Consider the following 72,089-nt stretch of genomic DNA (forward strand, 5'->3'; position numbering starts at 1 on the left):
ATTGGCCAGCAACGTGTGGGGGGAATATTGACCAATCAGAGCGCTAGAACTAGTTTGGATGTCTTCATCTGTTATGCTGCGCTCCTCCCGAGTCGAGGCATCAGCTGCCGCTAGAAAGTTTGCTTCGAAATCTAATCACACAAGCAGAGAGACTGGTTAATGTACTCCTATAATCTCTGAAACAAGTGTCCTCCTCCTGTCGTCATGTATTATCCATCTTGGTACTGTCGCTGTAGTTTTACAAGTGAGCACCGTCAAAATCACCGTTTCAAAGGTAAATGGACTTTGAGAAAGGTAGCCTGTATGGGAATAGTGAATTGCGTCCAGTTGCTAAATCCCTAAACTTATGAAAATAAATAAAGGCCGAGGTCTGTCGTAATGATTCACCCAATGTTTCGCCGTATTTGACGGCAATATGTTGTTGCTTGTTTTGATATTGGACCGACACGAGATTACTTCCGAATGAGAAAATGTGTCGATGACCGCGCTATAAATTAGCAGATTAGCAGCAAACTAAATTCGGTTTCCCTTTGCGCCGGATCATTTTAACTCGGGAAAATAAAGCGATAGTTCTAACGGTTGTGCTCGGAGTAGGTCTACATCCATAACCTACCATGACACCGTATAGGGATACTGTTCCCCCCTGAGTCATGGCCCATTCTGTGAACAGGTGTAGCCTAACAGGTCGTGCGTCATACCAAATATGCACCACTCCACGACTACTATCCGTAATCACGTATGGCAATCTATTAATAAAATCAATTCTCCTAACATCATATATGTGCCGAACAGTGAACAATAGCCAACTCATGACGGCAGATGAGGGTAGATAGGCCTACTATTATGCAGAGAAGTGAAAAAAAGAAGCGATGCCCCTCAAAAGTTACCGTGGAAGTTCCAAAAGCATTGGCCATTAGCCCCCGTCCCTCAGTAGAGCCACTACATGACGCATTTTGTACTGAATGAATGCTGAAAGTGTGATTTTGATGTTAGCCCCCAACGTAATAATAATAACCTGATATTATCCTAGCTTAGATAACACTTGTCTTTATCTTTTTTCTCTACTGCTGATGCTTCTTCACAGTAGGTGACATCACCATTTATTAATATTGGGGGAGATGATGTAAGAATCATTACAATTCAACTTTTTGTTCATAAAAATCACTGAAATGCCTCGGTATTTTATAATCAAATTATACATTTTCCTACATGTACCTTCTACAGCCAAAAAAATAATCAGCAAATGCTTCAATTTCATACTCAATTCCAGCTCCAACACCCCCCAAGTGACCAAATGCTCTGTTTGGCTGGCACATAGGATAACTTAATAGCCACTTAGGCCTACTAGCCAGACTGGTGGTATGTTTGACTAGTAAGATTAACAGCCATATTGGCTGATGATCAGTAAAGTTAATTTAGAGGCCTCCAGCACACTATATCATAGCATTTTATTGGTGTTATGGTGTGAAACAAACAAAACAAAAATCTTTCATGAAAGTTTAATAAATTATGGTAGTTCAAAGTACTGTGAAGAGCAAGATAAACTATTTGCCAGATACACGGGATGTTAGGCTAAAATGCATTAAAATGCAGGAAATTGCATCTAAGAAAAGCTTTTTTTTCTGGGGGAGGACCCCCCTGCCTGAATGAAGTGTCTCATATCTTCCCTGTTGACATTTGGCAACCCTAGGTGTAGGGCAGACTATGCAAAACAAAGTAGCCTCTCAGATGGGCCCGCCGGCGACCCCGTTGCCTTTGCCATGCCAAGTTGTTGCGCCGTGAATTGCCGCGCCGCGATAAGTTGCTACTCAAATTTTTTTTAAAAGGTTGGCAGGTATGGAAAAATAACAGACGTGCGAACGTTGGGGAGCCCCATTGAAATGAATGGATCATTCGACCGATGACGTCACACCATATAATAACATTAAATAAAGAAATGTCCCCGCCATGTGTGAATCATTTAAGTATATCCATATAATAAGCGGGTTAACGTTCGGCGAGTCGGTCGCTTTGTGGAGTAGCTCCGCTCCGCGTCGGGGTCTAAAGATTCTCTCTGTCGTGCTGCTATTCCATGGTAGCGACCTTCTCGCCGAACGTTAAAGGGGTATGCCACTATTTTGGGGCTTAATACAGTTAAAATCGTTGGCTGGGGTTTATAAAGGTGGTTAAGTGTCTTATTTTTCATGTTAAGCGTTGTCTTGCTGTAAGACAAGTTAAAAGAGGGAATATGTCGCTAAGCTAGTGAAAGTCAATGTATCCGTGTAGCATTGTAGCATGCTACACGGATCCATTGACTTTCACTAGCTTAGCGACATACTCCCTCTTTTAACTTGTCTTAAAGCAAGACAACGGCTTACATGAAAAATAAGACACTTAACCTCCTTTATTAACCCTGGCCAACGATTTTAACTGTATTAAGCCCCAAAATAGTGGCATACCCCTTTAACTCTTACCTATCTCTGCCATTCCCCTAGTTCAATTGTGCTGTTGCACTTTATCACCAGTAGATGGAAGTCGGAGACCAGATGTTAATCTGTGTAGCCGATTGACCTCCGTGTCAGGGGTCATGTGACAAAATCGAAACTTAACAGAGATGCACTGAGGGAATGTAGGCTACATGTCTTCGTGAGATGTAGGGACCTAGCCTACGGTTCTGAGAAAATGGAATAAACAACAACAATCAGCAGACTCGTGAGGACATGTCTCATTAAGAGTGGTCTTCAGGGTAGAACGATTCAACAGTAGTCTCTAGAATTGGCTCGTCAGCGTTGGCGACAGAAACATCATCAACATCCTCATCGTCGTCACCAACAACATCAACCTCTGTATCAATTTATAAGCATACATTTGTCTTGAGATTTTATATCTCAACATTCATCATCGAACGTGGACATAGCATTGTTAGAAATCAAATACGACTTCAGTATCAGTTTATAATGTTGACTTAGCCCACCTGGATTTGAGTCTTCTGTTGTTGTTGGGAAGCCGAGGTCAACGCCACTTTCTTTGGCGGTGGAAAGCGGTTGCTAACCGAGCATGTCATCTAAAAACCTATAAAACTTGCAGGTGCTCGCACCGGCCCCACTTCCGCCATTTGGTTTTTTGACATTGTAGTACTTTTTTTTCCCAGAGTTTTCCATCACTTGTTCCTCTGTCCTCCGTTAATAAGTCTCTGCCAGTTTGTCGGCCACCGTCTTAAATAGCTCCACATTACGATGTTTACATCCATCCAAACACCTTACAATATTTAATTCAGCCATAGTGTAAAGCAAGCATTCTGTCTAGCTGTCGGACCAGAAATAAGACGTTGCCATTTTCTAGTAGCCCAGTGCCTAACTGTAACCGCGTAATTCTGTCGCTAAATGTATTTTTTTATTATTATTAAATCCCCAGCAGTCACTCGCGCACGAAAATAGAACCTTCACATGATTATTCGGGATAACGGTTGGGACACATACACGCGAATTTGAGAACTTTCCCATTCATTCCTATGAGAGAGGCGAAGGCAAGCGATGGCAAGCGAACAGTGGCGAAGCGAAGCGAAATGATTAAAGAAAGCTTAATGTTATGCATATAAGGAGCGAATTCGCCTGCCGCGGCCCAATCAAATCAACAACATAACTGTTCCATTCCATTTGATTCGCCGCGACGACCTGATGATGGTTGAATTTCGCCTCTTCGCTTCGCCTCCTATGTGTCCCTACCGTAAGGTGTTTACATGCGTCAGTATCCCGGCTTCTGTTGGAACACTCCACCTACCATATACCGATTTCTCAGTATCCCGAATCAGGGCTTATATCCAGGTGAGGATCACGATCACAGACAAATCCATCCCACAATCAGTATCTCGGTTGAAAGACTCCATTAAGTCCTGTCACAGCAGTGTTGCCAATTTAGCGACTTTTGGCCACAACAAAAAATCATCTAGCGACTTTTCAGGCTCAATCTGACCGAACCTAGCGACTATTTTGCTTGTCTTGTGAGAGGCAAATCAGTCTCCCTCCCCACGACACCACACAATGCATTTTCAGTGGCGGGTAGAGACAGACGTGAGACATGATGCACTACGGTGTGGCAGCTTTTGTGGTACGCACTGGAATTGTCATGTGCATCTCCTTGTATGAGGCTACGGCAAGCGATATGGGACAAAGCAAGGTGTGACAGGAACCAAATGTCAACATAAACCGAGATTGCACAATCTTCGATATGGTCATCAAATGTTTTGGGACTGTCATTTATGTTATGTCTACACTTTGGAATTAGATCAGTCTTGTTGTTAAACAGGTATATTTGATTTACCTCAACTTTACTGCGCATCACAAAAGCTACCACAACGGCTCCTTGGGATATGCATACCGGTATGACAAATTTAAATGAGGACTAGCAGGCTGGCCGCATCGACCGCAGTGAATCCCGGGCACAAAAAACTCATATGGCACCTTTAGCGACTTTTTGGTGCATCTGGCGACTTTTTAAAACGTGCATTTTCGGGGACAAATTCATCGTTTTCCCACATAATTCTGACTCTGCGCCGCCGTCAGCAGAAGCGTTTCCCACGGTTAACTAGGGCTGCAGATTAGCTCTGATCTCCAAAAAGTAGCAAGCACCGCCCATTTGTACTGTGGACGAAGGCATGCGGGCACGGTTTCTGTAGATCAGCGCGCCGCGCGTGACATTGTGACGTCATACGTAAAGTCATGACGTCATCTAGTGACTTTTCAGCAAGCCCGTAGCGACTTTGGCTGATTTTCTTTTGGCAACACTGAGCTCACATGCTAAACTCTTCATACAACCTAAATGCATACCTGCAAGACTGCAGGCGATTTAAAGGTCGGCACATTCCAGGAAATTCACGATGAATATGACATCACTGACAAAACTTCGAATATGAAAAAGGTCTTTCTGGTGAAGATGCCAGATAACAGTGAAGACGGCAGCTCAGACGATGAGGAGGACATGGCTGCACAGGTGGATACAGGTGGTCTGTTTGGTTCCCGTCAACGGCTCTCATGCTTTGCACTCAGCCTACAGCTGGTCGTTAGAGACGGAATGAAGGAGCTGAAAACAATGTCACGGGCGATCTCAAAAATATGCAAACTTGCAGAGTATTTAAGGAGAAGTTTGAGTCTGTGTTTGGAAGTGGCAAGAGTATCCCTGTCACAACCGTCACCAGGTGGAGCCAGTTACTCAGCTGGATCATGCTGCGCTCTCTGAAATGTGTGCAATCGACTTTGAGAATGTGGACTTCAGCCAGTGTGAGTGGGGAAAATGCCTAGCCTAGAAATCTAGATGCTTCTAGAGGCCGCAAATTGTATTTGCTCCTGGGGGCAGTCTAGCGGACCTGAATCTATAACCGATCCAAGTAGGACCGGGGTTTGCTGCCAATCAAATTGTGAGGGGTGGGATCGGGGGCCAGGCTGCCTAGTGACGACAACTGGGCTTTCAGAACATACATGCCCCCTGGGTGTAAACCGCTAGCATTGCACCAGGCTAGGAGGTAATGCGTCTGACCACTGGACAAACGAGTTGCCGAAATAAATTGTGTTTTCACTTATGCCGTGTCCAGACCAAGAACGAACTATGCTGCCTGGTAGCGTGGGTAGCAGAAGAAGTTTCGCCTTGAATTCGCTGTATTCGCTCGAGACGCAGCATTGACATGTTTGATTCAGCTAATCACATAACGGCTCTGACTTGACAGCCTGGGACATTCGGAGATATGAACGTTCCGATTGGTTGTCGCCGAACAGCGTCAGAGCGAATTCGCCTGCGATTAGATTTAGTATAATCATCAAAAAGCTTCGCTCCTGGCGAATTCGCTTTGGTAGCGCAGGTCGCGTGCCCTCCATAGAGAAATAATGGATGATATAATAATAATAATAATAATAATAATAATAATAATAATAATCGATGATGGAAAGCTGAAATGAGCATGAATGTGTTAGAAAGACAGGTGCCAACATATTAATAGAATAAAATAATAGTGAGTTAGGCCTTAATCTTGTTCTAGTCACGTTGTAGGCTACTTAGCAATAGAGCTAATTTAACATGTTCTTCCATGTCAACCCAAGGGGAATATTCATTCCGTCAGTGGGTAATTTTGAACCCTATTTTTGTTTTGAATCATTTAACCCTATCCAGACTGGGGGGGGGGCTAAAAATGCCCGCACCAACTTTGATGTGGTATAATTCCTTATTATTATAATTCCTAAGCTATGACTATGAAACTTTGTGACTTTTCCTATCATTTAGTTGGCTACAGTTAAGCGCCGAAAGATTAGGTCTATCATTTTTGCCGTTGCCATGGCAACGGTTTTCTGACAGGTATATCTGACCAAAAATCACTTTACCATATCTACAAGCGGATTCCAAAAAAGTTGGGACACTTGGTATTTTGTGAATAAAATCAAAATGCTGGCATTTTCAAAACATTCAATCCATGCATAAGATGCACAATGGCACAGGGTCAACATAGGAACAGTTAAAATGAGGCAAAAGCATTGTTTTGAGGGAAATATGTGGTCATTTAAAATTCGACCCATGCAACAAATCCCAAAAAAGTTGGGACAGGGCCAATTTTTTTTTAAATAGTTGGATAATTCTAAAAGTAACACAGGAGGAATATTTTGAAAGGAGCTATTTTGACTGCCAACATGAATGCACAAATAAAATACCATCACAGAGAGGCTGTGGCACTCAGTAGCGAAGATTTTGAGGGACTAATTACTGATCTATTACACAGAAAGATTGAATTATCAAAATCGCAGGCATATAAGGCTTATTTCTGTAATGTAGAGTTCTGTAAAATCATTGCACGAGTTATGAGATCATGACATACCCATCGTCAATAAGCAAACTATGACACTCCAACAATGACAGCTGTTGAAAAAATGACTATAAACACAACACTTGATTAAGGCACATGATGCAGACATTAAACAGTGTTGCAAGTGGCAAAGCTCGTTCTACATGGACCTAGGAGACATGTGAAACTGTCCTCTGATTACAGAATGGAAAATATTTCATTCTTTTTTAAAATCATGGAGTCATGCACCCTCCAGGTTATGAAGAAAATGAATACTTCAGCTTGATTTAGTGGTCAGTCTGAAAGACAGCATATATGATGGTAAAGGGGTGCAGAGATGCCTTGGTTATGGTCTTCTTACTCATGTAGAGCATTAAAATGAGGGCTGAATGATATATTCAGACTTTAAACAGCATACATAGCTACCAAGGCATTATATTTTGGAGCACAGCCTTTAGATATTGCCCCATAATGATGGCAAATTTCAATCTCTACTATGTTCCAACAGTGTGGTTCCATCATAAGAGTAAACTGGTGACAAAATTGTTTTCTTGCAGTCAGGATGTGCCACATATTGAGCATAACAAGAAGGTAAACAAGTCGAAGAACACACCTATCAGTTGAGCTGCTGAAATCATGTCTCGCATATCAAAATATCTATTTTTTTAAATAAACGCATGCCATCAGTCAAAGTAAAATGTTAAGTCTCCTCCCTTGTGTTGTGTTTAGTCTTATCCAACATAAAAAGCATTTTATTGACCCTGTCCCAACTTTTTTGAAATTTGTTGCAGGGGTGACATTTTAAATGATCACATAATTACCCCCAAAACAATCATTGTGCTTGGCTTTAACAACTGATATGTTGTCTACACACAATGCTCTACCTTATTAACATATTGAATGTTTTGAAAATGCCAGCATTTTTATTTTATTCACAAAATACCAAGTGTCCCAACTTTTTTGGAATCCGCTTTGTATGACGCCATATATTTTCATATTTTTTTGTTATTTCCATTAGCATCAGACAACTTTGTGAGCATTTCAGTTGTTTGAAGCATAAAATCGTTAAAATTTAAGTGCATTACCTAAATTTGTTCGAAAATCCATTATGGCGAGATTTTGGGCATAATAAGATAATGATGTCATAATGACATCATACTTCCAGATAGTTACTCAAAAATTATGTCATTCATAGATGTCCATATGTAGATCATCTCCAAGTTTCGTAATCATACTGTATTCGCATGAGTTATGAGGGGGGGGTCAAAAGAGCCCCCCCCCCAAGCCCAGGAATGCCAAAAAAGCCCAGTCTGGATAGGGTTAAAAGGGGAGGGGAACGTTTAGGCCTCCTTTTAAAATGAATGTAGAGGCTGGATGCTTTTTGTTCATTAAAGGAGAAGTCCACTTTTTTGAATATTAAGGCCATTTTCTGAGTGGTCTGCAATGTTTTAGAGTCCCCCTCGCCGTTTATTTCATGTTTGCTGCAGTCTCTGTTATTTGGCTGATTTGGATTTGATCTCAACCAGCTTTAGAATGGCCGTCTATGGGCACCTGCAACTCTGTTCTTAAAATCACCTTTAACATTTGTTTTCAAGAATATGCAACTCACCAAGTATTCACTGGTGTTCCTTAACAATTTTCGTAGCGGAATATGGCATCTGTGATGTTTTTTGTGTGTTTTATGTAGCAATTTGTAAATTAAGTTTCACTTTCACTTTCTTTCACAAAATGGCAAATAAAAAATGAAAGAAACAATATTTCGCCTTGAAACTTGTTAGAGACTGCTAGTGAACACCCCTAACCACTTTGTGAGCCGTAAACTTTCGAAAACAAATGTTTGAGGTGATTTTAAGAACAGAGTTGCAGGTGCTCATAGACGACCATTCTAAAGCTGGTTGAGATAAAATCCAAATCAGCCAAATAACAGAGACTGCAACTAACATGAAATAAACTGTGAGGGGGACTCTAAAACATTGCAGACCACTCAGAAAATGTCCTCAATGTAAAAAAAACTGGACTTCTCCTTTAAAGGAACAATCCACCTTTTTTTATTTTTTGATATTTGCAGTATTTCCAAGTATAAAACATGAATGTGCATATTTTAGTCCAACCGTATCTCACTCATTTCGTGAAGTATTCACGAAAAAAATAGAGTAATTTTCGTGGTGCATTCACGTTATTGCCCGCCTTTCGTAAAGTCTTCACGAAAATAATAGATTAATTTTCACGCTGCCTATTCACTTGAATTGCCCCCTAGCGACCCACTAGTTTGATGCCCTTTCGGTAGCCTACCGTCACATGGTAATCAAACATTTCAAACAAGCAGTTTAGGGTTAAGGTTAGGGTTAGGGTTAGGTGTAGGGTTAAAGGTGGGATAGGTGATGTTTTTCTGGAACATTTTTTATCATATCATCTGAAAAACTCCTCATGACGCCATAGCACCCATTAAAATAGAGTGTTTGGAAAAAAAACGAAATCTTTTGGTCCAGTGTAGAGGGCGTAGTCAGAAGAAAACGGCAACCAATAGAAGTAATACTCATCATCACTTCTATTGGTTTCTGACACGTCCATCAACCGCCAGCACTCACCCCTCCTCCCTGCGCGTTCACCGACTCGTGAACTTGACCGACCCCGCCCCCACCATCATTTATGCACACGCGACGAGGCTCATCATCACTCGGCTAGCAAGGTAAAGAGAGTTAGCAGCAGGCTGAGCTACTTGGAAACGTTGGTGGCTTTTGCAGAGCTACAGGAAGAACTTTGGCTTTTGGTACACTGGACTAACCATGTCAGGATATACTCCCTTGGATTATAGTCATCGGCAGGGGTGGAAAGTAACTAATTACTTTTACTCAAGTATTGTACTTGAGTAGCTTTTATGAATACTTTGTACTTTTTAAGTAATTTTTTAAATTAATACTTTTACTTGTACTTGAGTACATTTTGACCCAAGTACTTTACTCAATTACACTGGAACCTGGCCTGAGTACTGAGTAAAAAAAATGACTGAGAGACTAAATGCCATGCACAATAATACCACAATCCGCCGAAAATGAAAGATTGTGCAGGATGGCACACAGCATTTCCACTAGTTTACTATCTTGTATCAATGTGTTGGATGATGGCTGGTGCCAAGCAAGAGATAGAGGTTATGGAGGACGATATTCAAGAAAAATAAATGACATTAGAGAGGAAAGCTAATTAAAAGTAACTAAGTACTTTTACTCAAATAACATTTTAAATGAAGTACTTTTTACTTTCACTTGAGTAGATTTTTAGATAGGTACTTTTACTTGTACTTGAGTAGAATGTAGGCAAAGTGATACTTTTACTTGAGTACACAGTTTCTGTACTCTTTCCACCTCTGGTCATCGGACTCGCAAGACCAGACTCCAACACGGGCTGAAAATTGGAAATCGGACCTGACACTCTTGGACACAGATGTCGGCTACGGCAGCGGCTTCAAACGTACGCTTTGGTGACCATATTTCTAATCGAGAGGTGAGGTAATATATTTGTCTGTATAATATTTTGTGAATTGGTTTAGGACACAGTGGTGTCTTTTTTAAGCAAGTATCCATTGAGAGGGGTCAGAGGATTAGCTCAAGCTCCAACATATCTAGCTGCTACCTTGCTTAACATAGCTGCTACCTTAATCGCGTTATTTTTGGTGTTTTTTCCCCTGTGGCATTTATTCTGTGCACATAAACACGTTTTCAGAATTGCTCTGTGTAACTCAGACGGTTACTCTTGTGTGTTTTGCTACTAGTTGTGCGAACGAGCCAGACAAACCAGCTGGGAGGACGGAAGCACCTGTTTTCAATTCCCCTTCTCCACCCGCGTTCAGTAACTAAATACGGATTCACCCCGTAATAAGTAAGTAACCTACCATGTTTACGCACACATTACTTTGACCAGCAAAGCCCATGTCTTTCTAGTGGTTTACAAAAATATATCGTTTGCATGTTTTGCTTTGGGTGCGTAAGTCTCTGTTGTATGACCATGGTAATACTGTAGCAAGCACAAGCACAACCTGTTCGCCGCTCCAGCATTGCAAAATAGATTCCTTTTGGGTTTTCAAATGTTTACATGATTGTGGGTGTAATGTTGTTAACTCGCTGATGTCGTTTTTGAGAAGACAGTAGTTTTGCATTTGATAAATACCACATAATGACCATGACGGCTACACAGCAGATCTTTATTGTGATGGCTACACTGAATGATCACAAGGAGATGTTGGTAAATTAGTTTTTACCCTGGTTATATAGAAAATGTTATGCTTTGTCCATTCCAAGGTTGTGGTGTTTTCCATAGCTGTTCCTTGCTCCTGTATCACAACATATCAAGGCTGCCAAGTAAATGAAGGATGAATCACCGCACACTGGTAGTTTATTTGCTGAACAACGCGTTTCGCTATTGCTTCATCAGGTTCACTCTCATATCAAGGCTGCCTTTGAGTTGTTAAAATGTTTTTCATGTTTGTGGGTGTAATTTCGTCCAGTTGCAGATACTACTATCCTTTTTGGAATGATCCAATATGGTCCAGCTGCGTCTTGTCCAGCTAATACCGCTACGCCCATTCCTCCTTACTAGACCGCCCTCACAGTAACGCCCCTTTGGCTGTTCAATGACAACACAAGCGCCGCGCGGGACTTATTAAAACGACTGGATGGATTTCGCTGCAGCGATCACTCAAATGTCGGTAAGATTTCGAATAAAATGCATGAATATACATAACGGTTACTTTACGAGTTGACTTTCAGTCGGAGGGCGAACATTTACCTCGGCCCACCAACTAGCGGTTTTGGCTAATGATTTTTAGCTTCAAGGCAAGATAACAGGCTGCCCTTCGTAAGTTTGTTTCAGATGTTGTGTGTGTATTTGTCATAATGTACAGTAATAAGTTATGGGCAGACAAAGCGTAGGTAAGACGTTAACGTGACAAGGGTGAGATGAAGGATACTATGGGCTAGCCAGACTAGAATAAAAGTTAACTAGGCCTACTACGAAAAGTTCATTCATAAACGTTTTGACGCTCTTTCGAATGATTATCGGATTGTGTGCTTGCTTGCAAAATATCATACAGTTTGCCACAAAGTGATCACGAAATGATCTCCGTATTAATAACAGTTTCGTGGTTTGTTACTCGTTTGAATAAACGTATAGTTTTGACATCCCCACACGCGGATGTTTTGAAAGTTTGTTGTACCACGAGCCATCACGAAATTATGCTGTATTTACCCTTAAACAAATTAAGCACTGGGCCAAAAGGTGTTTAGGCCTATACAGTAGTTTCTTCCTGCGTTGTGCACGTCTGTTTCATCATCTGAGCTATCAGTTGTGTTTCTTTGAAGCAAAGATGTATAGAATAGCACTGAAAGTCGGAGGTGTCATATTTGTTCAACCTGGTGTTAAACGTAATTTCAATTCTTGACCAGTGCATGTAAAGAAATTGTAAATAAAACCGACTTGATGTAGTAGTGCTAAAAATAAACCTTTATATTTTCTCTTAGTGAACTTCTCAAAATATATGGGCTATAATGTAGATACTACTTGGGATGGGTTTATCGTTACCTATTGTTTCTGATGGGGCGTTAATTGGTGTGGCACCCCGGAACTCTTCCTCACTTCGGGAAGATTGGCAAGGGGTAAGCTGTGTTTTTTTCCTCCGTGTCACAAACTATTTAATGATGTTTCTGTACTTTAATTTCTCTGTTATTTTATTGATCTTTGATGGGAAGATATTCTGTTACGTTTGTGTTGATATTTTCGTTGTAATTTTCGCTCAAAGTATGTACATTAGCGCCATTAATGTCCGCGATCGTTATGAAGTTAACAGGTGCTAACGAGCCTATTGTGTCGCAGGAATGCCGTTCGCTTCGACCCCTTGCAGTGTGCCTCATTGTGTCCGCCCTGTCTGTTGTTTCAGGTATGTGTTAATGTATGAAAGAGATCCCTGTGGTATTTTCGGTGATAAACATTGTGTTTTCTTTTGGTTTTAACTTTGTAAACTATACGATCTAAGTGCCTTGGTTTCTCTATTACACTGTAAACAGTAGCTTGTCTAGCTGCTGTAGTGTTCTCTCACTTCTGGAAGATTTAGTGGGGTCGTAATAGGCTCAGTCATTTCAAATTGGTGTTAAAGTTTGGTTTTCACTTCCAAGTTGAAGTTTTGGGTTTATAGAACAATTTGAGTTCGAGTGTCAAACACACAGATAACAAAATGGCCTGCGGGGGGCGCTCTAAAATATATAAACTGCTATAACTTTTGATTAGTTAAACCAAATTTAACATATGAGCTATGTATGGATTCAGCATGAAGAGGAGAAACCGGAGAGCTAAGTATTTGGTTACCACACTATGTAAAAAACACACTTTTAGCCAATGGACAGCTAAATCCGGGCTTTTTTAAGATAAAGGGTGGAAATGCCCTCAAAGTTGCAATGAAACATAATTTATTGTTACAAGTTATTGTAAACAAAGCCTGGGTTATCACTTATATTGATTTGTTCAGAATATCCCTGAAGCACACAGATACTAATAGGATACCTATACACAAATATGGCTGCATATAGCCTAAGTTATGTGATATTTAGCACCCAACTTGCAACTTTGAGTGTATGAATTTAGGAACATGAGTACCAGCTTTTTGTTCCAATCAAGCCATAATTTTATTCACAACTTAAAAACTTTATATCTGGAAGAAAGTAAATCAATAATAATAATAATAATAATAAATACTATGGGGAGCATCATTTTTTCCTGCATTCAAAAAGCAAACAGAAGACCATAGGGCTAACATTTATTCCAATACTCCACTCTACAATAACTATGACAGAGAACAGATGCAAAAACAGTCAGTGGTCAGTCTTAGAAATTGCATGTGCACTTGCACAGACATGTGCACTTTAACTCTGCCTTTATGCACTTGCACCGAGATCTGGCAGGTCTATTTGTACAAGTACTAGTACAGCTGCACTTCACCTCTAGTTGGAATACATCTTTGGCAACTGCATCTTTGGTAGTGTAGTCCAAATCTGGGACCTGTTCATTTGTTAACAGATTGGCAGGCATTTCTGGCAAATGCATATGATAAGAACGGTTTTCATTCCTGTCAGCTGGTAACAAATGGACAGTTCCCAGATGACAGAGATGTCCTCATAACAGCAGATGATTGTGTCTACCATGTATGAAATAGTCCTATAGTATTATTTAGTATGCTTGCCAAAGGCCTCTGCTTGCCACCAGCAAGCATAATAATTGTTCTCCAACAGTTTATTTAGTATGCTTGCGGGAAAGCATACCAATTGTTCATCAACAGTTTATTATTATTCTACATTTTTCCATTCACCTCGGCCTATGGGAATCGCCATTCATTGAATCGTTGCAGCGTTCGAGATAGAGACACGGTTCGAGTCCCAAATTGAACGGCTCGAAAAGGGCTCAGGGTGGTGTATTTTTTGCTGGCCTACCCCCTTTCATTCGTTCACCAGACTTGTTTTTCCTCAGTTTTCTCTCTGTTTTCCCCCTCAATGAAATTGAAAAAAGCTGATACTCGTGATACTAAATTCATAAACTCAAAGTTGCAAGTTGCAGCCCTATTTGTGTATAGGTATCCAAGGTGTCTTTGTGCTTCAGGGATATTATGAAAAAATCAAGTTGAATGATATCCCAGGCTTTATTTTCAATAACTTGTAACAATAAATTATGTTTCATTGCAACTTGGAGGGCATTTCCATCCTTTATCTTAAAAAAACCCTGAATCTTGCTGTCCATGGGCTAAAAGTGTGTTTATGACATATGATGTCTTTAATCCGGTAACCAAATACCTAGCTCACCAGCTCCTCCTCTTAATGCTGAATCCATGCATACCTCATATGTTACATTTGGTTAAACTAATAAAAAGTTATAGCAGTTTATATATTTTAGAGCGCCCCCGCAGGCCATTTTGTTATCTGTGTGTTTGACACTCGAACCCAAATTGTTCTATAGACTCTAAACTTCAACTTGGAAGTGAAAACCAAACTTTAACACCAATTTGAAATGACTGAGAAAAATTGCACATGCCTACGACCCCACTAATTGGCAAGGGGAAAGCCGTTTGCTTCGACCCCAAAGAATCTGCTTGCAGTGTGCCTCATTGTGTCCGCCCTGTCTGTTGTTTCAGATTGGGAAGTAAATAAATGCTACTGGATCGAGGCCCCTCATCTCTCCTGCCTCTTCAATCATCCAAAGACTGTTTAGTCTGTTATTTTAATGTAATGGTCGGTTCATGTCCGTTGCATTGACTTGACTTGTCATTGGGTCTGATTTTAAATGTGCCATATAGTTCAATGTGGGAGCAGGTTCACACACCAAATAAGACACTAAGGTCAAGCACAAGCAGATTTTTTGTTTTATTTTTCTCAGAGCAGAGTAGAGCAGATGTTTCAGGTTGCTGCCATCAGAGAGCAGTGACTTGACCTCAGTGTCTTATTTAGTGTACTCCCACATTGAACTCTACTTTTTGGGTCCACGCACCTACTTATTTCTAAACATCTAGAGTGCAACAATACCCCTGCCTCCTAATGTGCCATATAACCTGTATCTCGCCTATTGTGTGTGTGTGTGTGTGTGTTTGTGAATGTGTTCACGCAGATATAAGAAGTTGGGGTTGGGGTTGATGATCCACATGATGGTGATGGACCAGGACAGCTCTGGACCTCCTGACTGGCAGCTCCATCCTCAACCTCCCTTCCTGTCCTTCACACATGTGCAGGTAAGGCCAATTTTTAAAAACTCACTGCATTGTCTGAGGCAAAAGTAGGAGAAAAGGAGTGAGTGAGAACCCGGCCATTACATGTGATGTGACCCTTAAAGGGCGTGTGTGTGTCCTAGAACCAAGACAGTGGCAGTGTGTGTCTGTCTGTCTTTGGTTAAGGATATCTTTAAGATACTACCTTGTTGTATTAACATTATTTTGCTATTTCTGACAGGCAGAGAGGCAGTTTTCTGAAGGATGGTTAATGTCAGTACCAACATGTTGTGATGGAGGCTTCCACCTGAGCTGAACACAGAAACTTGCACACAGTGGTGAGTAAAACACTGAATCTGTTTTGTTCTGCACTAGACCAATAAGTATTTCATACAGTAATTCCTTTCTGTGCTGTGTTTATTTATTGCAAAAAATGTGGATAGAGGATAATACAAAACACTGGCACTGTAGTGATCCCTGCACAGGCCAGAAGCTGTGTATCTCTTCAGCCTGGTGTTCTGCATTAAAATGATGGGTGTGATTTTTATGTAGTGTATTCTATGTATCCCTCTCGTGTGTGTGTGTGTGTGTGTGTTTGTGTGCATGCGTGCAGATGGAAGCAGTCGTTCCTGTTCAGCATTGATATGCCGGTAATGGGTTTGATGAGCCACAGCATAGTGATGGGCAATCAGCATCAGGACCAGGGCCGCTCACAAGGAGAACCTCCTGCCCTGCCTCTTCATCCTCAACCTCCAATCTTCCTGCTCTTCACACATGTGCAGGTGAGGACAACCTCTAAAATGCACACTTGACTTGAGGCAAAGGGGGGAGAATAGGCGTGCATGCATGCACGTGCACCAAACTTTAAGACAGTAGCAGTGTGTGGGGGGGCATGTGCACAAGCATATGCACGTGCTCATGTCATGTCCTTCTGTAGGTAGATAGGGGGTGGTTGTTTTTGTCTTAATTGTCATTCATAACATTAACATGCCTTTTTTTGACAGGCACAGAACCAGTTTTCAGAGGGAGGGCTGATGACACCAGCAACTTCGGATCTGAACCTGATCAACCCAGCACCAACCACTGTGCCGCTCCTCCTCTGTCAACTGCACCACATGGCTCCACCATCTCAAAAAGGCACAGACACTACTCCACTTCCTGCGAAGGATGAGAGAAGAGCCGACCTCCCCACAACGGCACTCACCACCTTCTACAGGGGTGTCATTGAGAGCATCCTGACCAGCAGCCTCTCTGTCTGGCATGGCAGCCGTCAAGCTGAAGACTAGAAGGCAGCAGAGCCATCTAATATCAGAGTTACGCCACTCCCATAGACCTCTATGGACCAATCTTTCCACAGCAATGGCGGCTCCCATGGAGCCTCACGGAGCGTTAACATGGAAATCCCCATTGACTTTAGTTCTATTAGAAGTTACTTAGTTCCATGAGGTGGCCGTAGAACACAGAAAATGTGGTAAAGGTAATGTAATTTGTTTGTACTTAATCTTTGTTTGGTATGTGATGGTTCTGTGTTAGTTTCCAACGAACAGAAGTTTACTGTTAAGAAACATTTTAATCTACGCGAATCACATCACCAACCGACTTCCTGGTCCCCGGTTTGCGCAACTCTGTTATTAGATGGCTCTGGAAGGCAATACAGAGAGTGGTGAGGACAGCAGAAAAGCTCATAAGATCACCCCTACCTGTTCTCCCTACTACCATCAGGGAAGCGCTAACCCAGCATGCGGTGCTGCAAAAAAACTGAAGAAAACCACATGAATAACCAAGGACACGGGAGAATATTCCATGAACACTTCTTTCACCATGCCACTTACACTTTACTCATTGCACCTTGTATACAGCATCTTCACATCACCTGTATGAACTCCTCCTGCCGTGTGTGTGTGTCCACTGTGTTTGTGTATTTATTAGTGGTGTGGATCGTCAATGATCTCACGATTCAATCCAATTACGATCCGGAGGGTAACGATTCGATTCGATCCGATCCGATTCAACGATGCATTGCGATGCGCAGGGACGGAGCACAAGTTTGTGACGGGGTTATGTCGAGGTCCTCTACCCATACGCTATGCTTGATGTTACAAACGTCTAGCCTAATTGTCTGTTATTGTTCACAACATTCGCACCCCACTAGGGCTGAGCTCAAGCATTAATATTATTGTAATGTGCAATTAAAGAAAAAGAAAGAGGCGACTGTGTGGGCGCAACCGCAGCCAACAGTAATTCGTTTGTCAACCACCTTATCCAAATCGACCTCAATGCCCTCCTCCCATAGATTACTAACACATTCTATACCTCCTCCATTATCCAAGACAACTGTCACGACCAAGACGCGCGGCCCCATCCTTGTCCGAAACAGATTCATTTTTAAACAGCCAGCCTTCTCGTCGATAGGCTATGGTTCCGCTTTGGCAAGGGTGAAACTTGGGGAGACATGTGGAAACGGCCGGGGATCACTGCGTGCATATTGGCTATTCAATTAATGTGATGAAGGATTGTCAAACTTTAGATGCTGCATGCCACGAAAGGGGCAATTTTTCGGGAGCAGCTAGGTAAAATGTTTAGGGGTCGGGGCGGGAGGGAGGAACTGAACAGTTGTCAAATAACTTGGGCCCTACTTGACTATGTCCTGAAATCGGCAACCTACTGTAGGCGATATAGCCTAGAACTACACACTGGCCCAGAATATGTAGCCTAGCCTATCTGCTGAATAGCCACTGCGCAGGGCTAACCACCACATACGTGCATTTCACGAGCTTGTTAGTTCAATGCGATTTGCCAAAGTTGGTTGCTGCACCAATGCGTTAAAAAGGATTCATGGGGGAACAACGCATAATACAAAAAACCTACAAAGCCTACCTTGGCGCTTAACCCATTATTGTCTTACCTGAAGTTGTGTTATTTCAACGAAGCTTGTTTGATTTAATCAACGTAGATCCATGCAAACAAATATTTGACTGCCGCATGCCTTCACGTTGCGACCAGTACCTGACCTGACTTCAGCCATTCGTTAGTCTCGCCCCCCTCCTACCAGCAAAGCTGCGCTAGAGGTTACATTTCGAGGGCTTAGAGCCAGAGGGGCGTAAGTGGCATTTTAGCTCTAGTTCTAACACGAGCGCGGGGAGCTTTAACTGAACCGTGTGATGAACAGCATCACCTGTTTTAGGCTATCATGTATTAATCCCGAGGGAAATCAAGGACAATAGGCCTATATATATTTTGTAAACGCATGGGTCTAGGCTACTTTGCGTTATCAGTGTCTCGGAGGTTGGTATCTTAATTTGCAAATATTTGGTGCCAGTTTCTCGACCTAAGATGGATGCTATAAGAAAAGTAACCAGATGGCAGTAAAACGCCTGCAAATTATTACATGTGTGATCGACTCGAAAAATGAAACCAAGCCGTGTTATCCCATTCGTTCACAACGGGGGAAATTAAACATGTCACCCATCATTGAAAAGCATGGGCACCAAGGGCGAAACTTTGATTTTGACATTGGTGGGAACACAAAAGTGCTCCAAGACAAAGATTCCAGAAGCTTTTTTGCATAATCAATCATAGGTGCATGTCATGCGATGTAGGGCACAGTCTATGAATATGGCCATTGAAAAAAAGGTTGACAGAAGCGGTTTGCCTCCCTTAAAACACAGCTGATAAACAGACTTCTGACCAACTTTGAGTAAAGTTAATCAAATTAATTGTTGGCTATTAGGCCTGCGAATGCATGACTAAAATACATTAAAAAAAATAGCCTACACAGACAACAACGGAAGGATTTGTCTATCGTAACCTGCCGTCTCTGATACAATATTAAGTTAGTGGTACTGATGACTCCTTTATCGGAGTGAGGTAATGAAATGCGAAAATCCTTCCCCCCAAAAATATTGTTTTACAAGTAAAACTGTTGTTGGCAGCTGAGTTAGTCTGAGGTAAGATGGCAGCGCTGTTCCCTGATTTCTGGCTACAGTTTAGAAAGCCAACTTCACTGTTTTCTCCACGGAGGCGGGGATTCGGCAAGTCGAAGCAATGGGTGCGCGCGAGGACGCTAGGTTAGAAAGTTAAGGGGCGGGGTTGTCCGGCCGAAGTCCGGACAGCTGGTCACCCTAGGAGAGAGAGAAAGAGAGAGAGAGAGTGGGCAGCACCAACCCTTTGGATGTAGTGATGCACGCGCAACCGAAATTGAAAGAAAAGACAGGGAGGGCGGAGAGGCAAAATGGGAGGTGCGGGTATGATTTTTAAAAATGTATTAATACACAGGATCGATCCGGCTTGTGGCCGAATCGATGCTGAATCGTCAATGCCCTGGATCGCGATCCTTTGCTGCATTGATTACTTTTGACGGCCCTAGTATTTATTGTCCATCAGTATGTTAATCTTATTATTGCACACTGTTTGGGTGTCTTTGTGAGTGTATTTATAGTATGTATCAGTCTGTATTTAATGCCAATGCCTTATTTTTAGTTATTAGTTAAATGCACATTGGAGACTGGTCAAACACAATTTCAAACTTAACAAAGATTTTTGTCAAAAAATGGAGTCTAATCTACTGTACTACACAGGCTATCAACAGACCACACAGTTGAGTGCTGTTTTATGCACTCTGAATATGAGGAGAGGGAGAGGTGACCGTTCACACTTCATAGTGTAAAAGTAAACAGAAATAAATTCACATTTCATTCCTGTCTCGTTCACTTCTTTCAGCAATGTATGTGGCCTACATGCAGGGAAGCTGACAGGGGGGACAAAGGGGTCCGTTGACCTGGGCCCAGTGAGACGAGGGGTCCAGGAATGGGTCCTCATTACATTGTATGTAGTCTATGTATTGAGTGGGGGGCCCTTTCAGATGACTTTGTCCTGGGCAAAGCCAAAGCTGTCAGCGGCCCTGATTATGTATGCACAAACACTGGTTATGATGGTAGGAAAATTTTTCTCTGTTTTCTGATGGCCTTTGAATTAAGACAGGCCAATCTGGAACCTCTCCTGGATAAAGAGGTAAGCTTCAATGGTGTGGTCACTCCTAAATCATAGACAGACATGGAGTATGGTAGGCCTATGGTAATGAAGAAATCGTTTTTCTCCAATAAAACAAACAAATAGCCTATTGCTATTTCAAATACTATTTCATATAATTTTTCATTAATATCTGCTCTTTTCAAGCTGGCCACATAACTGTGGTGAGGTGACACTCATTACTTCAAAAAGTCGGGAATGTGTTGCTGATGTACATCGTACAACTTTTCTAAGTAGCCTATATCATGTCTTACCAAGTGAACAACCTCGCCAAAAAGGGTTTTTTAATTATTATTATTTGTCCGGGTGTGTTAATATCCTGGAAAGGATGTTTAATCATATAGCCTACCCAGTGTTAACAGTGACCTCGATACACACAGCTAGGTAAGGTAATGCCAACGCATTGACAGTATATATTTAGGCAATATATACAGTATTTACTGTCAATGTGTCAACGTTGTCGTGTTGAAATCAAAGCATTTTGGCGACCTGATACGTTATGACAAATGTGTGCATAGCGACACGAGTCCTAAACAGTAGGCTACAATGTCCGAGGTACGGGAAGACGCTTGCATTAAGGGTGGAACTGTTTTACTGCAGCTGGACCCTTCTCGAATGATCTGCCTTTGAGAAACAATGGTTCTATCTGACAAAAGCATATGAACAGATCCTAGTTGTAATTGATGCACTAAATTATCATATTCCTATGTGTGTGCGCACACGCGCTATAGTTTTCAATTCAATACACTGGGACACTTTTCAGTCTTTGAGGTTGCTGGAATCAACACAGACTACCTCCATGCACCTTATCAGAACACTTTGCATGTTTTTTGTATACTTGTCCCCTTTGTGTATTGCTGCTAATCTTTCTCTTTCTAGGTTCTGTTGGTTGCATGCAGATTGTGCCAGATTTATCTGTCTATGGTCTAAGCATGGGCTCTGTGCTAATATGCAATTTGTGCTCTTTTTTCCCTCAGGTCAACCGCAGACAGGGTCCTTCCACAACCACATACTTATGCCAGTAAAAGCTACAGCTTTTCTCCTCCGATCCAAGAAGCCTGGACTGCAGTCACCATCTCAACACACCAACCAAGAGAAAGGCGGATGGCTCAATTCAGTATGTAGTTCTGCAAATGTTCTCAAAGATCTTCACAGCCCCCATGGTGCTGAATGCATTTACATTTATTTTTGTAAGGTAAAAACAATGCTGATTACAGAACATAACTTGGGCCATCAGTGAAATTTGAGGTAGCAGCCATCACCTGATGGTGAGAGGTGGTCCTAAGATCAGAGAGAAGCAGGTTGAAATCCCATCCTTACCTCTCCCTACCTACACCTCCATCCACTGCTGAAGTGCACTTGAGCAAGGCACACAACTCCACTTTGCTCCTGGGACTGTAGCCAACACCCTGTAAAACCCTGCTGTGTAATTTGATGTAATGAAGCCCTAATACAGTCTTAACACATTGCTTGTTTCAGATATGGAAAATTGCACAATAAAAGTTCCAGGACATGAAGGCTGCATACTGTGAACGTCAACCTTCAGGGCACCGTCCTGCGCAGAAGACTTTCTGCCCCAAGAGGGATGGCTGACAGCAGACACTCACAACCAGGTGAGCCCAGATAAAGGTGTTATTTTTGGTGTCCCTGCCCCAACAACCCAGGTTACTTACATTTAAAATGTCACTGGAGCTACTGTCAGATATGTGATTTCTAATTCTGTTTATCTTTTTACAGCACAGACGCCTCCAACCTCAGACTAGGCCCTTCACAGTTGCTGCACTTACCCACCTTCCCTGAGTTTTTGTGTGGTCATGACAACTGTAAATATAGTATAAAGTAATGTATCTAGTGTCATGTGTAATACATTGTTTAAATTGCCCATACATTTCAATGACGGTAAATATTGGTGGACACAATTTGACTGTGTGGATTTTTTTTATTCATTCTCTGACTGAAAATGCATGGTTACATAATTTATATATTCCACAAGACCACAATCAGAAGATTATTTGACAGGTTGCATTTATTTTCTATGTATAAAAAAAACAAAGGTAACAAGACAAACATGGTTCCAAACCAAAAAGGTGAGATGTATAAATGTACAGATTAATGCTCCTACAGATAATGAAAAATAATAAAACTCTGCACACTGCCGGTTTGTGTGTTTTATACCGTACTCTGTATAAACCTTTTATATTGCTCTAGTGGAGCAGGGTAACCCTGGCTAATCCTGGGTATTGTACTGTGTATTACAACGTCAACCCTGTTCAAGTGCCCCATACTGTCTGTAGGCTGCATGCCTGAAGAGTCCGTTTCTCTCACCTGGTCCTACATCAGCCCAAAGTCTTCCATGAAAACTAAGAACACCACAGCATTTCCTTTCAATGTTCATGGGCATCTCCTTACAGATTGCGCAGAGGCGCCAGGTTGGTTGTGCTACTAGGCTGTGGCTGAGGACCAGATGTCATGTGCCAGGTCGAACATCAAACTGGGGTCACGGGTCAGGGCACGCTGCAGTAACCGATGGGATTGCTTCAAATTCAATGATTGAATCAAGGCCTGCAAAGCAATAAATATGTTTTATGTAGTGCATTTTCTATTTGATGATGGGGACTAAATAACTCTATTGACAATAAGACCGATATGGACATAAGCAATCATTATTGTGTATATAAATAAAGATGTGCCAATTGTACGCATACAACGTTTTGCAGTCAATTTCTTACAAACTGGTGTTGTGCCAGGGGCACACAGATGTATGAAGTAGAAGGGCTTTTATGGATGTACTCCAACTACCACTGGTGTTGTGTCCCTACAACCATGTAATATCACACTAGTACTCATAGGAGTAGAAATATTGTAATGGGTGTTATCACAACAGGTGTACTCTTGTGATAACATCCATTACAATACTTACACATCTGGAGGAACACAGCAGGACATTATGTTATTGTGGGATGAATGTACATCCTTACAGTTAGCAGGGCGTCAATTCTGTTGGAGTCTTCCTAATCAATATCCCCGACCTCTGCTGCGTCTATCTTCCTCCTCCTCCATCTCTGGCCATCGGTCCTACTGAGCTGTTAGGTCGTTATGATTGTGATGGGCCAGGAAAGTCAGAGCTGGAGCTCTCGTCGTGGTCGTGGAATGTCTAAAGCATATACACACATTGAAAATATCGTCAGCCAAAACAATTTCATTAGCGTTGATCAGTTCGGTTGTTTTTCTTTACTCCCTCTGTTCCTGTGTCTGCGCGTGCGACAATCCAAGTGAAATCTCCCCGTAAGATTCGTACATAACTGACGTCCTTGCCTAAAACACTACGGATTGTGGTGTCGGGTATATATAAATACAATAGTAAAATGTATATTGCTGTACACATCTATCAAAATAAATCCATGTCAGTAGCTACTGGCTACTGTCTAGGGATGACGGTATAGCATCTGTCATCAGTGTTAGGAAGTTAGAATGAGATATCTAAGTAACATGTATCAAGTCAAGTTCAATAACTAATCTAGTATACATCTACTGTCATCAATATTTCTTGAAATGGCAACCATGACGGCCTGTGCGTTTATTGTGATGTTGAACATTCTTACCGTAGCCGGAGACAGTGCCATGGCTGGAAGTTAGCTTGGCTAATCGATTTGACGTGGCTTCTTGCCCCGCCTCGTGAGCTCTCGTGGGTTCCCGGGATAATCCGAACACTTGAGAGACTGCATGCGCGTACATGTGTTTTGAAGGCGTGGCTTTGAGGGGAGGGCTGAAGGGAGAGGCGGGCTGTGTATTTTAAAAAATATAGCTCACAGGAACCGTTTTTCAAAGATCTCCTACTCTACCTTTAAGTAGGGTTAAGGTTAGGTTTAGGTTTAGGGGACATAAGGCGTAAGTACCGAAAGGGCGTCGAATTAGTGAGTCCCGAGTGTATCAGCAGTGTTCTGTCAGCACCCCCTCCCCGCCCCTGCACACGTTTGGATAACCATAGCAGCAGTGGGGCAATTCAAGTGAATAGGCAGCGTGAAAATTAATCTATTATTTTCGTGAAGACTTTACGAAAGGCGGGCATTAACGTGAATGCACCACGAAAATTACTCTATTATTTCTGTGAAGACTTTACGAAAGGCGTGAGATCGGGCTCTTTATTCTCAGCTTTTTCAGTATTTAGATTCAGTAGTCTAAATTATTAGCATAGCTTCGTAGCCTAGCCTATAATCACGGGAAGTAAATGTTTAGCATCAAGCCACAAATGATCACTGGACAAAATTAAATTGTTGTATTGCATGTACATTTGATAATGATATTCTGTTTGGTCGTTGTTGCTTTAACAGTTTGCCTGCAGGATATCGGACGAGCGCAGCATGGGAAAATAGACTTCAGTTTGGTGTTCTTATTTCGGACTAGCACAGCAGGAGAAAATAGGCTTCAGTTTGGTGTTCTTATTTCCTCATAATATCTTAAGTGGTCGACATAGTCCATATTAAATAGGCTACATTATATAGACTACATTAATAGACAGTTGTGTGTGCTTTTGCCAATTTCAATGGCACACCGCTCACATGCCATGTGAAAACCCGCTCAAATTATATTTTAAAAATAAATTGCTGCGTGCCAGTAAGCCCTCTCCAGCGCAATCGCCTTGTTGGTGTCGAGACTCATGCATATTCCCTGCTGCAATATAAAAAATAGTCCGTGTGAATGTCATCATGAAGCAATGATGCGTGGGGATAAAAACTGTCGGAATGCGTCCAGGCAGGACATCATTTCGGCATTTTCATCCAATGCCTGTCGAGTTTAGGTGCGAGGGAAAATATGCTCCATGCAGTCCCAGAGACTTCATTACGTCTATGAGGAAATGGGGCACCTAACAGTAAGGACACATACACGCGAATTTGCGAACTTGGCCATTCATTTCTATGAGAGAGGCGAAGGCAAGCGAACAGGAGCGAAGCGAAATTATTAAAGAAAGTTTAATGGGTGAAACAATGGGTGAAAGTTTTATGGGTGAAAACAAACCGAATGTCTCATTGACTTACATGCTACATCGGCTAGCCTAAATGAACACTTTCCATGCTTCAGCCACGGCTGTTTGGCTATATTATTTGAACAGCCGGCAACACAACACGTTTTCGGCATGTTGCGCGTGAACAACGTTTGTCTGCAGGTCCTTATCTTTCGTTTATTAAACTCCAACACCACCAATTGACTTGCATTGCCTGTTTTCCCCCACAAATGGGTGTAACGCACATGGAAAACGTCACGCGGTTCATGAGTATGTGTCCCTTCCGTCAGTCACGCCCTCTACTTCCTGGTTCATGGGGTAGAGCAGTGGTCACCAATTATTTTTCTCCAAGGGCCAAAATATGTAGATCAGGTGAGGCTGCGGGCCAAACCAACGCCCCAACCCAATGACAAACACAAGTTAGATGCCTGGACAGAGAACAGATTTTTGCTTTACCACTTTTCCCTCTTGTCAATGTTTTTGTTATGAGACTGTTGGCATAAGATCTAACTCTCTGTGAATGCTTTGGAGAGATATGACCATGCGGTTTTACTGATAGAAAATCACACACATTTATGTTTTCATTTCATGGCGGGCCAAATGTTTGCCATGCACGGGTCGGATTTGGCCCACGGGCCTTAGTTTGGAGACCAAGGGGGTAGAGGGAGTCAAAAAATAATAACTGGGCTTGAAAATGAGTGGGTTTTTTTACTCCAATCCAAACCTTGGACCTCCACCTATGCACCACAAACCCAAAAATCACTTATTTTCAAGCCCAGTAATCATTTTTTGACTCCCCCTGCCCCATGAACCAGGAAGTAGAGGGCGTGACTTAGGTGCCCCATGCATTAGGCTCGTTCGTGACGAAACAGTGCTGCTTTTGTTAAGCAGCGAGCATGCACACTTTGTCAGTTTGATGCATTTTGGTTAGAAAATCCTAACCACAATGCATCAAACTGACAGTGTGCATGCTCGCTGCTTAGCAAAAGCAGCACTGCTTCGTCACAAACGAGCCTAATGCATGGGGCACCTAAGTGACGTCACCTAAGCCTATTGACCAGAAAGTGGAAGCCCACACTAATGTACGGACCAGACCTAAAGTAGGATAGCGGCTGATTATGAATGAACCTCTCGTTTTCATGTCGTTTGAACATTTACAGTTAATATTAACACGTCAGCAGCACATGTTAGGATTTTTTTTAAGGGCAGGACAAGGGACTCTCAGCGTCCCCTGAAATCTTAAGAAAATCGCCTCTGTTCGACAGTCACACAGACTGTGAGCTCACCTCACAACACAAGAACGAGGTCTGTCAGGGAAATTAAGAAACCGGACAGACTTGACCTGTGAAGGAATACTGAAAAAAAAAGGATCTGTGAAAACAATTAATATGAAAAAAGAAACACTTTACCTGTGGGGAAAAAACATACAATTAAAAAAAGAAACATCTTTGAAAAGAGAAACACCTGTGACAAATAAAGGGAAAACAAAGGACATATGAAAAACCTGAATGTTGACAAAAAAAAATGATGAATGTATTTGATGTAAAGCATACTGTCCATGTTATGTCAGTTATGTGACTGAATGTTCAATGTTTGTTGTTATGAAATGTTTGAAATGAAACTTGTGTTAATGGAAAGAAATTTCTATGCGTTTAATGAATATGTTGGTTATAATGATTTCATGTTGACAGTAAACTTAAAAGAATAATCATTTTCTCTTTAACTTACAGTAAGGGGAATGTGATGTAAACCAATGTGTTTATATGTTAGACCTGCCATGGGCAATACCGAGTTATACCACTAGGGGGAACTCTGGTCCCTAGGTATATAAAGCACTGCACCAGAGTCTATGACTGCACTGTATGTGAACGTCAGTTGTTGAAGACAGTTGGAAGCACAGTAAACTTATGCACATACTCCAGTCAGTCGTCAAGTGTTTTATTGGATCACACAATCGTCTTCTTCAGATAAGGCTACTAGGGTTTGCACGCTTGCAGGTATGGTGGTGCAAGCGATACAAAGTGGCTTTTTAAATGATTATACATGTTATTGTGTTATTAATGAATTGAGATAATACAAGTAGGCCTAGCCTATAAATTTGGTTAACTTAAATCCGCCAAGTCACCTTGTTTTGGGTAATGAACATTTTAATATTGGGTGAGAATATCACTTTGGATTTAAATGTTGTTTGCAGGCCTCATGAAATGACTCAGAGGGCTGCATATGGCCCCCTGGCCTTTGATCTAAGGGGTGTCTTTCAGAAGACAGTAACCAGTAGGCCTAATGCTGTTTCGGAGTAACTTGCCCAACACTTTTATCAACCTCTGGTACTTGATACACAGAAACTTTAAATGAACCACAATGATGCACAGACACAGCAGCTGCTATACATGAGCACCAGGCTCCTTTACTTGAAAATGAAGAAATACAGGCCGATTTGGCCTACTCATTATCGTCGTCCCCCTGTCTAGGGCAGCCCCGTGGATGCTCATCACAGATTTCGGTGTCCTGGCAGAGGTTGTGGAGCATACAAGCCGCTATAATAATCAAAACAATGTTATAAAGGCTCACGTTCTGTATCTCTCTCACTCTCCTCCAACGACATCTCATCCTGCCACGGCTTATTTGGACAATGTGAGCGATGTCGTCATCAGACTAATGCTCCATTGTCCCTTTTCGGAGTTATGATGAACAGGTAGGTGTTGCCGCAGTATGCACTGTTCCCCAGAAGTTTCTGCTCCCCCATATTCTGCTCCCACTCCTCATAGAAGGGGGATGTACGTAGCATCCGGGAGTCGTGCACCTTCCCGGGTGGCCCAACGAAAACATCAATGAATCTCCCCCTCTCATTCACAATCCCCTGCAGCAATACCGAATAAAAACCCTTCCTATTGATATAGTCTCCTCCTCTGACAAGAGGTCGCTGATTTTTTATGTGGCAGCCATCAATCGCACCGATAACAGCGTTCAGCCCAGAGACCCTGGAAAAACCGGATGCTGATATTCTTCACTCACAGTTGTTGGGCCAGGTGGTGAATAGTCCGCAGAACCAGAGCATGTGGCATTAAGTAGTTCAATTATGGCACGGTGTGCTGCAGATTGCGCCACATTGAATTTGTCCTCAATTTCCCTGAATGAATTTTGGTTGGCCATGTACCATAGGAACATAAGGACCTTCTGGGTCAGGGGGGATGTCAGGGTGGTTATGTGTGCTGCTGTTGATGCCCGCATTTATGAACTCTGTCAGCAGGACATCAAATTGAGCCCAGGTGACCCATAGGTGACGGCGAAAAGTGCCCTCATCCATTTCTAGCAGAATTTCCCAACCCGTCCCCGTCTTCAGGACACGTCAACATAATACTTAAAGTGGTACTCATTAGGCTGAGATGGCTTTTTACCTGTTCAAGCTCCTTTAGGCTACTGCAGGTACAGTATATTCATGCTGACAGTTCTACAGACATTCCATATTGCATTCTTTTCAGGCCTAGACTACAAAGTTTCTGTCTGTGGCCCTTGTGGTCGCAGAGAATGCCCTCGTTTTTGATGGAGCAGTAGCTGCTTAGGCTAAGTGCGCTGAATAGCAAAAGCAGCACTGATCCATCAAAAACGAGACCAATGTAGACTATGACGTGTTACACAATCAAAATTTAAAAATTCTACTAAGATAGCTCTTAAAATTCACAGCAACAACAAAAAAATCAACCATTTTCAACATCACATCCACTCTAGAATTTCACCTGTGGGTCCCTTCTATTAAAATGAAAATAACTAGGAAAAAACTTTTTTTATTTTAAGAACACATCAGAAACAAACATTGAAAGGGCTGGGTACAGTGCACAAATTAACCAATAGAGGGGGAGAAAATATAAACTAAATAGCCATTAAGGCAAGTCCTTTCAGATTTTCGGTTGTCCAGTCCTTCAAGGGAGTTCAAATAAAATTTCATTTCTTTTTTGAAAGTAACAAACGATGGTTTTCTCCCTCCCCATTTGCATTTGTGTATATGGTACTTTCCCATGACTACAAACAAATTCAAAATACACAGATCCTCTCTTTCAAAGAAAAGTAAAATATCTTTCATAGTTAAAGAAACATGACAAGACCATACCTCACAACACAGACATTAAAAATGAATGTCCGTTTCCTGACGTGGCCGCAGAAGTCGTAGGCTACTGGAAACACGTTTCATAATTGCCCCCAAGTCATACTGCCACACTCCGGGAGCAGTTGAAGAGGTCCAAAAACTGAACAGACGAACGGTCCGTCCACAGTCTTGCGATTGCGTGGAACAGATTGAGCAGAGGGCATGGATAAGTTACAAACACAAGCGCTTAGCGCATGCGTACACTAATATCCGCTCCGGTTTCGCCGCCATCTTATGTTGCCTTTCTATTGTTCATAATTGGAGTTAACAGAGGCGGCATAGCGTTATTGTGCGCGTTTTATGAATTTGAAGAAGAATAAGAGAAGGTTTTATGAAGACAAGAACTGGTCCATAACCAGCGACTGTCATAGAAACGGACACGTGGGATTTCACTCAGGGTTCGATCTTTCATTCGATCGGAAAATATGATGGACGACGAACAACCCAAGACTTTGTACGTATGAATGCCATTAGCCCGAATTTAACGGAGGCTAGCTGGCGAAGTTAGCCTACCGTCACTTTTAAATGAATAATACGTTTTGGCGTAAAGTTGTTGAGTGTATATTGTTTAGATGTTAAAAATATGTTGTGTCCTTTTGCTTGGGTGGCAATATCATTGCATATGTCTGCGCACGGCTGCCTTGTTAATGTGTCTACTGGTATGTATGAAGGGTGATAGCATTACAGCTCCACAGCTGGGTAGGGTTAGCATAGTGGCAGGCTAATCGAAACATAAGCAATGCTAGCAGGTAATAAAAGGCACTTAGCATTATGTCAGACGTGTCCGGTTTTCTCTTTAGAGACAAAAGCACTGGCTCTGTTTGACAATGCATTTTGTTGCCCACACATGTATGTCAAAGATGAAGCTCTTCCACCCGAACCCTAGTAGTGTACATCCATTGTCACGTCCTTGTCACTCCACGTGTTTTGCATGGATGTTTGATGATGGTTATCTAGAAGAATAAAAGCAGTGGGCTGTTGGTGGCTGATGTTGCTTTGAAAAAAGCTAATGTCTGCGGCCACAAATGGCAGACCGAGCTACTACACCATGGACCTGCACCGATATCACTAGATAGCTAACGTTAGCATTACTATTAGCTATTTGTTTGCAAGCGTTGCTAGTCGTGAGGCAATCACGTTATCAATATTTATTTTACTGTCATTCAACGTCATTTTGATGGGTATATTATATGCGTAACGCAAATGGACCATTGTACACTCTTTTCCAATAATTGTACTGTCTGCCGTGGCATTGTGTCGCATCCAGAGGTGTTTAACGTTATCATTAGCGCGCTAACATTGTATTTCTGATTGTCCTTGGACAGCGATCCCCCACCGACCCGTGAGTTGTTCTGAGAGACAGACAGGCCTGACTAAAAGGACAATGTTGGCAATAGTGTAAAACCATACGCTAGTGGTTTGCCAGACGGTGTGAAAGAAAGATAGCTAGTTAGTTATGGAGTGGATAAAGAGAGAGCGGTCTTGCTCTGTCGCCATGCATCTGCCTTCCTGTTACTGTAAAAATCAAGAGTAGTCTGGCAAAGCATTCGTCACTATTTGTTTTAAGTTGTTATCCAATGCAATGTTGAATACCGATGGTTTTGCAAAGTGCCGCTGATATTCTTTAGTCTGTGTGGCAGAGAGATGTAGATACATTATAACAGTTTCTCTGTGGCGATGGACGGCGTGACACGAGCACATTGTGGACTTGATCTTTGTCTTCTTCCGTGTACCAACAACAGTGGTTTAGATGTTCCTTCCTGATTTTAAATCTCGGCATTTTCAAACGAAATGCAACTATTTGAAGCCTCGTCGTTCATTTCGTGTTGATGTTGTAGAAAGTGGTATTATTTGCCCCATCCAGACCCATACTTGTGTGTATTTACATGCATGTATTCCTGTCATTCTGTTCTTCAGGTATGTCGGAAACCTGTCCCGCGATGTGACCGAGGCGCTAATCATGCAGCTCTTCGGTCAGATAGGACCATGCAAGAGCTGCAAAATGATTGTAGATGTGAGTAAACCAAATGAACTTCAGACTTCCCCTTACATTTCCTCCTCAACTAACCTCCTGTTACTCCTGTCTACCTATGTCTTTGTGTTGTTCACCAGCCTGACAGGTTTTGTAGTTTCAAGACCTTTACAGTTATGTAGTATTGTTTCATCACCAATCACTAACTGAAGCATCAGATGCATTGGATAAGACAAAAGTTTAAGATTCAGAGGCTATTGGTAGTACACAAATATGAAGAAGTAAACAAATGAAATGCAGTAGTCAAGTTATGAACAGCCGTTTGGTGTTGCTGTTAGTGGTGCTTTTGTTGCGCAGTCAATATCATTAATTCCTTTCCTCGTTCCCCAGACGTCAGGTAATGACCCGTACTGCTTTGTGGAATTCTACGAGCATAGGCACGCGGCCGCCTCTCTGGCCGCCATGAATGGACGTAAAATAATGGGTAAGGTAAGCTATCGTGTCTACTGGGTGAGTTGGGTTGGGGCTGGGGTGGGGTTGGATGGGCTGGGAAGGCTTGGGGATTTAACAACAGCAGTGGTGGTGGTGGTGGTAGTAGTAGTATTGTTGCACAGTCAGCATGTATCATCACATAAGCATAAACAAGCAAATTCCCTGTAAGCGATTTTTCTGTTTCCATGATGGCTACTATCTCATTGATTTTTTTTTTTCACATGATGTGATCAGTCAGTACTACAGGTAATTTTTGTACATTTGTAATGGTTGTTCCAGTTGCGTTGGAAAATACTTTTTTTTAACCCCTTGTAATATTTCAAGGAAGTGTGCAACATCATGATTGGGAAAGTTTGGATTCAGGTTCGACTGGTTTGTTGACTTTGTTTTCATCATGGGTCCTCAACTAATTATAGATGCAGATTGTAGTGGTTGAGAGCTCATTTGTGGTCTGGTGCCTTAGCGTGTTGCCCCACTGCACCCCCTTGTCAGTATTTCTGTGCTCAGTTATGAGTCAACGGTACTGAACATCAAAGGGTTAAAGGGACAGTAAACATTAAAAATAGGAATTTGACATTTGGGAGGAAATAAAGTTGTGCTACACTATTCAGTGCAGCAGGTTGAAGACTCAACTGTGACCTTATTGCATGTTAATGGCAAGACAAGCTAGTGTATGATCAGCTTAACCCTGTTTTAGCTAGACCTTTTATGGACTCTAGTATAGCCTACCCAGGGTTTTGGCTCAGGACCAAGATGACCTAGCAATACAGACTGGGCGCACTATATTTTTTTATTAGCGAAACCTTTTAATAACACGGTGGCCTATCCAAGGCTGACCTTCTATTTGCATCCATCTGGAGACAGGGTGCTTGGTGTGGATGAAGGCAGTCAGAGTTTCCAAATTATACGTATATATTCGGTTAAAATAATTTTGTCCTCAACAGGTGTTGAAGGACCATTTGAGGACTAATGCAAGTTGGTAATTTCACCTTTTTTTATTTTTTGTAGGTCCTTTGATACTTGTTTTTTCTTTTTTTCTTTTGCATTATTCAATCCCCCTCCCCGAATGAATCAGACTTTATTGGTCACAGCAAGCACATAGGCTGAAGTCTGACTAGTGTGGAGTGTAGCCATAGGGCTTTTTTTATTTGGTGTCCTTGACCCCCCTTGCATTGATCCAGGCGCTCCTTATAGATCCATGGCTAGGCCTCTAGCTAGAGGGCTCCCTTTGGGGCCCGTGTAGACAGCAGGTGCCCCTTTGAACTGGATGAAGGTTTTTCACCTCAAGGTCTCTCTCTTTCTCTCTCTCTTGCTCTCTCTTTCATTCTCTCTCTCTCTCTTTCTCGCGCTCTCTTTCATTCTCTCTCTCTCTCTCTTTTTTTTTCTTTCTTTCTTTCTTTCTTTCGTTCTCTCTCTCTCCACACACTTACAGGAGGTGAAAGTCAACTGGGCCACCACACCTAGCAGCCAGAAGAAAGACACAAGCAGTAAGTATACTCATATCTTGCTTTTTATGGAAGTCTTTGTGGAGTCTTCTCTTTTGGTCGGGGACTCAGGTTCGATTCCGGCCGGATGTCATGTCCAAGTCCTCCCCTACCTTTCTCTCCCAAGTATTTCTTCTCGGACTCTCAAATGATTCTATCTGAATGAAGGCTTTTGTTGAAAAGAAAATGGCTTGCATCGGCTTATCATTTTCCCAGTATATTGGCCCAAGTTGCCATTGCTATTTTCTGTTGCCTTTCCATAGTCAGCAGATGGTCAGATTTTTAACATTTCTCTGCTTTCTCTCTGTGTGTTGCAGACCACTTCCACGTCTTTGTGGGAGACCTCAGCCCAGAAATCACCACCGACGACATCAAAGCCGCCTTTGCACCCTTTGGGAGGATATCGTAAGTGCTCTGGGAACCGGATGATTAAAAAGAGATACAAATCTAAATCAGTGTTTGAATGGTCCCCTCTGTGCACGCACAGGAGTGGGGGAATTGTGTGTGTGTGTGTGTGTGTGTGTGTGTGTGTGTGTGTGTGTGTGTGTGTGTGTGTGTGTGTGTGTGTGTGTGTGTGTGTGTGTGTGTGTGTGTGTGTGTGTGTGTGTGTGTGTGTGGGTGTGGGTGGTTACATTTCTAACGCAGGGGGTGGCTGTGTGCATGTGGGTACACTTCTAACGCAGGGGGTGGCTGTGGCTGTGTGTGGATGTATTATGTGTGGTTACAGTTTCTGACTGCCTTTTTGTTGTGTCATCTGCTTCTGCACAGTGATGCGCGCGTGGTGAAGGACATGGCCACAGGGAAGTCCAAGGGCTACGGCTTTGTGTCCTTCTTCAACAAATGGGTAAGTAACCTGTGGTCGCGTCTGAACCGCGCCTGCGTCTGCTTTTTGCGGTCCTGCATTCACTTTTCCTGGAACATTTCTTCAGGAAAGCAATTGAGTCCACATTTATTTGTAGAGGAAAAGGAAGTGGTGTCCTAGTGTGAGATTTTCCCACAGATGTCAACGGTCACAGGGCGTAGGGAGGGCAGATGCCAGCACAGACGTGTGTGTTATATGATGACTGCATTGTTGTATGTGCGGCATGCGGTTGTGTCCTGTCAGCAATCATTACATTTCTTCTTTCTTTTTCACATTACACCCATCAGTCGCTTTTATCCGAAGTGACTCAGTTCAGCTACAGGTTTTTGGTTACAGTCCCTGCTGCAATGCACCTTGCCTTGCTCAAGAGCACTTAAGCCATACAGGATATGGGATTTGTTTTTTTTTGTTTTGTTTTTTTTTAAAGATTTCTTTTTGTCTTTTTGACTTTATTTATGATGGGATAGTGAAGGTGGTGACGGGGAGCAAGTGGGGAGAGAGAGAGAGAGACACAAGGGTGGGACGGCAATGGACACGGGTCGGGAATTAAACCCGGGTCAGCCGCATGGTAGACAGGTACCCTACCGTTTGGCCATGGCAGGGCCAGGATATGGTATTTAAACCTGGAACTTTGGCAAGACCAACTACTAGTAGTCACGGAAGCCTAATGTCAGATGTTACTTGTTTCTGTGCCGTACAGGATGCAGAGAATGCCATTCAGCAGATGGGAGGCCAGTGGCTGGGTGGACGACAGATCAGAACCAACTGGGCCACGAGAAAGCCGCCAGCACCCAAAGCCACCTACGAGAGTGAGTATCTAATGATGAACATGTTCATTTGCTAGACCCACTTTAACAAGACTACAGAGGCTCATGTAAGGCAATTTCAGACATTTTTCATGTGTTAGACTGGAGTTGTTTGCTCGTTGGAGATGGTTAATCTGCAAAATTGTGCTGACCTTTGAGAGGTATTTGTCTGCTGATGTTGGTTCTATGCGTACATTGATCAGTGTAATAGTATTTATTAAGTGCAGTGTAATGCAAACAGAAAGGCAGACCCTCACTGCACACAATAGAGAATAGTAATTTGAATAATATTGAAGTACAGAAAATGGGTACTATGATATTCAATTTGTGTTAAATAATCGTGTTTTTTGTCATCCTCAGCGAATACCAAACACTTGTCATTTGAGGAGGTGGTGAACCAGTCGAGTCCCAGTAACTGCACAGTCTACTGTGGTGGTGTTACCACTGGCCTGACAGGTGAGCACTCTTATTCTACCCCTTGTGCCTGGTTCACAAGTTGTGATTTCTGCCCAAGTTTGTCATGCTCTTCTCATCTCCCAATATTGTAACAAGCCGTGCTTGATCTTATAATGTGGTGAAAAGATATGAAGCACTCAATGTTTTCTTTTTGACGGACAAACCAAGGGAAACACAGATGGAAGGCACAAAATCGTACTCATTTTCCAGTTGCATGATCTCGTATGATGTGGTCAGTCGTAGACAACATTCACAACTGGCAACTGGAATCTGCTATGATGTTAAATGGGCAGTAGACCAGAAGGACTTTTTTGTGTTCAATACTACAGGTTACCCCTCATGCTCACTTTTTTCCCAAATGCATTTGGTCTTTCTTTTCAGAACAATTAATGAGACAGACATTCTCACCTTTTGGCCAAATAATGGAAATCCGTGTCTTTCCAGACAAAGGCTACTCTTTTGTGAGGTGAGTGTGGGGTTACATGCATGCCTTTTCAAATGACACGTTTACCCATGTTTGCCATCTTTTTTTTTTACCATCTCCCCTACTATTCCCCTAAGTTATTGTATAGTTACTGTATTGTGGTGTTGCCATACATTACATAAATAACTAATGGTATAACAATATTATGGAATTACTGCTATATGATGTATTGTGTGGGGTGTCAAAGTCTCCGCCCCTTCCAGGCAGCTCATGGGGCTTAGAATTTTTTTTTGGAATTGACTGGGCTGTAATGGACTGATCTTTTTTCCAATCCACCTCACATTCCTCGCTAGATCACACACATGCTGTACCTCGGAATTGATGATAACCAATGGTGTGATTGTCGACTTCACTTGTCAAGCGATTTGTGAGTTGTGGGTGCAAAAATGTGTAATTATTTGGACTACACAACAGAAGTCATCTGTCTGACGTGCAGTGGTAGGGTTGGCTGTGCACATTCGGCCTCGGTCAAATACGTGAGGCGCACATTGCAATCTCTGACATAGTTTTGCACAAAAACTAAAATAACCAAATCTTTAAAATTCACTACTATCATATGTAAAATCCAGAGCACATGCCAAACAGAATCCGGATTTTGCCTGTCTCGCTCCTTTCACTCCCATTCAAAATTTTGTGAGTTGAAGCCCCATGGATCAGAAGTAGAAGGGTTTGACTTAGGTGCCCCATACTCTGTTCATTTTAAGTGGTTATGGGCGTGTGTGTGTGTGTGGTTGCATATGTGTCATTTTGACAAGCCAATACTATTGGAATGGAGAGAATTCTTGTGATATGTCAGCTCAGTTCATAAGCCACCACCACCTACAGTACATCTGAAGTGTTCGCCATCTGTGCTTTGACAGGTTTAATTCACACGAGGGTGCCGCCCACGCCATCGTCTCCGTCAACGGCACCTCCATAGAGGGCCATGTAGTCAAGTGCTATTGGGGAAAAGAGACAACGGAGATGGTTAGCCCCATGCAGCCGGTACAGATTCCCCAGGTAAGTTGCATGTATTGCAGGAAAAGTATGGAGTCCTCCTAATTAGATGCGTCCTAGCATCTCTATAAGAGGGTATGTCCGTCCGTTGGTCTGTCTGTCCGTCAGAAATGCATTCTTTAAATCACGATCTTTGCCACCATTTTTCGCATTACATTGAATTGTATTCATTAATTTACATCAATAAGCAACAAGTGGATGCATCTTTGTCCGCCTGTCGGACTTGTTCTGTTCTCAATTATCTGGTGCTTCACCGGAAAGTATTGAGTTCAAAGTAACAAGGAGGGTCACCAATGTTTTGTCATTGCTCTAAATTCCTTCCTGCTAAGTTATATTATAAGTTCTGAAAATAATTCTCAACGAGCTATTACGAATGTGTAATAATCCACAGTAAATGACAACATAATCCACAATAACTAAATTGCCCTTTCTCGCTGTAATGTCAAACAAGTTCCGCTTTGAAATAGTATAGCAGGTTTATACGAATAGTAGTTTCAGACGGAAAACTGCAGCATGTATGTGTGTATACGTCAGTGCCACTGGATTCAACCGTATGTAGCCTTGCACCGTATGTAACTTACTAACCCCAACTCCTATGAAGTTGGGACGTTTGGTAAACAGTGAATAAAAACAAAATGCTATCATTTTCAAAACACTCAATCTATTCATTAGATGGAGAATAGTGAAAAGACAACATATTAAGTGTTAAAACCGAGAAAAAATATTGTTTTGGGGGACATATGTACTCATTTCTAATTTGAGAAATCCAACACGTCTCAAAACAGTTGGGACGGGGACAATAAATGGCAGCAAATGTCGAGGAAGACTAAAAACAAAACAAAAGACAACACTTAACAGTTAAATACATTAACCGATGAGATGATTTTATATAAAAAACAGTGTTAATTCCTATCTTGGACATGATTTCACCAGCTTAAATGGTGGGTGTATTCCTTGTCATGTTTTGCAATGTTTTCCTTTCTGTAGTGCTTACAGTGTGACAGGTCTTGACCAAAAACCCACCATTTTATCACATGCTGGTCCTTATGATGGAGCCAAACTGTTAAAACATAGTAGAGAATGCAATTTGACCTTACTATGTGGCAGTAATCGAAGATCTCCCTTCAAAATATAATGCATGAGTGGCTTTTCATGCTGTTTAAAACCCATTTATACCATTCAGCACTGTATTTAACTCTACAGATGAGTGAGAACATCTTAACAAATGCACTACTGCATCCCCATGCCATCATGGAGGCTGACTTTTGAAGCTAGCACTAACACAAGTTCGATGGTCCATTTTCACTGTAGCACAGGATGTGCAATGCTCTATTATTGTCAAAAAGAATGGACTTCTACAACTTCTGCTGACTTCTGTAAGCAAAGGACAGTTTCCCATGTCTTCTGGGTCTATTTCAAGTGAGCTCAGGTGCTTAGGAGAATGCTAAACCCCTGTGTCATTTTCATGCATTAAGCATTCTTAATATGGTCAATTTTCAATAGCTCTAGCACTCCAGGAATTAGAGTGAGACTATAGCCAATATATATTTCATGATGTCATGAACCTATACAATGATTTTATTAACAAAAATATGTCTTATATACACTCAATCGTGGTAAATCAAAGGGAATTCAAAAATGTATGTAATAACTATGGTAATTATTCCCTTTGCATCTTTAATTCTGAGTGACTCAGCCTCTCTGTGATGATCTTATACCTGGACACCTATATTGTCCGTCAGTACAATTCATTTTGAAATGTTCTTCTTTGTTGTTTTATCTTATTTGGATGTTTACTAAATTTCACTGATCCCCGTCCCAACTCTTTTGAGACGTGTTGGATTTATCAAATTAGAAATGAGTACATATGTCCCCCAAAACAATATTTTTTCTCGGTTTTAACACTTAATATGTTGTCTTTTCACTATTCTCCATCTAATGAATAGATTGAATGTTTTGAAAATGATAGCATTTTGATTTTATTCACTGTTTACCAAACGTCCCAACTTCATCGGAGTTGGGGTTTGTATTTCTGCTTCGAGTCCTTTGAATCGAAGGTGTCCCACACCACCTGAAAAAAGACCCATAATCATGGTTGAATTCGTCCTAGACACACAGGGAGGTTGGCTCTTGTTTGACACAGAGCAGTTCTGTGTGAACACGCGCCCATCCTAATTACAACCAGCAGGCTCTGCATTTAGAGACTTAAGGTCTTTGGTCTATGCTGACGTGCTTTTGAGGTTTTAATGTATTACTCACTTTCGCCACATTTCCTTGACATCATTGCTCTCTCTGTTTCTGCTAACCCCCCACCCCCTTCATTCTCTCTCTCTCTCTCTCTCTCTCTCTCTCTCTCTCTCTCTCTCTCTCTCTCTCTCTCTCAACCCCCACTCCACCCGCTCTGCAGCAGAGCAAGCTAGGCTTCGCTGCCCAGCCCTACGGAGGTCAGTGGGGGGGCCAGTGGTACGGCAACACCCAGCAGATCGGCCAGTACGTGCCCAACGGCTGGCAGGTACCGGCGGCCGCCGCCTATGGCATCTACGGCCAGGCCTGGAACCAGCAGGGCTTCAAGTGAGTGATATGATCCCTCTCTCTCCCTCCCTTTCTCTCTCTCTCTCTCTCTCTCTCTCTCTCTCTCTCTCTCTCTCTCTCTCTCTCTCTCTCTCTCTCTCTCTCTGGTGCGCTAACACGCCTATCTTCCGCCACCCTGCTATTTGACGGAGATGTTCTGGGTTACATAAGGGACGCTAAATGGAAAGGATAAGTTGACCTTTTCAGCTGTTAGGGACCCCCTGCAGGTCATAAATGTCATGCATGTTCCAAAGGTCGTGTTTGAAATAAAGCAAAGCAAACCTGTGTGTCGCAAGATAAAAAAAAACTCCCTGCTAAGACATTACCTGATTTCCAGCTGTGAAGTACACTAAATGAGAAAATGGCTTGTTAAGTGCTATTAAAAATGAGTTGCTGTATTGCAGGTATAGGTGTTGATTCAGTGTCATGCTGCTAACTTTTTTGAAGAATCTCCTTGCGAGTTATTTGTGTAAGTGAAACATTTTTGAAATAAGTCTACTCCTAGACCAGGGATGGGCAACTTTCATGTTAAGGAGGGACACATTTTTTTATCGCCACCATTGGAGGGCCACATGATCACGGATCTGTCTTCAACTCGCAGAGTTCGAGGTGCATTTTGTTGCTCACTGACTATCGATATTGTTTGGAACAAATAGGAGTGTTCTCTATTGGTCAACAGTAAAATTACAATGAATTAATTCAGTAGTGGTTTTCAAAAAATCTTCCAATTAGGGGTCTTGCACACCAGGGCGGTAAAGCGTCACGTGACGGACACGATTTTTACCGGCGTCGGTGAAAATACATGGAAACATATCTGTCCTTACACACCAACCGGCGGTAGTCGGGCGTCAGCGGTTCGGGAGCCGGCTGAGCTGCATTTGGAAAATAGAACTCGAGCATATTTTTTCACGCCGGCAACCAGCGGTGTCCCATTCAAATGAATGGCAAAGTAGCACGCTAGCTTTGGCTGTGGGGGGGTTTTGAACAGGATTGGCCACGCACGCCGACGCTGTCAGTGTGAAAGGCAGAGTAGAACACACCGGCCGAAACTAAGCAGAAAGACCGCGTTCGTCTCGCGTCCATTCCGTTTGGCTTTGGTATGTTTGCCGCCTTATTTTGTCATGTTTAGTTATGTTTTATCCATGTAAGGGCCACACTGGGGCCTCAGTTTCCCATCCCTGTCCTAGACTATGTAAACGTAGAAGATGAAAGTGTTAAAACATCTTCCCTTGTGTTTTTGTGTTTTGCAGTCATTTACAGGCGGCGGGTGCTGGCTGGACGGGCGTGGGAGCCATCAGCAACGGGGGCATGGTAGAGCCTGCCCAGGGGGTGAACGGAACCATGCTGGCCAACCAGTCCGGCATGGGCACGGCCGGCTACCACACACACTGATTTGGACTGACGCAAACTTGAGTGATCTGGGGGCTGGGGGAGGTGGGGTATAAATAACGGGAGGGGGAAGACGACGAATGGAGAGCTGGTGTCTACATCTTCTTCAGACAAGACACCTGTACTGTGGCCTGGGAGAAAAAGGGTTAGGGTGGGAGCCTCTGCCATGTGGGGAGGGGGTGATCAATATGAGGACCTTTGCCCCCCCACCCCCCACCCCTTCCACCCTTGGGGCTGGCTGTCCAGTCATCCAGGCGTCCATGTTTTGGGGGAGCTGCGTGGTGCCATTTGACTGTTTCCCCCCCACAACACCTTCCACCTGTAATATTGTTTCCATGTCAATGAGGGCGGACGATTCAAATCAAGGTTCCCCCATTTTTTTGGCAGTGGCTGGGCTGGGCTGGGGAGGGGTGGTGGGGGGGGTCCCAAAGTTGTCCAGCCATGCGGGATTTAAACATACACTCACTACACGCACACACATGCGAACATGCACACACACACACTTTTTGAATTCACACGTATTACCCAGACACATGTATGTATACTGATGGGCACACACATACACTTGCAGTCTTCGGCCTGGAGTCCGACTGACTAAATCAGAATGGACTATGCCATTTTTAATTCAAACAAACATGCTTAAAAAAAATGAGAAAAAAAACAGTAAAGACGCATTACACAGCCGCAATTTTTTCTTTTTCCATTTCGCTTTTTGTGTTTCGAGCATTTTCACGACTGCTGACCTGACCTGGTGTGAATGGAGCTTTTTGCCTCTTCTTTTTTTCTGTCATTCACTTTGGGACTCTCGTTTTTACCGGCCGTTCTCATGAAAGGGCGCTGAAGTCACAGAATCATGTGAATCAATGAGCCTATTGGTTTTTTTATGTTTGTAAAAAACTGAATAAAATGGATGTCAACTGTTGTATTTTTTAAATTAGATATTCAATTTCTCAACAAAAACAAATTGCAGGGATTACTGCCATTCTTCTTTCTTTGACGGCAGACAAATGTTGCACAATAACTTACTCTTGGTTACCTTTTCACTGAGAAAGAAAATGTTACACAAATTCTAGGTATTTTTAAATTGTTTTTTTGCATTCCACTTTTTTTTTCTTTCGACATTTTTTTCCAGTCATGGAGGGCTTATAAATATACTGTTTTTGTATGTAAATAACCAAACCAACGTTTGTTCAATTGTTCTGATGCTGTATAAAGAAAACTCAGATGTTAAATATGGAAGCAGCTTTTGTTTTTTTGTTTTTATTTGGTGGGGTCGGGGTCATGGATCTTGGAGGTTTGATTTGTGTAAATGAATGCCTGGCGGTAGTGCCACTGTTGAATGTGGTCTTTGCTGACATAGAAACAGTGCAACATGTGAATCTTCCAGGAGGTTTTTTAGCCTTTTTTGTTTAGTTTGTTTTTTGTTTTCCAGGGGATTGGGAGGGGTTTTCGTGACAGCATTGCCATGCAGTGCAAAAAGACTCAAACTGAAAAATGTAGAATTACAATAATTCTGTGTATAAGTCAACGAAACGTTTTGTGTGTTTGTTTTTTAAAAATGTAGTTATCTGTATGAGGAGGAGGAAGGCCTGGACGGATCGATGTTTTGCACTGTTTCCCCCTCCAGGTGTCATTTTAAAACTAGACTTGGATGAGACCCATCGTGTTGCCTTATTTTGAGTTGATTCCATTTTAACCAACCGAGTATCATGAGAATAGGCAGTGCCTAAGGATATTTTCAGACCTTATGATTTTTTTTTTTTTGGAATAATGTTGATGCTACTATCATGTGTTCTTGCTTTGTCCCATTAAATGCTGATGCGTACCAACACACTTTAAAAAACAATGCATTGTTTTCTTTCTTTTAATTGTTGGCTAGTTTTATGTGGTGAGATGTGCATGTGCGATGAATTGGCTCAGGACCACAGACAGCTTTGGCCAGGCCTGGACCAAAGTCATGTGAAAGGCCCCCCTATGCAATATTTAATAGGGACCCCTTTGTGGGGGCCCCTTTCTCTGGGACCAGGAAAACTGACCGCTTCGCTTTGTCCCTTTTATTAGTGAAGTCACACTTATAAATCGGTTTGTATTGTCATCCACCACACTTCAATGTGAACATATTGAATGCATAATGTATATAAAACTGAAGTTGAAGGCGAAAATCGTGTAGCCTCTGAGACCCTGACCTCGCTTTTAAAACACTATGGCAAACCCTCTTGCTTGCGTCAGCAGTCTCTAGCCAACCACAGGGCCCGTTACAGCTGCAGTCATGTGTCTCGTTTCTAAGGAGCAATGGCGACGGCTGAGACGAACATAGCCAGACTTGACTAGACAGCGCCGCGGTATTGGATTTTGAAAAGGTAGGCAATAGAACGAACATGAGAAGTGGGGAGAGAATAGTCAGATATGCTGGCAAGGACAGCATTAAAATAATTAGGTACATCATCGAATATCTTGTCAAGTTTACGAACCTCTAAATGCACAATTAGCGGATGAAGCACGCATGCTCTGAAAATAATGCTTCTGTTATTAAAAGTACAGCAAAAATATCTTTGCGCGAGCTTAGTCAAAAATTTACAACTGACAAAAATAATATAAGAAGCGCCCCCGCTTTATAGCTTTTCATTTAGTCTATCCATTTACCGATGCAATGTAGCCTAAATTATGGCGTAATGTAACAAGTTTCTTCCGGTGTGAAGTAGCCTATCGTCTGACTGACCCAAACGACCTGGTGCAACTGCAGAATGAAAGCTGCATTTTTTCAACAGCAATACTGTTGTAGGCTATACAACCGATTCATACGGCAGTAATTGCAATATGTTTTGCACTTGGAAAAAAATAATTATTAAAAAACGTATACTTGGCATTGTTGTAGCCTACTGTTCAATAGGCTGTTGCTGTATATTAGGCACAAAATATTGCAGCACCCTACTTCAAAAAACAGTTTTCCTATTTTGCATAGGCCTACACTGTCGTAGTTTTATTCATAAGGTCACTGAGCTACCTTTCTGTGTTATTGTTTATGTGTAATGTGCCTTTCAATGACTTCATATTGTCTTTATGTTTTATTTCATGTATTATTATTATTATTATTATTATAGTGATAATTACCTGAGGGAAACATTCTCTTAACAACAGACTGATGGCGAGCCACCCCATTGAATCAGCATTGCCCCTGACACAACCACTGGCCTGCCCAGCGCAACATCAGGACGCCCCCACCACTACAAACAGCCTGTGCACCAAGCCCAGCAGCGATACAAACACAATGAGCGCTCCGGCGCCCTGGACGTGCTGGGACGACTTGGGCAAGCCCACCTTGCGTGGCATCCGCAAGTGCCCGCACTGCGGCATCTACAATGGCACGCGCAGCCTCAGCTGCAAGAACAAGGCCTGTGGCGCCATCTTCCGCGGGCCCGTGTCCACGGCCGCGTCCCGGAGGCCCGCGAAGAAGGTGGCCGGCGTCGGGTCCCCGGAGGTGGTGAGGCTGGTGACGAGGGGTGGTGGAGAAGGAGGAGATGGGGAAGGAAATGCGTATGTGGATGTTGGCGTGTTGGACGGAGGGGCTTCCTCTTCTTCATCGTTGTCGTCTCTGCCGCCGCCATCTTCTCCACCGCCCTCCACTTCGTCCCCTGCAGGTGGCCGCCAGGTGTTCTCGCTGCGTCACCGGTGCCGCGGCCCGGAGCAGAGGGGCTTTGTGCAGCTCACGCTCACCGACACGGCCATCGCCACCACGGAGGGCACCTTGCTCACGCGCCTCAGCCTGGGGCACTGCTTCCTGCCAGCCTGCCGCCGTCAACAAAGACAACAACAACAACAACAGCAGCAGCAGCAGCAGAAAGATAATCAGCCAGGAGCCACCGCCTCGTCTTCCTCAACACCACCACCACCATCATCTTCCTCCGCACCCTCCTCTTCGCCACCGCAGGCGCCAGACATGCCGTGCTGCGACCACGTGCGCCAGGCCATGGAGTGTCCGGCGGAGCAGGTGGCCAAGCCGCTGCCGCTCAAGAGCTCGGTGCTGGACGCGCTGCCCGTGACTGCCCACGCCCGGCAGGAGCTGTGGAGGCTGGCCACGGACCCCGCTGCCAACGAGGGTGGGCCCCTGGTGCAGAGGGTGTCCCGCACCTCCCTGGTGGTGAGGTGCGACCGGAGCGAGGCACAACCGCTGGGGCTGCTGCACTGCACCGTCTGCAAGGGAGGAGGTGGAGGTGGAGGAGGAGGAGGAGGGGGCGCGACGAGGGGGGTGGTGAAAAGTGACAGGGCAAGTGGTGGTGGTGGCGGCACACAGCCGAAAGGTGACGGAGCAGGTGCAAGCGGTGCGCCCGCGTGGCCAATTTTCCGTTGCACGTGCCAGCAGGGTGCCGGGGTGGGGACTGGTAACAGAGCTGGAGGAGGGGGCTCACTGGCCACTCTGGGCAGCCAGGTCTCTCCAGAGGCCTTCTCGCTCTCCGTCGGGGCCGGGTCGCGATGCCTCCACTTCTACGCCTGCGTCTGGGCCTTCGCCAGCGACGACAAGCTCTCCGCCGAGTTTGCTCACTTCCCAAGTAAAAAAAAAGTGTACTTAATATATACTTAATAAGTACGTTTTATTGTATTTAAAGTGTACTTCAAAAGTGTGTATTTAAAGAATGTTATTTTGGGACAACTTATAGTATACTTAAATGTACTTGAAATATAATTAAGTAGAGCTTAAACACATTTTAAGTTGACTTTTTTGTACTAAAATTAAACTTTGTATAAGTGTACTTAATATACTAAAAATATATTTAACTTTAAACACATTTTAAAGTGACTTGGTTAGTATACTTATAATGTACTTAATGTGTACTTTAGCATGCGGATAAGTGCATTTTAAGTACATTAGAAATCTATTTTAACGTCACGAGAAAGTACTTTATAGTATACTGCAGAAGTACATACTTAAGTTGTGTTATTTTGGGACAACTTATAGTATACTTAAATACACTTGAAATATAATTAAGTAGAGCTTAATCACATTTTAAGTTGACTTTTTTGTACTAAAATTAAACTTTGTACAAGTGTACTTAATATACTAAAAATATATTTAACTTTTAGTACATTATAAGTATACTAACCAAGTCACATTAAAATGTGTTTAATGTGAACTTTAGCATGCGGATAAGTGCATTTTAAGTACATTAGAAATCTATTTCAATGTCATGAGAAAGTACTTTATAGTATACTGCAGAAGTACATACTTAAGTTGTGTTATTTCGGGACAACTTATAGTATACTTAAATACACTTGAAATATAATTAAGTAGAGCTTAATCACATTTTAAGTTGACTTTTTTGTACTAAAATCAAACTTTGTACAAGTGTACTTAATATACTAAAATCATACTTAACTTAAGTACATTTCAAACATACTTGCTAATTCACTTTAAAATATGTTTATTTTGTACTTTAGCATGCAGTTTAGTGTATTTTAAGTATACTACAAATCTATTTCAAGGTCTTTAAGTACATTTTAAGTGTATTGACTCTAAATGTATTTTAAGTATACTACAAGTAGATTTTACTTTAAGCACATTTCAAATATATTTATTTTAAGTACACTTTAAATATATTTCAAAAGTATATTAAAAAAACATTAATGTACTCTGTAATTACTCATTACCATTGTACATGATGTTGTTCACAACCATCAACCATTCACATGAACCTTCCTTTCACCTTCACTTCAGACAACAACCACTGCCTCAACCAGGATTTGAAACCCACAACTCACTGAACCACAGACCTGCAGTCTAACCACTAGACCACAACTACCTGTTCTTCAACAGGCACAATTACGTTCTTGAAGTAATAGTCTTGAGTAGTACACTTTAAGTATACTTTTATATATTTAATAATAATACTTAGAAATCATTGGTGGTGGTATGCTTTTATCGAATTAAAGACACTTTTACATGTTTAATTTGTGCACCAAAAAGTACACTTAAAGTGCACTTAATACACTAATAACACAACTTAAGTACAGACTTCAGTATTGTGCTTAAAAGTGTAATAGGTAAGGCCTTACATGCCTTTTTAAGATCTGTTTGTGCTCTTCAATATGGTGTTTTTACCATGAAAATACATTAACAAAATGGAAGGTGGAAGGTTATTTAATGTTACAAAGCATAATGAATAAATAAGCCTAGGTTAAAATACACTAAAATGATGGTTAAGAAAAAGTACCCAGGTGAAACAAAATGTACTTAATATACTTAATAAGTATGTATTTTTGTATTTAAAATATACTTCAAAAGTGTGTATTTAAAGAATGTTATTTTGGGACAACTTATAGTATACTTAAATACACTTGAAGTATGATTAAGTAGAGCTTTAACACATTTTAAGCTGACGTTTTGGTACTAAAATCAATCTTTGCAGAAGTGTACTTAATATGCTAAAATCATACTTAACTAAGTACATTTTAAATATACTTACTAATTCACTTTAAAAGATGTTTAATGTGTACTTTAACATGTGGTCAAGTGTAACTATTTGAAATATGCTACAAATCTAATTCAAGGTCATAAGAAAGCACTTTATAGCATGCTGCAGAAGTACATATTTAAGTTGTGTTATTTTGGGACAACTTATAGTATACTTAAATACACTTGAAATATAATTAAGTAGAGCTTTAACACATTTTAAGTTGACTTTTTGGTACTAAAATCAAACTTTGTACAAGTGTACTTAATATACTAAAATCATACTTAACTTAAAGTACGTTTCAAATATTCTTTCTAATACCAAACTTTAGCACATTACTTTAAAAATACAAATACACTTAAACTACACTTAAATTACAATACACTAATAGTATATTTTTTAATACCACACTTTAGCACATTACTTTAGAAATACAAATACACTTAAAATACACTTAAAATGCAATACACTAATAGTATATTTTCTAATATCACACTTTAGCACATTACTTTCAAAATACAAATACACTTAAAATACACTTAAATACAATACACTAATAGTGTATTTTATAATACTATACTTTAACACATTACTTTTAAAATACAAATGTACTTAAAATAGACTTAAAATTGAATATACTAATAGTATATTTAACAGTACCACACTTAAGCACATTACTTTAAAAATACAAATGTACTTACAATACATTTAAATACAATACACTAATAGTGTATTTTATAATACTACACTTAAGTACATAACTTTTAAAATACAAAGATACTTAAAATACACTTAAAATATAATACACTAATAGTATACTTTATAATGCTACACTTTAGCACATTACTTTTAAAATAAAAATGTACTTAAAATACATTTAAATAGAATATACTAATAGTATATATCATAATACTACACTGAAGTACATGACTTTTAAAATACAAAGATACTTAAAATACACTTAAAATATAATACACTAACAGTATACTGTATAATGCTACACTTTAGCACATTACTTTTAAAATACAAATGTACTTAAATTAGACTTAAAATACAATATACTAATAGCATATTTGACAATACTACACTTTAGCACATTACTTTTAAAATACAAATGTACTTACAATACATTTAAATACAATACACTAATAGTGTATTTTATAATACTACACTTAAGTACATAACTTTTAAAATACAAAGATATTTAAAATACACTTAACATATAATACACTAATAGTACACTGTATAATGCTACACTTTAGCACATTACTTTTAAAATACAAATGTACTTAAAATAGACTTAAAATACAATATACTAATAGTATATTTGACAATACTACACTTAAGCACATTACTTTTAAAATACAAATGTACTTACAATACATTTAAATACAATACACTAATAGTGTATTTTATAATACTACACTTAAGTATATAACTGTTAAAATACAAAGATACTTAAAATACACTTAAAGTGTAATACACTAATAGTATACTTTATAATGCTACACTTTAGCACATTACTTTTAAAATACAAATATACTTGAAATACACTTAAAATATAATACACTAATAGTATATTTGACAATACTACACTTAGCACATTACTTTTAAAATACAAATATACTTAAAATACATTTAAAATACAATACACTAACAGTATATTTTATAAAACTATATTTAAGTACATAACTTTAATAATACAAATTATTTTAAAATATATTTAAAATACACTAAACTATAAGTATATTTTTAAATACCATACTTAAGTACTGTACTTGATAAATAGAGTGTACTTAAAATATACTTTCAGAAAATTAAATATATTTAAAGTACACTTAAGTACACTTATTCAATCACACGTCAACAACAAATGGTAATATTTCATGGTGGTGTTGCATGTGTGTATTTTTGTAGCCTATGCATAATTTACAGTACGTAAATCTGAATATTTAGGGTTTTGGTAAGTGTGCATTAAGTATGTATTGTGTGCGTGTATGCGTCTGTGCATTGCAGGGCTGCAGATGATCCTTGGCTCGTCAGCACCAGTGGGTGCCTCTGAAGGGAAGGCTGCCCCAGAGCCCATTCTGAGCATATTCCTCACCAGACCTGTCAATGAAGCGCCAAGCAAGGCAAAGAGGCTGAAAGCAGAGGAGCCAATCGCAGGTCAGCTCACTCCCTAGTCCCTACATACCCTACATAACTACATAATCCTATTGAGATCCAATCACAGGTCAGCTTACTTTACTGTACTTCCTTAGCTGGGCCACATGCAATGACAATGACTTAACTAGTAATGAACACTATCTTACTGTTTTCTCATCATGAACTAGTAGTAAACACAAGTATCTTACTGCTTTCTCATCATGAACTAGTAATAAACACAATGAGCATAATAAACATAACTATCTCACTGCTTTCATGAAAGTTATCCTTCTCACATTGAAGAAGAGCCAATCGTAGGTCAGCTTACTGTGCTTACTGTAGGGCAGTCATGGGTAAGCCGTTAGGGTGTCAGACTTGTGTCAGTCTTGTAGCCTAAATAAAAGGTTGCCGGTTCGACTCCTGACCCGCCAGGTTGGTGGGGGGAGTAATAAACCAGTGCTCCCCCCCCATCCTCCTCCATGACTAAGGTACCCTAAGCAGATACCGCCCCGCCGCACTGCTCCCTGCTCCCGTGGGGGCTATTGGGGGCCGCCCCTTGCATGGGTGAGGCATAAATGCAATTTCGTTGTGTGCACTGTGCACCTGTATGCTGTGGAGTGTTGTGTTACAATGGGAGTTGGAGTTTCCCAGTTGGGCTTTCTTCTTAAAGGGACACTGTGCAAGAATGGTCAAAAAGTGTACTGCAACTATGCTGCGAATTGAAAATGGGCTGCCTATTGCCAAGTTCGAACTTTTCATGAAAGTTTCCGAAGTATTATTATTATGAAATTATGTTTATTGAGTTTTCTCAGGTCTCCATAGAAACATTTTACATACAATCTTTTCATTCAGGGAGTGACCATAGAAATAAATCAAACCAAAATTGCACACATCAAAAACTTCACAGTGTGCTCCACAAAAGAGGTCGAACCGTGAGGACCTCATTTACAGACAAAACAAAAACAAAACCCCAACATATACGCATCAAAATAAAACTCAAGAAGAGACAAGACAAAATACAAGAGAAAAATAATAAAAATGATTATGATCTAAAATTACATTTATAATAATAATATAAGAATAACAATAATCACAACAATAAAAACAATAATGGTAAAAGAAAAACTTACACAAAGTAAGAGAGGAAGGGGGGGGGGGGTTGCAGTGATTACTGTATACCTTACATCCCAGAACTATATATTAGTAGGACTAAAATGATCCTCCACATAGTCTATAAATGGTTGCCACACCTTCCAAAACTTCCTTTGTGAGCCTCTCAAGGCAGTCCTCATTCTTTCTAGTTTCAAATGAGCCATAACATCCACCACCCAACGACCATATGATGGAGGGGCCTCAGCTTTCCAGTTTAATAATATGAGTCGTCTAGCTAAGAGAGATGTAAATGCAATGATCTCTGACTGTGAAGCTGTAAATGTAAATGATGATCCCAGAGGAATTATTCCAAAAAGCCCCATCAAAGGGTCAGGATCTACCTTTCTATTAAAAACCTGGGTGTATGTATCAAAAATATCACACCAAAATGTTCTTAATTTAGAGCAAGACCAGAACATGTGAAACAATGTTCCTGGAGCCAGGTGGCACCTAAGGCAGGTTGCATCAGTATTAGGGTATATCTTTGCCAGTCTTGCCCTTGATAAATGGACCCTATGAAGAATCTTAAACTGCATTAAACCATGTCTGATACATATAGAGGAAGAGTGTATTCTCTCAATGGCATAGTGCCAATTCACGTCTAATATTTCTACTCCCAATTCCTCTTGCCACTGTTCTTTAATATGGTCGAGTGCCGAAGTATTAAATAAATATTTTCTATGGTCCAAGTACAGTCATTTTTGCTGCTAAAAATGGCTATTTTTGGAAATTGAAAATGGCGGACCATGGAGAAGATCCCCCTTTTCATGTATGAACAATGCATTTTTTCCAGTCACATTGAATACTTAGAATTTGATGCTGGTGGTAAGTATTCATGAAAAAGGTAGCATTAGTGAATGGGCAGCATGAATTCTGCAAATAAACAACTAAAAATCCCACACAGTGTCCCTTTAAATAAATGAGCCACATGGCATGACGGCAAAACAGGACTATTTCACAGCTTCCTCATCATGTAGGCTCATGATATCCATGGTACCTCCAGTGGAATGCTGTAATAGTCACTGTAAAGACTGTACTACCATAGTACTACACTTCTATGCAGGGGCGTGAAGTATACCCCCGTGAGGCAGGGGGGCCCATACGAGGTGGGGGGCCCACATGGGCCCTTGACTTGAAGAAACGGGTCCCCTCCACATGATATGAGGCCCTCTTTTTTCGTCCGGGGCCCCATTTTTGGTATCTTGCAGGGGGGGCTGAAGTACTTGCTTCTATGCCATTACACCAGGGGCGACGAAACGTTTTCATCCAAGGGCCACTTCAAATTTTATAAAGTCCTCCAAGGGCTGTTCTAGGAACACAAACCAGGATTTCCCCCTGCACTTTAGGCCCCAGGTCCCTTGAAAATTTTACCAAATTGTTCTACAAATGTAATTTCTAAGATTTCTTTACAAAACATATCATATTTCATGTGAAACTGCATAACATTAAAATCATAATGGGGGCTGTAAACGACTTGCCATTCTGATAACAAAGAATTTATGACAGGGGTCGGGTCTTAATGATTTTCCTTTGTCAAATAGCAAGGCTAAACAAATTACCTTTATAAACTTATCACAGGGCACACATGTTCTCCTCCTCCAAAAGTGCCAGTGAGCTACACTCACTCAACTCACTATTCCACCATCTCTTTCTACTCTCTTTCTCTCGAGTTTCAACATGCCTGAAAGACCACAAATAGTGTACATAGTGGTCTCTCTCTCTCTCTCTCTCTCTCTCTCTCTCTCTCTCTCTCTCTCTCTCTCTCTCTCTCTCTCTCTCTCTCTCACTCTCTCACTCACTCACTCACTCACTCACTCACTCACTCACTCACTCACGCACGCACGCATACACACACACACACACACACACACACACGCACGCACACACACACAATACTGGTCTGTGGATGCTCCCCTCAGATGTCAGATTCTCTTCTGTTGTATTCTGTCCTCCTACAGTATCCTGCCTTTGTCTCTCCTAAGGTGGTCTTTGGTTTTTTTCTCTTGGTCGTATGAAACTCGAGACTCTCCACTTCCTTTTTCTTGCTTGTTTTGTTAGCCAGTGGTCTGTCCACTGGTTTCGTTTAGGTCTGTTTACCTTCTCATCAAACCACCATGTGTCTGTCTGTTTGCTGTCTCACCTCTTCCAGTCTTGTCTAGATGAGCAGTCTCTCTCATTTTCATTCTGTTCCTGTCTTTTGTTTGTTTCCAGACGCCAGAGTGACTGTTGTGGTGTGCTGTACCTGCTCGGCATTTCTCTCCTTCTCTTTGTTCTCTCTCCCTTTCTTTGTCTCTGGCTCTCTCTGTGTCTCTGTCTCTGTCTCTCTCTCTCTCTCTCGACTTAGTCTCATTTTCTTTCTTTCTTACCATGTTACCTTTTTCCTGTGAACTCGTTGTGAATATAATGCAATGATATGCTTCCACATGTTCTAGCTCTCTGTATTTTAGCCAGAATTTTGAGGTGGCTTCACGGTCCCGAAATGAAATGAATAGTGTGTGTCATCAGGCGCCACTTCAGATCATCACTTTGAAACCTACTCTGATCATAGCATTTGTTCATATCAACACATTTATTTCTTTCTTCTTTCTTTTGAACTTGGTTTGAGGATAATGTAATGCTATATGCTTCTTCCACCTGCTCTGGCTCTGTGTGTAATGGCTGTGCATGTGTGCATGTTGTCTGTTTGTCCAGCAGGGGGCAGCCAGCCTGTGGATGAGGCCCATGCTACCTTGCCCTTCCAGCAGTGGCTGGCCAGCGTCAACGAGAAGATCCACCAGTCCATGCACTACCAGTTTGACGGTGAGACGAATATTTAGCTTGTAATCTTCAGTATTTTTGTCAGTATCGTTTTTTTAGTATTTAAAACAACTGAGGTTTTTGTAAGTGGATGTGGTGCTGACACTGCTAATGGTATAATGATTCTGATGATGATGATGGTGAATGACGATGATGGTGATGATTGCAAAGATGGTGACGATGATGATGATAGTGGTGGTGATCATGGTGATGGTATGGTGAATGGTGGTGATTATGATGGCATGGTGAAGATGTTGATGTTTTTAATGGCATACTGACCTTCCATTAGGTAAGCCGGAGCCCCTGGTCTTCCACATCCCCCAGTCCTTCTTCAATGCCCTGCAGCAGAGACTCTCCCTAGGCAGCAAGAAGAGGAGGCTCCCCAACTTCACCACCAGTGAGTGGCCTCTATGATGTTATTTACTGCAACTTTCTGTCTTTTGGTGTGGGTATGTCAAGGACTATAGTGTTGCTTTTCTGAAGTCTGTGTGGTAGAGGCTGCGAAATGGTGTCATAACAAACAGAATTGTATGTATCTTTTCACGTTCCTACTTATGTGTATTCATAAAAAATTACATCTCACTACCTACCCACTTTGTTGTTGTCGGTTCTATCAGTTGTTGTAGGTTCTATCAGTATGGAGTCATTATTTTCATTTCAGACTGGGTTTACAATTGTATGTTCAGTATGCAATACAGTTGACTGGCAATGTAATACGCTTGCAATCAAACTTAGTAGCCCTTAGTAGCCGTTAGCACTTTGTAGCACTTAGCGCAGTTGGATCGCAGACGATCCAGCTCATTTGCCGAAACAGCATAACTATATTATCAACAACATTGTAATGACATTACTTAGAGTTTTAAGTCACAGGTGAAGACTTGGTCATTGTGATTTTGGTATATTACATTTGTATATCAGCAAGAGTTAAAGGCTACTATCAAATCCCACAGAAAGCCATTGTCCTTCGTCTATTTCAGCGTTTGTCCGTCAGGATGCTCCACCTTTGGGCACCTTCTCCAAGTACACCTGGCACATCACCAACCTCATGCACGTCAAGCAGATCTTCCACACACCTGAGGTACTTTTAGGGGTCTTACACACCAGGGCGGTAAAGCGTCGCGGAACGGCCGCGTTTTTTACCGGCGTCGGTGAAAATACATTGAAACATATCTGTCCTTACACACCAACCGGCGGTAGTCGAGCGTCAGCGGCGCGGGAGCCGGCTCCGCGCCGCGCTGCATTTGGAAAATAGAACTGAAGCTTATTTTTCACGCCGGCGACCAGCGGTGTCTCATTCAAATGAATGGCAAAGTAGCATGCTAGCTTTGGCTGTGGGGAGGGTTTTGAATAGGACCGGCCGCGCACGCCGACGCTGTCAGTGTGAAAGGCAGAGAAAAACACGCCGGCCAAAACTAAGCAGAAAGACCGCGTTCGTCCCGGGACCGTTCCGTTCCGCCTTGGTATGTTTTGGCCCTTACTTTCACTCCTCCAACGTCCCTCCCTCTCTCCCTCCTCTCGGTGTGTGTCTGCAGACTGGCATCATGAAAAGGCGTGTTATTTCACACTTATGCATTCTGTGTGTTGGCTGTTGGTGCTATGTCTTTGCATGTTTGCCTATGACCACTACAGGCAGTTTTTATTTTATTTTTTTGTGCGCAAAGCAAGAAGTTTTCCAACAGTGAATTTCTGTTGCTAAACACGAAAAGGCTAAGTCCTAACCCTACCCTGTCATTAAAGTCATGTTTTTTTTCCACTTTACTTTTGCCAATAACAGCGAAACAAGTAAGAAAAATGGTGAAATTGTGCCCAGACCTAATCCTGCCCCCTAACCCTAACCCTAACCGAGTTAACATGCAAAGTTTTGGTGCACACACACGATAAATGGTTCAAGTCGGCATTTTATTCATACGCCGTGGCATGATGCCATGTTGGTGTCTGTGTGTGGGTGTCACCAAAAATAAAGTGCAGTATGTGCTTTGTGAAATGATAACCCCATGAAAAAAAAAATCCTCTCATTTTTCAACTCCACGTCCAAGTAGAGAGGTAGTATTGCGCTCATCCAAACTACAGCTGCAGGACAAAAGGGTCAGGCAACAATGAAAATAAAGTTGAATATCTACACACTTTCTCCTGATTTGGAGGAAGTGTGTGGACTTTCAAGTCCTGTTTCATAGTCAACTCCACATCCATCAATGGTCCCTACTTCTCTCTCTCTCTCTCCATCCCTCTCTCCATCGATCTCTTCATCTCTCTATTCTTCCCCCCATCTCTTCTCCCAGTTTCCCCTGAAGTTGTCCCAGAGCTTTGTGAGGAACAGTGACGGCTCCTACTCCCCCTTCTCCTGCCCGGAGGTGCCCGTGGAGCCCCTGGCAGAGGCCCTGGGCCGCACCACGCACGCCATCCGGCCCCTCGAGCTGCACACCTTCCTCAAAGTGGGCAAGTGGCGTTTTAGGTCTTATTTCAAGTGTTATGTTTGTTTGAACTTTTATATAATTTTAAACTTTTTTTACCTTGTACAGGGAGGTTTCCTAATGTTCTACACCGAACTCTGCTAGTTGACATGCATTACACCCACCCCCCTAAACTTCACTCCCATCCGGGTCACAGCACCAGTGTAAGGGGATTAATAAAGTTAGTCTACTCTACTAACTGAGGTGATCTGCGCTAGTTTGCCACTTGGGACTCAAACCCACCACCTACCAGGCAACGCTCCAGTTCGGCATGGGAGGCACAGCATAGCTCAGCACTAGTAATATGGTATCAGGCTTCGGGAGGGAGGTTTACTAATGGTATCCGTTACAAGTGCATGATTGTCATGGTTGAAAGAGTTCAATCAGAGACTCTCCTCTTTCTCTCTCTCTCCTCAGTCTCTCAGAAAACAGTCTGCATCTTGCATAACGTGTGTTTTTAAAGATATATCAGTATATATTGGTATTTTACGGCTTTATTGATGATAGGATAGTTTGAGAGGTGGACAGGAGGGGGAGAGAGATGGGGAGGGGTCGGCAAAGGAGTCGGGCCGGGAATCAAACCCGGGTCGGTCGGGTTGGCCGCATGTCAGACGAGTATCCTATTGGCCCCGGCAGGGCCGCATAACGTGTGTTTTTATTGCACAAACATTTGAGCCAGCAGCCTCACAGTCAAAGTATTTAAGCGTGAAGCCTGCTCCGAGCTGAAAAAATGACTCTCGCTCTCTCTCTCTCTCCTCACCCATCCTCAGGTATCTCCTCTCCGGAGCAGAAGGAGCCCACCCCGTTCATCATCGAGTGGATCCCGGACATCCTGCCCCGCTGCAGGGTAGGGGAGCTGAGACTTCGCTTCGAGTACGGACACCAGCCCAGCAGCCAGCCAGCCGACCCCTGAGTTACAGCATCAAATGTACTGCTTACGCACACAAATACAGTGGAAAACTGTGCCCATCCCTGGTGAAAGTGCAGGACAATGGCTAATACAGTTGATGGAGAGGTGCACACACTTGGGCAAAAATGAGTTCTACCATGGAATGAATGTCACACAATGACAGAAATACAGAGGTGTCAAAAGTAGTAGAAGTAGAGATAAAAGCAACTTCCAACACAGGTGACTTCACTGAGTGACTGACCTACTGTTACTGTTCACCGGTGTGCCTGTTTACGGTTGGTTGTGGCAGGATTTTTACTTTTTTATTTTAATCGCTACAATGTACCTGCGTCTTTAGGTACAGTGGATTAACTGGTGTAACAACTGTGTAATATCATGTACTGACTTTGTACGTACATCATGAACTTACTTGTTATACTTCTGACAACATTGCAGAAGCGCCCACAGTGCTGAAGATACAAAAGTGATACAGCAGTCAAGAAAGTTTTCCCACTGTAATTGTGAGGTGAAACCACCAGGTGGCAGTGTTACACATGAGGAATCTGTCTTGCCCACAGCTATTGCATATTTTTAATTTATTTTTATTTTTTTATTTAAAACCTGGGGAAAATTTATGATTTTGCTTTCAACAGATCTGAATTGGAAATGAATATATAGTCCCTAATTTATGTAGATAAAATATTTCACAGTTGCCTTCAGCGTCTGATAGCTGTGTGTGTGCATGTGTGTGCGTGTGCGTGTAATACCTGTATGGTTGTGATTGTGCATGTGTGCCTCGTCACTTTGTTTGGTTTTAACTGTGTCATTCATTGAGTGTTTGTGCAGTGGTGATGTGGACATGCTGGTTCATGTGAACACATTTACAGTTACTGACTCGATATACAGTATATAAAGATCCAATACTCCAGCCTTTGAATTATTGTTTTATCATTCCACCTTCATGTATCTGTGGGAACACAGTGGATCATTCAGCAACTACTGAGTGTTTATCAAAAGATCCTGAAGAATCTGTTTTTGTCACAGTGTTTTTTCCCTTTTTTCATCTGTCAGTGTTGTGCAAGCTGGACAAAAAACACTTTACCAGCTACTGTCAGTGATTTCAGGTCATTCAATCACTATGTGTATTTTTATATGAAATGAGTGAATAAATATATAAACTGAGAACTTTGAGCAACCTCTACATTAGCTGCAGTTCCTCTTTCGGTCACCAGAGAGCAACCTCGGCTAACATTTGGAGGTTAAACGTCTGACTATGGTTCTTACATGGTTTTACCTCTCATGATCTAAATAGCAATGACAGTAAGCTATGTATAGTAATCATGTTGAATGAATTATTATTTATTTTGGATGTTGTATTTTCCTCTCTGACATGTAACTAGACTAAAAATCATAACAGTTTTGTAAATCAGAGACGAGGATAATTGCATTAAAATTCCGTAGTACCATCTTCGTAATGCATTACATTGACTTGCAAATTAGCAACATTTAGCCTACGTACCTCCAAAAAAAGTTGTGTTATTTTATTTTAAAGAGAACACCATTAGTTGGACACGCACTAAAAGAAAACATCAGCATTCAGCACAGCTATTTAAGTCCAGTGACAGCCAAGGCAAAGTAGTACACAGCACAGTGTGTCAGCAAGATTGATCAGGGATTTGTCCCAGCGTATCCCTCTGAGGGCCCCCGAACGTATTGAGTTTACGGCCGTGTACAGTGAGGCAGTATTTTCACTGAGCGCTGTAAAACCAGAGGCGTGTGGGTGTGCATCTATTTTCACAAAATATGGCGGATGTGGAGGGCGGGCAGTATATCTTCAGCTGTGTGCATTTCGAGCGTGCATATTCATTGTGGGACTTTTTTTCCACACAGTCACGCACACACTTACAGGCACAAATATGCAGGTACACACACACACACACATACAGCAATGTGCGCACTCACACACACTTGTGCACGCACACAAACACACACACACACACACACACAGAGACAAGATCTAGGCTGTACTTAGATTTTAATGATTACTCCATAAAAGTGGAGTTGATTTGTCTTGCCTGGGTATTTTTGTGGGACTGGGGCTGGGGCTCCGGATGGGATGGGAATGGATCGGGCGGCCCTGGTGTGAAATGACTCTTGCGGCCGGGCCTGTGACAGCTATGGCTGGGCCCAGGACGAAGTCATCCAAAAGGGCCCCCCGAACCAATACATGCGTACAGTGTCGTGAGTACCCAATTCTGGGCCCCCCTCTCTCTTCTCCCTGGGCCCGGGGCAAGTGACCTGTTTTGTCTCCCTCCCCTGTTGTCTTCCCTTCCCTGCGTGCGTCTGCTCTGCTCTCGGCTGCTCGGCTGGGCTGCCTCATCCCGTCCCCCTGGCAGGAATAGTAATCCATCACCGAGCCCTAATGACCACATCCTTCTTCATCTGTCCGGGCCGAGCAGAGCAGACCTCTGGCTGTCAGCGAGGAAGAGAAATGTGGAGGGGGGAGGCGGGGATGTGGGGTGCGGGCAGGGGGAAAGGGGGAAAGGGCTGTTTCTTTCTTCACAGGAAGTCCGTCATGAGGGAGCGAGCCCATTAGAGACGCCCTTTAAATCATCCGCAAAATGTTCCAGCGAAGTATCTAGCTAGCTAGCAACACTTCCAACTGCAAAACACAGAAGCCCCGTACGGCTAGTGTATAAATAAAACACACACACACACACACACACACACACACACACACACACTGGGCTTACAGGACAGTAGGCTATGTAGTACATTTTCCTTTCTTATTTTGCTTTGAATTTATTAACATAACTGAAAATGGCACAGAACAAATTTCCGAAAGGACAAATAAATAATCTATCTATCTAAAACTGTAAAGACCAATGAGAACCCACACATACCAAGAAGTTAGCCTTTTTTGTTTTGTTTTGTTTTGTTTTGTTTTGTTTTGTTAGTTATGTTTCCAGCCTTCATGGCATTTCCCCAGACTTCCACTTAGCATTTTACAGCACCTGGCCTTTCCACATTATGCACCTTCAGCTCATTTTATATACTTATTTCACCATATACCTTGGTTTATATACTACTTTAACAATATACATGATTCAGTAAGTTGTCAGTACAGGCTAATTATGTGTATGGCACGTGTTAAGGTACTGTTGCATTATACCATCTTATAGAGTCTCAAAAGGATTCAGTTCGGTCTATAATACCAAGCCTGCGGTAGGGCCCTAAACTTACTGTTTATGTATCTTGGCTTGACTGTGAGTGTGGGTGTGTATGTCCATGTGTGCGGGTGTGTAGGTGTACAAGAATGTGTCTGTGTGTGATGCTTGTAAATGTGTGTGTATGTAACTGTGTGTGAGTGTGCGAGCGTGCGTGCAACCAGTGTGTGTGTGTGTTGGTCTCTATGTGTATATGACTGAACAAACGGGGAGAGACATGTTCCCTGTCTTAGAAAGCACACACACACACACACAAAGCGGTGTGTGTGGACGTGCCAGGCGCTTGTCATCGGCGCATGTGTTTATGTACTTTGTCACTCAGGCGAAATGAGATGCTCAAATCCGCTCCAAGAACACCAAAAGGATATTTACTGACACCGCCAGCGCCCCCTGCCACCACACACACACACACACACACACACACACATATGCAGATACACACACGCAGACGCGCACCCACACATGCAGATTCGCGCGTGCACACACGCACACACACACACACACACACACACACACACACACACACACACAGCCCGCCCCCCAAACCTCCCTCCTCCCTTCAAACCCTGGATGTGTTCTTGACAGGTTTATGACAGTGAGAGTAAAAGAGACGGAGAGAGAGAAGGTACAGCAGAGGAGAAAATCTAAGAGAAGGATATGGAGAGAGAGAGAAGAGCAAATGAGAAAGTGAAAAGAAAGAGGGAGAGAGAGAGCAAAAGTAAAACAATAAAGAGAGAGAGAGAGAGAAGAGGAAATGAGAAAGTGAAATGAAAGGGGGAGAGAGAGAGCAAAAAAGTAAAATAATAAAGAGAGAGAGGGAGAGAGAGACAAATGGACGGGACTGGCATGAGACGAGTTTGAAAGTTGAACGGAGATGAAAGAGGGCACTGGGGAAGAGAGAAAGAATAGAGAGAGTGAGAGAGCCATGTGGGGGAGAAGAGAAGATGATGACAGCTCAAATGGCATATCCCAGACAGAGACGGAAAGAGGGAGGGAGGGAGGGAGGGAGGACGAGAGGAAAAAGAAAGGGAAAAGCCATCCAGTGGTAGAGCAACAAATGTGACCTGGAGAGGTGTGTGGTCACGTATACAGTATTTTCAAAAGCCAGGAAGGCGGGGGGGACTTTACTGCTAGTGGAGGCCAATGGGTTAGTCCGTGCGTGCGTGCGTGCGTGCGTGTCTGCCTGCCTGTGGCTCCTGCTTAGGTGTTTGTGTGTCTGTCTGTGTGAAAGTGTGTGCACCCATACCTGTGGCTGTTGCTTGCATGTGTGGGCGTCTGTGTGAGAGTGTGTATGCGCATATGACTGTTCCTTGTGTGTGTGTGTGTGTGTAGGCAGGCCTGTTGTGGTTGTGTGTGAGTGTGTGTGTGTGTGCACGTGGGCGTGTGTGTGTGTGTGTGTGTGTGTGTGTGTGTGTGTGTGTGTGTGCGTGTGTGTGTGTGTGTGTGTGTTGTGTCATGAGGGTGATGGTGAGCTGTGAGTGCTGGCTTTGGCAGCTGGCTGTTATTGGGTATCCATCTGAGGGCAGCTGTGGAGCAGCGGCCAACACAACTCTGCAACTCCTCACCACTCATGTTGACACACACACACACACACACACACACACACACACACACACACACACACACACACACACACACACACACACACACACACACACAGATTAAATAAACATGTGCACACACGCATACATACACACACACACACACACACACACACACACACACACACTATAACACACACACACACACACACACACACACACACACACACTATAACACACACACACACACACAGTACATGTGCCCATACTGTACGCATACACACACACACATGCACACACTCATGCACTTACACACATACACACAAACACTATAAAACACACTATAACTGTGCTTCCCTTAACACACATGCACACACTCATGCACTTACACACATACACACAAACACTATAAAACACACTATAACTGTGCTTCCCTTAACACACACAGAGACACACACAGACAAACACACCTTTCAGACAACACACACACCACACACACACACCTGTCAGACAACACACACTCGCACGCTATTCATCTCTCTCTTTAACATACAATCACACACATTCTGTCATATCACTCTCTGTCTGTCTTTCAGTCACACGCTCAGCAGAGTCTGGAGGTAAATCCTGAGAGAGGCAGCAGTATTGCAATAGCACCGCCGCCCATTACCATAACCCTTAAACGACTGCACCCCCGTGAGGCTTTTCAAAGATTTGTAATCAATTCCAATGACACAGAAGGACATTAATGGCCTCTGTAGAGCTCTTTTTCTCCCTTATAGTACATCTGCGTGAAAGACTGCCAGTCTTTTACACACACACACACACGCACACGCACACGCTCTATAAGCACTCCACACGCAAACACATTAATGTATGCACATACTGCATGTACCGGTACACACATTTTCATACACTCAGTCGCATACCCACACACAGTTTCATTATTTTATTTGGGAGGAGCAATAATTATTAGGAAACAATACAGCGCCCCAAACAATATTAAAGTACCAATCATGTGTCTTCTCCATAAATGCAAAAAAAAAAAACGTTATGCAGGTCTAAAGCCTATTCAGGTGTACATGTGGCATCTCCTCCTCCAAATATGCAGACTGTCTACTGCCTACTGCACTCACACATAATTGTACATCACTTAAGGGTGGTTTATGCCTTGAGATCAGCGTCCCTGCGTCGTGATGCAGTGAGCCGCGTAGTTAACGGAGTGAAGCCCCCCCCATCACGCAGGTACTCTGGGGCACCTCCCCAAAATTGTGTCCCGACGCCGGGAGTGATGCAGACAGCGACGGCGTGAAAGGCGAAAATAGGTCTCTGATTGGTCCTCTCGACCAGCCTGCTCTGTCCTAGAGTCGAGAACAAGCTACTTCCTTGTTCTAACATTCGTCGGTCTACGGACTGTGAGCTCTTCATTAAATAAGTTGCCCGTGCTTTGTCGTTTCATTTATTTACACGAACCAAAGACAACACGTGCGCTTGCAAGTTACGACGCTGAAGTTATTTGGACAGTTGAACAGTGGTTCCGAGGTTGAGGAAACATTCCGCTTCGTGCGACCTATCCTCGATAAATGAGCCACTTCTTTGTTCCAAACTACCGCGGTGGCTGCCAGTGCGATCAAAAATGCACGTGACATAAAGATTTAATGTTTCATTTTCATTGTCGTCGAGTCTGTGAAGCTAAAAAACAACCGACATGTCTAGGTTACTCTTTGTATTGAAGGCAGTTTGAGCGTGAAATGACAGCAGACCGCGCTTCAAAACAGGGCATAAACCAAAATTAACTGCATCATGGCTTCGACAAGCTCACTCCGTGGCACTAAAAGGAAGTATAACCCGCCCTTTACAGTACATATGTCATCTTGTGCACACATACATACAGAACATGCTGTATGTCCAGACACACACACACACGCACGCACACACACACACACACACACCCACACACACACACACACACACACACACACACACGCTCTAACCATCTTCACACCACCCCTGGAGAGAGGCTTCTGGCCAGCTCCAGCCGCTTGCCAACATGCCCATCGGAACACTGACTGACAGAACATGTTAACACCGCCATGGCAACCGATGACAAACCTAAGAAAGGGCCTTGACAAGAGGTGGTGAACACACATAAACTCACATAAACACACACACACACACACACCACCTCGAAGTCCAGGCCAGGATGGCAGCTCTGCCATCACCTTTTAGTTGGTACTGCTGACACACACACACGGACAACCCTAAAGAATACTGGCAGTGTGTATCCCGTCCCTCACCACCACAAGTTAATAGTGTATTTGTGTGTGTGTGTGTGTGTGTGTGTGTGTGTGTGTGTGTGTGTGTGTGTGTGTGTGTGTGTGTGTGTGTGTGTGTGTGTGTGTGTGTGTGTGTGTGTGTGTGTGTGTGTGTGTGAGTGTGTGTGTGTGACTGAGTAGTGACTGAGTGAGAAAGAGAGAGAGGGAGAAAGTTTCCCTCAGCAGAACGGGTGAATGGTGTGTGTGTATGTGCGTGTGTGCGTGTGTGCGTGTGTGTGTGTGTGTGTGTGTGTGTGTGTGTGTGTGTGTGTGTGTGTGTGTGTGTGTGTGCATGCAGGGAAGCCAACAGGGGGGGTCAGTTGTCCTGGGCCCAGGGAGAGATGGGGCCCAAAATTGGGTCCTCATTACATTGTATGTATTGGATCAGAGGCCCTTTCAGATGACTTTGTCCTGGGTCCAGCGAAAGCTGTCAGCGTCCATGTGTGCGTGTGCGTGTGTGCATGCGTTTCTGTTTCCTTCAACACCCTGGCTGAATAGGTTTAGGTTGGGGGACAAAATAAAACAAGAGAGCGCCTTTGTTCAGTTTCCCAATGGAGGGCAAAATCAAAAATAGACACCATCGTAAAAACCTTATAGGTGTCAAACTCTATAGCAGAGCCCAGGGTTTTTTAATGACCGATTGAGAGATTGATGGTGAAAGATTGATAGCATAGATAGAGAGGAGGGAGCCGATAGCACTGTCGCAGATTTGGATACCATTGTGTGCTGTGCTGGCCAGCTGTGTTGTGTGGGGAAAACTGTTGCCAACCATTTTATGAACCCGGTGCCACATCCTTAAGGCGTGTGTGTGTGTGTGTGTGTGTGTGTGTGTGTGTGTGTGTGTGTGTGTGTGTGTGTGTGTGTGTGTGTGTGTGTGTGTGTGTGTGTGTGTGTGTGTGTGTGTGTGTGTGTGTGTGTTTGTGTGTGCGTGCGTGACTGTGTGTGTGTGTGTGTGTGTGTGTGTGTGTGTGTGTGTGTGTGTGTGTGTGTGTGTGTGTGTGTGTGTGTGTGTGTGTGTACGTGTGCCTACCGAGTGCTTTGTTGTGTGCATTGTAGTAGTAGTGTGTAGGAGTGCATGTAGTGTGTATGTGTGAGGTGTATGGAAGCGTGTGAGTGTGGCTGTTTCCTGCGTGTGTGTACATACATGTGCATTACGCGCGTGTTGGTGCACTTGAGTGTGTGTGCATACGTATGTGTGTGTGTGTGTGTGCGTGCGTGTGTACACATAAGGAATTTGTGTGTGTATTGTAAATGTGCATGTGTGCAGGGGCCGGGGCAACAAGGTTAGCATTGTTTGGCGTGTGCATTGTTATGCCACGTCCCCTGTTAAGTGACGGGGTGTTGGTGTGTAAATTCCGGAATTCTCCACAGAGACCAAGCATCTGCTGCGGGTAGTAAGCTGTGACAGCCTCCTCCTCCTCCTCCTCCTCCTCCTCCTCCTCACTCTTAGTTTTTTACCCCTTTTTTCTTCCCTTCTTCTCGTTTTTTTTCTCCCTTTCTTTTCTTTTTTTTCAGTAAAAAACACTTGCTCACTCGTTCTTTTTCAGCTGATGGAGGAGACAAGGGAGGAAGTGGAGCTGGAGTGGAGGCGCGGCCAACATTACTGAGGTTTACTCTCCTCCATCGCATTCAATTTAGACTGCTCTCTCTCTCTCTCTCTCTCTCTCTCTCTCTCTCTCTCTCTCTCTCCCCCCCCCTTTCATTCTTCATTCTCTTTTCTCTCCTAATTTGTCTGTTCCTCTTCACTTCCCCTCTCCAACTGACACACATACACACACACGCACACACACACGCGCACACACACACACACACACGCACGCACGCACGCACGCACGCACGCACGCACGCACGCACGCACGCACGCACGCACGCACGCACACACACACACACACACACACACACACACACACACACACACATTCGTTCTTATCCCATGCACACACGCGCCCACACACATGCATGATTTAAAGTGGCATGATGATTTATCCAGTCTCGCTGCCACTGGGGGAAACCTGGGACAGACAAGCGAATGGATTGCCTCCGAAATGAATTGTCAATGGCCATTACGAACTGGCAACCCCCCCTCCCACCTACGATACACCACCACCCCTATGCCTCCTATACCCCCCTACCCCCCCATCCTTTGTTCACATCTGTTCTGGTTACATCAAATTACGCCTTGGCCCTGGAAAAGCGCAACAAACTGCTGACGCTAACGGCTGATGTAGTATATAATAGCTAGTAGCTATAGCTGCAGCGTTAGCCCAGCCTAGCCTAGCCCCGAGGCAATGCTTCTTCATTCATTCAGGTTGCTGCCTCCACTTGACTTGTCCTCCGTCAGCAAGAGGAGGAAGTGGGCCGGACAGGGATGAATGGCCCGCGCTGCGAGACCAATCTGGTAACGACTTCTCATTCATCGCGCGGGGCAATCAAGCATTCTGGCATCGATTAGCGCTCACGCCTGATATGATTTGTGCATGGATCAAGCCCTAGTCGTTTAGTCAGCTGGAGTCAAGGAGTGTGTGTGTGTGTGTGTGTGTGTGTGTGTGTGTGCGTGCGTGCGTGCGTGCGTGCGTGCGTGCGTGCGTGCGTGCGTGCGTGCGTGCGTGTATGTGTGCGTGCTTGTACGTGTTTGTGAGTGGGAGCCGGAGTGTGTGTGCGTGGAGGGTGTGTGTGTGTCTGAGTGAGAGTGGGAGTCGGACTGTGTGTGTATGCATTTGTGAGAGGATGTGTGCGCATGGTGACAGGGCCGCAAGTTCTAAAAATCGACTAGGCTTGACCAAAGTCCAATAGATTTTTATACAGTAGGTGTGTTTAAGGACAGCTGATTGGCAGGTATAGGTGGCTGATGCACTGTTTTGTGAGAGAACAAAGGAAGAGAAGAGAAGAGAAGACAAGAGAAGAGAAGAGAAGAGAAGAGAGAATTACAGAGGTGAAAGGGGGAGAAGAGAAGACAGGATAAGAAGAAAAGAGCAGAAGAGAAGAGACCTGAGAAGAAGAGAGGTTAAAGAAGAGAAAACAAAGAGCCAAGAAGAAAAGAAAGAGAGGAGAAGACAAGAGGAGAAAGAAAGAAAGGAGGAGAGGAGAGAGAAGAGAAGAGATGAAGGTGGGATGCGAAGCGAAACCTGTCCTCGCAGACCATATTAGTATGAGTTTTATCGAATCAGGGCTCATTGTAATTCAGTTGCAATTCAATTAGCCCTGGTGACATGATGAATATGCCTACACGCCTCAGCGGCGCGCGGCGCCATTAATAAACTTTAGCTCAGCCCCACTTGCACCCACATGCAAATGATGGGCCAGACAATATATACATTATGTTCCTGCCCCAAGCAGCTACACTCTGCGCTCCCCCCATCTCCTCTCCTCTCTTCTCCTCCACTCCGCTCCTCTCCTCTCCTCTCTTCTCCTCCACTCCGCTCATATTGCGCTCTCTATGCTCCACCACCACCCTCTCTTCCTGTCCTCGAGATCTATTCTTTATCCTGGCTTGCTCTTTTCTTCTCTTCTCTTCTCTTCTGTTCTCTCCATTCTTTATTCTCTCTATCTCCTTGGCTCTGTCTTGCTTTGTCTTCTCTCCTTCATTTGCACGCTCTCTCGCACTCTCTCTCTCTCTCTCTCCCTTTCTTTCCCTCGTGCATGCACTCTCCCATCATTCTTCTCTCTTGCTCATAACCCTTCGTCTTTCTCTCACCTTCTCTCTCATATTCATTCTCCCTTGCTCACTTTCTCTTGCTCTCTCTCTCTCTCTCTCTCTCTCTCTCTCTCTCTCTCTCTCTCTCTCTCTCTCTCTCTCTCTCTCTCTCTCTCTCTCTCTCCAGGCTCATCTCCTGTGATGCATGGCCCCTTGTGCTGTGCCGCATCCTCCCGTTAGCTCCTGATTCATGGCCCCTGTTTACGCTCATAATTCATTTGTTAAAAAACGGTGTGTGTGCGGAAAAGAGTGGAGGCAGAGGAAAGGGGGAAGGGGAGTGGAGGAGAGGAGAAAAGGAGGAAAGGGGTGCTGCTGGTGGGGGGGGGTAGAGAGAAAATGGAGGTGAGGACAGGCAGAGTAAGCAGAGGAGCGGGCACAGTGCGCAGAAAGCTTAAGAGGCAGAACAAAAGGAGGGTAAAGGTTAGCACTCCTTTTCCTTCGTTTTTCTTTTTTTTTTTTTTTACCAATAGACCAATAAACTTTTCCATTGTTTTTCCCCCCCTCCAATCTGTGCCAAAGACCACCTGGACTGCCTTTAACTGATTTAAAACACTTTTTCTGCCAAGCAAACATTCGGTCCTCTTGGGGCCAACAGCAGGTATCACGTTTGAATGGACGAAAGGATGTTTGAAAGGATGTTTATTTTTCCCTCTTTCTTGCTTATTTACACCTTCTTTGAAAAGACAGTTTCAATCAGCAGCCCATATGAATTGTGTTTTGTTTCGTCATGTTGATTTGCTCTACTTTGTTTCCACACAGCTTCCTCTACTTTTTGAAACTTCACACGGGTTATATATAGGCCTATATCCATCTGGGCATTACACCAGGCGTGCTAGTAATGCCATCTCCTGTCAAAGTACTTAAACTGTCTTCCCATTGTAAGGACATTATTAGCTTACGATCTGAGAGTGGGCTGTCAAAGTTAGCATCAACGTAGTCTGTTTACATTGGAAGATACTTACGGCGGAAATGGAATGCATTTGTGGAGGGTAATGGCGCCGCCCAGGGTTTGTGACGTAAACTTGCCGATAGACCAGGGTGTGATTTGTAGGGGGCGATTGGAAGGAATCTCCCCCCTTCTGCTTCTGATATTTCAACTTCTTCAACATGATTTTGTTCTCGGTTTTAATGTAATTGATATTGCTTAACGTCTGAAACAGTAGCCTATCCCTCTTCTTTGGTGTTCAACAAATTGCACCCTGTACATAGCTTTTCATTTATATGTTGTTTTTGCTTTATGCGCTGGACGACAGGGTTTTGTTGTTCTCCCGTTAGTTAATTATGTACGTACACAAGCTTTCACACAGCCCTTCTAATGCACTACATCATTTGACGGACTAAATCCATCTAGACATTAACAACGCCACTAACTTGCTACATTATATAACGCTATACAGTACACAGCTATACGTGCCGTACTGACGAACTCAGTGACAGGCCTTTGTTGTTTATTGTTTGTCCTGTCCTGTAGTCCATTCGGTACACAGACTTTCGCGCGGCTCTTCTAATGAACTAAATCATTAAACAGCAAAGCATCTGTCATCTCGTCTTGTCTTGTCTTCCTCTTATTAGTCCCGCCGCCGTACAACCAATCACCCACTTCTCTCCCTCCTACGGACGGCTCTGTTCTGTCGTTCTTTCTCTCACTTCTTCACTAATTACCTCCGAGAGAGAATGGGGTGGGCTGGGGGGTGGACGATGTTGTTGACAACGCAGTGGATGCCGTTAGACGAAAATAAATTCTCAAAATGGGCTTTAATTCGCCTGCACACAAGCCGTCATTCGTATGAGCCGTCATTACTGTGTGGCCACTTACAAGGGTGTGTGTGTGTGGGGGGGGGGTATGTGTGTGTGTGTGTGTGTGTGTGTGTGTGTGTGTGTGTGTGTGTGTGTGTGTGTGTGTGTGTGTGTGTGTGTGTATGTATGCGTGCTGTCTTGGCGTGTTCCATTCCATCGAGGTTAATTTCCTAATAGCATTAAAGTGTCACCAATCAGAATTTAATTTGGAGTGAAAGGCCCTTCCTGGAAGTGATGTCAGCAAGCCAGCCAGCGGTGGTAAATCGCCACGCGGGGCCACCAGGTTAAACACATACATAATTGCGGCTGCATAAAAACGTGCACATATGCATACACAGCCACACACATGCACACACACATACAGTACATGGAAAAACAGACACATACGCAGACACGCGTACGCACGCACGCACACACACACACACACATACATACATACCCCACACACGTACACACACAGGCACACACATGCACATGCAAATATGTGCACACACACACACACAGGCACATACAGGCACACACACCTCACATGCAAACAACCGAGTGTGCACACACACATGTAAAGAGATACACAAACAGGAGCAAATCACACACCTACACCACACACTCTGTCTCTGCATGCATACACATGTAGAGCTCTAACGTAAACATGCTTTTAATTAGGAAAAGGTTTCTAACAAATCCGAGGCCTCTATTAAAAGTGAATGTGTGGGCAGACACAACTTCTCTATACTGTAGATAAACTGTATATAGATATAGAGTACATGCTTACATACATAAAGACATACAGACATGAAAAGACAGAAAGAAATATACAAAATATAAGAAAGATAATTAACAGAGAAAGAAAGAATCTCTGTGTGTGCGTGCAGTGTTTCTGTCCATGCTCATGTGTGTATATATGTGTGTCCGTGTGTGCACGACCTGAGTCTGTATCAGTCCATGTACTGTATGTGTGTCTATGTGTTTCCATGCGCATGGCATGCATGTGTGTCTATGTGTTTCCATGTGCATGGCATGCATGTGTGTCTGTGTCCATGTAAGTACCACGCGGGGCGGGAGTCACCCAGATGCATCAATCGCGGAGCTGGCTAGCTGCCGCCAGCGTGCCAGAGGGCAATTACTCTGATAAATAATAACGGCACTGAGCGAGGGAGCGAGCGAGCTCTTCCAAGAGAGCGCTGAGTCCCCGCGTCACCCTGAGTGATGGTGTCCCGGCACCTCGCCGCCGCCACCGCCTCATTTGCATAACACTGTGTGGCCGTCAACTGGCCTCTGAGCTACGCTAATGTAACGCCAAGCGAAATGAGCCCCACTGATACTAGTGGTACTACCACCACCACTACCACAATTGGCATCATCATCGTCACCAGTGCCACCATTATGGACATCACTACAACCACTGTCATCATCACCATCATCATTGCCACCATCACCAGGCATAACCATTACCATTGTCACCACCACCACTACCAATGAAGCACCAGGTAAATGAACCACCTGGTGAAACTGTGAAACTGTTAACACCGTCGCCACCTACAGCGATACCATCCCGTCAGCGTCGCCAAAATAAGTCCGTCGCCACCTCTGACACCACAATCACATCTAATCATAGCACCAGGCAAATGAGTCCATTTCCAACGGCGTCACCACCACCACCTCCTCCACCTCCATCATCGCTGCTGTAATATTGGTGCAATTTCTCCCAGGGCTCTTTTGTCCGCTGGCACAGGCCTGGAGTCCATAAATCACACGCTCCGCCATGACAGCTAAATCAGCGCGGAGTAATTGCTCTGAAATGTGGGGAAACGGAGCGGTCTGGACAAGACGCAGAGTTTATAGAGAGGGGACTGAAAGAGAGAGAGAGAGAGAGAGAAAGACAGAAAGACAGAGAAACTGGGTTCCTTCACTATGTCTCTTACTGTGTTTCTCTCTTTCTCATTGTCTCTCTGTTTCCCAACTTTCATATTCGTTCTGTCTCTTTCTTCTGTGTGTGTGTGTGTGCGTGCGTGCGAGCATGCGTGCGTGTCTGTATGTACAGTCTGTGTGTAGAGATGAGATGAGGACATGATGGTGTCAGTGAACAAATGAAGGGTTGAGGGTCTGGTGATGAGGCAGGCGAGGGGTGTGCAATGAAGTGGATCATTGCGACGAGGGAAGGACAAAGAGTCAAGGTATACGGGGAGGAGGAGGACACTGCCAACTGTTATTAAAGTTAAGTGGAGCTACAGTCGGCCATGGCCGCTGAATGTTTGGGCCGTGCCCGGCACAAAGTCATCTGAAAGCCCCAATGCATACAATGCATACAATGAAATGAGGGCCCCTTCTCCCTGGGCCTGGGACAAATGACCTGTTTGTTGTGTCCCCCCACCACCCCATATCAGCTTCCCAGGCTAGTGGCTACAATATCAGTGT

General features: G+C 43.0%; 2 protein-coding genes and 2 long non-coding RNA genes across 5 annotated transcripts; all 4 read left to right on the forward strand.

The window, feature by feature from the left end:
* Window positions 1-10,195: 10,195 nt before the first annotated feature.
* On the forward strand, window positions 10,196-22,388 carry LOC134458963 (uncharacterized). Its single transcript, XR_010036719.1, has 4 exons — window positions 10,196-10,678; window positions 21,542-21,681; window positions 22,044-22,177; window positions 22,302-22,388. It is a non-coding gene; the product is annotated as an uncharacterized LOC134458963 (long non-coding RNA).
* On the forward strand, window positions 14,928-17,175 carry LOC134458962 (uncharacterized). 2 transcript variants are annotated; one of them, XR_010036718.1, is made up of 4 exons: window positions 14,928-15,560; window positions 15,778-15,874; window positions 16,150-16,318; window positions 16,541-17,175. It is a non-coding gene; the product is annotated as an uncharacterized LOC134458962 (long non-coding RNA). The 2 variants fall into 2 exon arrangements; XR_010036717.1 differs by having other exon boundaries at window positions 16,150-16,543.
* A 7,554-nt stretch (window positions 22,389-29,942) lies between the features above and the next one.
* Window positions 29,943-43,055, forward strand: tia1 (TIA1 cytotoxic granule-associated RNA binding protein). The gene is made up of 12 exons (XM_063210528.1): window positions 29,943-30,164; window positions 31,628-31,724; window positions 32,073-32,171; window positions 33,607-33,661; window positions 33,976-34,063; window positions 34,427-34,502; window positions 35,221-35,329; window positions 35,687-35,782; window positions 36,164-36,248; window positions 37,127-37,265; window positions 39,670-39,833; window positions 41,084-43,055. The coding sequence occupies exons 1-12, from the start codon at window positions 30,136-30,138 to the stop codon at window positions 41,223-41,225; spliced, it is 1,179 nt and encodes a 392-aa protein (XP_063066598.1). The 5' UTR covers window positions 29,943-30,135; the 3' UTR covers window positions 41,226-43,055.
* A 464-nt stretch (window positions 43,056-43,519) lies between these two features.
* Window positions 43,520-58,028, forward strand: c11h2orf42 (chromosome 11 C2orf42 homolog). Its single transcript, XM_063209714.1, has 9 exons — window positions 43,520-43,582; window positions 44,324-45,769; window positions 49,512-49,544; window positions 49,685-49,834; window positions 53,657-53,764; window positions 54,051-54,158; window positions 54,739-54,839; window positions 56,041-56,197; window positions 56,982-58,028. The coding sequence occupies exons 2-9, from the start codon at window positions 44,365-44,367 to the stop codon at window positions 57,122-57,124; spliced, it is 2,205 nt and encodes a 734-aa protein (XP_063065784.1). The 5' UTR covers window positions 43,520-43,582; window positions 44,324-44,364; the 3' UTR covers window positions 57,125-58,028.
* The last annotated feature ends 14,061 nt before the right edge of the window (window positions 58,029-72,089 follow it).

Source organism: Engraulis encrasicolus, chromosome 11 (genome assembly GCF_034702125.1).
Source record: "Engraulis encrasicolus isolate BLACKSEA-1 chromosome 11, IST_EnEncr_1.0, whole genome shotgun sequence".
Taxonomy (NCBI): Eukaryota; Metazoa; Chordata; class Actinopteri; order Clupeiformes; family Engraulidae; genus Engraulis; species Engraulis encrasicolus.

Bases quoted from the DNA above. Each gene is read 5' to 3' on its own strand.
- tia1 (XM_063210528.1), top strand. From the start codon at position 30,136: ATGATGGACGACGAACAACCCAAGACTTT. The intron at 35,783-36,163 runs GTGAGCACTCTT...CTTTCTTTTCAG, and splicing joins TGTTACCACTGGCCTGACAG to AACAATTAATGAGACAGACA. The intron at 36,249-37,126 runs GTGAGTGTGGGG...GTGCTTTGACAG, and splicing joins AAAGGCTACTCTTTTGTGAG to GTTTAATTCACACGAGGGTG.
- c11h2orf42 (XM_063209714.1), top strand. From the start codon at position 44,365: ATGGCGAGCCACCCCATTGAATCAGCATTGCCCCTGACACAACCACTG. The intron at 49,545-49,684 runs GTAATATTTCAT...TGTGCATTGCAG, and splicing joins TCACACGTCAACAACAAATG to GGCTGCAGATGATCCTTGGC. The intron at 49,835-53,656 runs GTCAGCTCACTC...CTGTTTGTCCAG, and splicing joins AGCAGAGGAGCCAATCGCAG to CAGGGGGCAGCCAGCCTGTG.